The sequence below is a fragment of the Impatiens glandulifera genome, chromosome 2 (assembly GCF_907164915.1).
Source record: "Impatiens glandulifera chromosome 2, dImpGla2.1, whole genome shotgun sequence".
In the NCBI taxonomy this organism is placed as follows: domain Eukaryota; kingdom Viridiplantae; phylum Streptophyta; class Magnoliopsida; order Ericales; family Balsaminaceae; genus Impatiens; species Impatiens glandulifera.
Genome location: NC_061863.1, coordinates 5,777,365 through 5,839,217, shown reverse-complemented (window position 1 = coordinate 5,839,217; position 61,853 = coordinate 5,777,365). Strand labels below are relative to the sequence as shown.

General features: G+C 30.1%; 6 protein-coding genes across 7 annotated transcripts; 2 read left to right on the top strand and 4 right to left on the bottom strand.

Moving 5' to 3' along the window:
• Window positions 1-4,822: 4,822 nt before the first annotated feature.
• LOC124925538 (lecithin-cholesterol acyltransferase-like 1) lies at window positions 4,823-7,165 on the bottom strand. Its single transcript, XM_047465574.1, has 2 exons — window positions 6,696-7,165; window positions 4,823-5,897 (listed from the first exon to the last, which is right to left on the bottom strand). The coding sequence occupies exons 1-2, from the start codon at window positions 7,118-7,120 to the stop codon at window positions 4,985-4,987; spliced, it is 1,338 nt and encodes a 445-aa protein (XP_047321530.1). The 5' UTR covers window positions 7,121-7,165; the 3' UTR covers window positions 4,823-4,984.
• A 2,104-nt stretch (window positions 7,166-9,269) lies between these two features.
• LOC124926262 (probable ATP synthase 24 kDa subunit, mitochondrial) lies at window positions 9,270-13,719 on the bottom strand. Its single transcript, XM_047466457.1, has 7 exons — window positions 13,596-13,719; window positions 13,304-13,397; window positions 12,808-12,952; window positions 12,069-12,179; window positions 11,304-11,450; window positions 10,551-10,673; window positions 9,270-9,558 (listed from the first exon to the last, which is right to left on the bottom strand). Exons 1-7 carry the CDS (start codon window positions 13,626-13,628, stop codon window positions 9,495-9,497), a joined length of 717 nt encoding a protein of 238 aa, XP_047322413.1. The 5' UTR covers window positions 13,629-13,719; the 3' UTR covers window positions 9,270-9,494.
• Window positions 13,720-36,659: 22,940 nt separating this feature from the next.
• LOC124927334 lies at window positions 36,660-38,980 on the top strand. Its single transcript, XM_047467730.1, has 3 exons — window positions 36,660-36,928; window positions 37,819-38,058; window positions 38,539-38,980. The coding sequence occupies exons 1-3, from the start codon at window positions 36,911-36,913 to the stop codon at window positions 38,593-38,595; spliced, it is 315 nt and encodes a 104-aa protein (XP_047323686.1). The 5' UTR covers window positions 36,660-36,910; the 3' UTR covers window positions 38,596-38,980.
• A 191-nt stretch (window positions 38,981-39,171) lies between these two features.
• On the bottom strand, window positions 39,172-40,839 carry LOC124927053. Its single transcript, XM_047467394.1, has 5 exons — window positions 40,521-40,839; window positions 40,373-40,423; window positions 40,153-40,286; window positions 39,679-39,770; window positions 39,172-39,597 (listed from the first exon to the last, which is right to left on the bottom strand). Exons 1-5 carry the CDS (start codon window positions 40,779-40,781, stop codon window positions 39,449-39,451), a joined length of 687 nt encoding a protein of 228 aa, XP_047323350.1. The 5' UTR covers window positions 40,782-40,839; the 3' UTR covers window positions 39,172-39,448.
• A 6,769-nt stretch (window positions 40,840-47,608) lies between these two features.
• On the top strand, window positions 47,609-52,754 carry LOC124926506 (probable inactive receptor kinase At5g10020). The gene is made up of 4 exons (XM_047466742.1): window positions 47,609-47,717; window positions 47,785-48,703; window positions 49,781-51,265; window positions 51,957-52,754. Exons 1-4 carry the CDS (start codon window positions 47,643-47,645, stop codon window positions 52,553-52,555), a joined length of 3,078 nt encoding a protein of 1,025 aa, XP_047322698.1. The 5' UTR covers window positions 47,609-47,642; the 3' UTR covers window positions 52,556-52,754.
• Window positions 52,755-58,225: 5,471 nt separating this feature from the next.
• On the bottom strand, window positions 58,226-61,021 carry LOC124925977 (regulation of nuclear pre-mRNA domain-containing protein 1B). Of its 2 annotated transcripts, XM_047466128.1 has the most exons (7): window positions 60,881-61,021; window positions 60,589-60,699; window positions 60,244-60,491; window positions 59,992-60,147; window positions 59,550-59,849; window positions 59,033-59,068; window positions 58,226-58,958 (listed from the first exon to the last, which is right to left on the bottom strand). In XM_047466128.1, exons 2-7 carry the CDS (start codon window positions 60,662-60,664, stop codon window positions 58,452-58,454), a joined length of 1,323 nt encoding a protein of 440 aa, XP_047322084.1. In that variant the 5' UTR covers window positions 60,665-60,699; window positions 60,881-61,021; the 3' UTR covers window positions 58,226-58,451. The 2 variants fall into 2 exon arrangements, with proteins under 2 accessions (XP_047322084.1, XP_047322085.1); XM_047466129.1 differs by lacking the exon at window positions 59,992-60,147.
• Between the last annotated feature and the right edge of the window lie 832 nt (window positions 61,022-61,853).

Here is a 61,853-nt window from a genome sequence, read left to right as displayed (position 1 = left end):
ATTCAAACAATGTTTTTATCAAGAATCAGAATCTGGGAAGTCTAAATGTTCATATTAACCGGTTCAAAAAATGATAGACTTTGAGTATAATATTGTTGTTTAAAATTTTGTGCAAAAGCCTTTCAAAAGGATAAAAGGGTCAAAAACTGAATTGAACTGAACGAGTCAACGAGTTTGACCGCGCGCCTTAAAAGCATTTAAATTTTAAAATGCAGACGCTGACATCTTGTTGACGCAATGCGCAATGTTTTTGAAAAAGATGCCTAAATACATGTGTTCGGCACTTTCATGATTCGAAGGAATTCAGCATTGATCTTCAACTTCAAAAATTCACCTAGACCTCTATGATTTGGTGTTTTTGTGTGATCTTGGATGATTTGGAAATCTTGAAGAGTCCTCTACAAGATACGTTTGTATCCAAAATTGAGTCGAAGCTCTTAACCCCTGAAAATTGGCGGTACAAGATAATGTGACCAAGATGGGATTAAATTGGATATAATTGCAGTTAAAAATTCATAACTTAAGTTATAGTTCTTTAAAATTGGATTGTGGCCTATGGTTGAAAATCTAAGACACAGCCCGTTCAAATGACACCGGGCCCGCGTCTTTATTCAACGGCTAAGGTGGTATATTCAGTCCGACAACCCGATGCAAATTCACCCACTTCAATCTTAGAGCAAGTTGAAGCTTGGTGTCCGACAACCCAATGCAAATTCACCCACTTCAATCTTAGAGCAAGTTGAAGCTTGGTGTCCGACAACCCGATGCAAATTCACCCACTTCAATCTTAGAGCAAGTTGAAGCTTGGTGTGACTTTGAAAAATTATATCTTTGCACTCAGTTGGCCATTTCATGCAAATGAGCTACCATTGGAAAGATCTTTGAGTATTGGAATGATTTTTGAGTTGGCTTTCATTTTTTAACAAGTAGAACTCATGGTGGGACCTACAGCTCACGCTAGGTTGCCCGCACGCTAGATTATTTCTTTCAAGACCCATGAGGCTCCAACGAGAATTGCATGGACTTGCGGCTTGTCTCGAACTTCTTGGGAAAAACAAAACATTTAGTCAACCTCAATACCTCAAAACATTTAGTCTTAACCTCAAAGGTGGTATGAGTTAAAATTTATAGTCATTTCAATTTTGAAGTTTCGGTTGCTCAATGTTTGCTAAAACCAGAAACTCAAATAAGGTTTGACTTTAAAAATATGTAACTTGGTCCATACTCCATCATTTGGCCTGGAGAATGAAGGTGGACGAGTTACAATCGATAATCATCGATCGATTACTAGTTCTGCATGGGAATCTTCCTTCGATTCCTCTACTCTTCATTCTAGTGAGTTGAAATGTCTCTCGAAGGTCTCTAATGCCTAAGTGAGCCTCCGCAGTGACGAGCTCTAGCCATCCGAGCGAGCATCGAATCGAAGTGAGGTGAAGCTTCTATCGGAAGAGCAAAATACAGATCGTAAAAATAAAGCTTACCTCTATTCTTCTCTTCCGGTTTCCATCTGTGCCCAGACGATTCCCTTGACGACGTAGACGAGCTAATTCCAAGAAGGCGAATTCCAGTCCTTGAGTGAATATTTACACGAAGCCGGGATTCCTATAGCTTTTCCATACTTTGTCATTTCCAGATTCATGAACTTCTCAGAGATGTTCATTTAGACCCTCAGAATTTCTATCCTTTTAAATTTGTCTGATAGCTTTAATTCCGAATTAATTTATCAATGTAGAATTAAATGGACCCTCATAATTTCTGTCTATGTGCAATTTTGACCCTAAATTACCAAATTCGGATTATTTTCAATAATTTCGAATCAATTCGACCTTGGAGTATTTGTTCACGTTAAATTCGACTCTCCGACTTTATATTTGTCCACTTTTGGCTATAAAATTTCAATTTTAATTTTTTTGGGAAATTATTGGGCGTGTTTGATTCCTTTTAAACCAAACAATCTTGTTTCATCAATTGGAGCATTTAAATCATTTTAGAAAAATTCCAAAATTCAATGGTCAAAAATATTATTTTCTATAATAATAATATGTTTTTATAATTTTGTGGGGCAATGTGAAAACGGTTTATTTTGAAATGCTCATATCTTGAGATCTATGGCCCAGAAAATTATAAAATATTTACAGTATGTTCAAAATTTATTTTTGACCTCCATGAAATTTTTCACAATTTTCGGAATACTTTTGGAAAAACACTTATTTTAGCAGAGTCGTATTAGGAGTCTCGTAACCCCGAAAAGTTTTGAGTTCGAGTGGAAATATTTCTAAAAATATGTTCGACATGAACAAAGATTTTTGAGATTTTCCAACCTTTTAAGAAAATTCTTGATTTCGGTTGTGTCATATACGGGGCTCCAATTTCCCTTCTAGATCCTTAATCCACATCCAGATACACTCATGAACTCCTTTATATACAAGGATTCATAGTTCGAATCAACAAGAAAACCTCCAAGCGATATGCAAAGTAGCAAATTCGTGTTGTTGTTCACATGTGCCTAAGGAGAGCATTCAAGGTTTCGTTGTATATTCTTCTATCTAAGAAAACCTAACAAGAGTTCAGAGTCATCTCTGAACTAAGCATAGGATATCCAGATAAATAGACTTAAGACATGATAATGGAAATCAAAAGAATTTTAATGGCTTGATATCAACCTTTATTGAAATCTAATCGGAACTTAGAGTCATCTTTGAGTAGCTAACATGGTTACTCCTTCTGAAATAGATACAAGGTTAGGATATACACAAGCAACGAATTCTGACCTCATAATAGAATGTGTAACGTATCTTCACAAATAAATGGCCAATTATATTCGAGTAGAGATTGTCTCACTTAATAGACATATGTAGTAGCGAATCAAGGGGTGCAAAAGGGGCTTAAAAACTCCTGACTTTTATGAAAAGTTTAAGTATAATTTATACAAATTAATTATTTAAAATAATATATATATATATATATATATATATATATATATATATATATATATATATATATATATATATATATATATATTATTAATATTTTATTTTATACAAACAATATTTTTTAATATGCAAATATTTATAATAATATATACATTTTAATTAATATATAAATAAGATTTAGTTATTATTTATTTTAAAATTACATTAATTTATATGATAATTATATGTTTTTTTTTATTAATTTCAATATAATTAATAATACAAATTACTTATAAGAAAAATGTCTTTTATATTTTTTAATTTTAAATTATTTTAAAATTTTATAAAAATATATAATTAATATTCAAAAACAAGTTAAAACAGTTATATTGATTTGATTCGCTTATTTAAACAAAAAAATTGATATATTATTTATTCCGGTTTATAGGCATTAATATTTTATACTCGTTTTCTCTAGTGTCTACTTACTTTGATAATCTATTTTTGGTAACGATTTTATGTTTTTTTCTTATTTTTATGTTTTGTTTTTTTTTCCTATATTCTCACCAAACTATGCTAAATTCCACCAAATTAGATTTTCATATTTTCTTTATTTATATAGGTAGTTTTCATTTATTTAAAACCTAACTAATTTAATTTTTCACGTTTTATTAACCTATATTTTCTTCAACTATATAATTTTAAATGTATAAATTTGTTTTTTAAATAGAGTATTCTCATCACTTTTTAAATTTCGTATATTTATTTATTTTAATAAGGATATTCGTGAAACAGTTTGATTAATATGTTCACTTATTACCCGTAATAGTATAATGTCTATTTTTTTTTTACAACCTACGGAAAAAAAATTCATAATTTCGCCCTTGAATGACTCTCAAGAGCTAGCTATTATCGACGCAAGTTGATGCCCACTTCAATCATTTTTTTAACCTTGCAATGAATCTAAGTTATACCATCTTTCATAAGACTAAAAATGAGTAAAAAATAAAGTATATGTAAGCTAGGAGCAACGCTCAAAAGGTTCCTAAAAAAATTAAAATATTAGTTTTAAATAAAAATAAAATCTAAACAGTCCTTACCAAAATAATTTTTACTTATTTTTTGATATAAGTGTTATATAGTAAAAAAATATATACTTTGATAAATTTTGGAGCACCCGTTGAAATTTGATTCTGGATTCGCCACTAGACGCATGGGACATAGCTTCTACGGTTTTTTCCTCATGCGTAACCAAGCACCGGACTTTTAATTCGTGAATACTTTGATTTTCTTTTATTTAATTTCTTTGTGAAGTAAATTAAAGTGTCTACTCTTAAAGTCAACCGGATTACTACGTTTCTACACGTACTAATCTGGAACGTGTATGGGTCAATCAAAAAAGTATATGACATAGAACTCCACTTTAGTTCCTCGTCGCAAACAAATAAGATAACATCCCATGCGGATAGTTTTCTCATCTACTTTTTGTGAGATTCGAGAGAAAGGTAAAACATGAGGTTCTATAGCATAACTTTCATAGAAAAATCTTTTTCTAAAACGTGCACGGGTCGTGTTTATCATTCATGTCCTTAGTTACGTCTCCTTTGTGGGCGGAGCACTCGAAATGATAGGTAAGCATTGAACCGATCAATTTCGAATCGCACAAATCATTCTTGAAGACAGAGTATTTGAATGGATAAATTTACACTTAGGAACAAATCATTTCACGCTCTAAAATGAAAGATGTTTGGCGAATCCTAAAATTGAAAGACGCACAAAAAAAAAAAAACAAAAAAAAAAAAAAAAAAAAAAAAAAAAAAAACGTTTGGGAAAAGAAAGATTAAAATTAAAAGATGCAAGAGTGAAGATTGGGCTACACAAAAACATAGTACACATTGCATATCATTTATTAAAAATTGTACATATTATTTAATGGGATGCTAAAATCTAAATTTGACAATAATAATAATTTTATTGATCAGAAAAGAAAATAAATGTGATCAACTACAATGGACTTCAACATTTTAATATAGTATATATATATATGAAATGAATTTTTTTTCAATGAGTGTTCATTTATAATAAGAGTTAAGGCTATTTTTGTTGCCATTAATAACACAAATTTCTTCCACAATTTCACTAAGAGCAATCTTCGCACTCAATACATCCGTGTGAGATAATCCCGACAACTTAATAACTTTATGCGACTGATTTCGCTCTTCTCGCCATTCTGATTCCGCCGCTAACAAACTAACCAAGTTCACCGTCCCGTCTCCATCTCCATAAATAATATCCGGTTGCTTGTCATACCCATCATCCCCATAAAACAAAGTTTCGGGAGTGTTGACCCCATATCCAATTACACTTGTAACTGGGATCTGAGGTGCCTTCAAACGTTCCACTAGTGGCAAAATGCGTGTTTTATATGGTCGCACCCCTTCCAAATATCCTATGTCAACAAGAAATCGTTCTATGTCAAATGCCGTGAATGAGGATTTAGGGGTGATAACTAAGGTTTTGTTCCGACCAAAAATCCTAGGATTTGGCATGAGCCACATGTTACTCTCGGAGCTCCTTTGCTCGCCTCTAACTAGCAAAGGTTGTACGAGAGGAACATCAAGGGTGTACCCCGACGCGAAAGTGAGCATCTCAACGGTTGTACCACCCCACGGGGGCGACAACGCAATGAAATGCTTGACATGATTACGACGCCACGATAATGAGCTACGAATGAGGAGTTGGTGCACGAATAGGGCTCCGAGACTATGTGAAATGAGGATCACGGGCTTGCCACCATTCGAAGAATATGCGTCTTCTATTAGTTGTTTCAAGTCATCGAGAAACTTGGATCCAACACTATTGGGATGTCCTTCGGGGGCTAAACCGTAACGAAAATCATAAGGTGCCCCAAATATAGTTTTTCCATCAACATAACCTATTTCCTCTAGGGATTTCACAAGGGGAGCCATGTAAGATGTAAGGTGCCTACACAATTGAACTTTCTATCACACAATGCATATTTTGTTCAGATAATCAAATACCCCATCAACCTATCACCTTGTATACCTCATTTTTAAGTTAAAGATAAAATAGTAAATAAACTTAAATAATATGAAAATAATTAATTATCACATCAATTTATCCTTCTTTTTTTAAAAAATAAAAAAACATCAATCACATCAATTTATCCTCTCTATTTTTTAATTTATCCTTCAAATTATCAATTAAAATATTACTTCTTATATATATTTAAATTAAGGGTAAAATAGTAAATAAACTTAAATAATATAAAAAATAACAAATTATCCCATCATTACTTTTTATATCTCTTTATTTAAATTATCAACTAAAATATAATAATATTATTTATTATATATAAATTTAAATAAAAAAAAAAACTTAAATAATTAATTATCCCATAAAACTATCACTTTTAAATCTCATCTTAAAATATTATAATTTTATTTATTATATATAAAAATAAGTCAAGGATAAAATAATAAATTAATAAACTTACATAATCTGATTTTCTTCTCAAATGCCTAAATGTTTGTTTTCAAATAATTCATTTTTTTTTTATTTCTTTTATAAAAAAAATAATTAAAAGTATAGTAATATATAATAATAAAATAATAAAATATTTTAATTAATAAAATTAATTAATTATTCCATAATTACCCATAATTATTATTTTATATAAAACTAACTCAAAATGCAATTTTCATGTAACAAAAAAAACTAATAAAAATGTAAAAATGAAAAGAGAGAGATAAAGAATAATACTTGAAATAAGGATTGAGATAAAGCAAAGAACTAGTTGATCCAAAATCAAGAACCCTAGTTTCAACCCCTTGCATATTCCTATAATCATCCAGATCTTGATCATAAACAAGCGTCATTCGATCGGAAAAACACTGCGTATATGGCGCCACTACAACCGTTGGATCAAACCAAAGATTAAACCAATGATGTTTATTCCATCCATTTAAAGCACAGAATGTCGTCGGAGGTTTATATTCATCCGTTAATCTTCCTTCTAACTGATTACCTCCGTTTCCCGGCACCAGAATAATAGGGTGGAGATTGACGCCGGTCGCCGCCGCTTGACAAGCAAACGCCGTCATCGCCACCGCCAAAACAATCATCGCCGTCGCCGTCGCCGACACCGCTAAAATATTATTATTAGGTTCTATAAACCCTTGTCGCATCTCTCATCTAACGTGAATCATACAAGTCGTTTTCAAATAATTTTATAAGCTTGAGAGAAAGGTATATTTAATTATTCTTTCTTTTTCTTATCTTTTACTTTTCAAATAATTTATGTGGTTCTTATATGTGTTACGTTAGGTATCAACTTTTTTTTGTTTTTTTCAATTTGAAACGTCGTCGTTTTTGTTTGCAATGTTTCAAATTCACAAGTTGTTTGAACTTTGATGTCCCACTAGTTCAAATTTTCAGTAAATTAATTCATTGCTATCTAAATTCAAATAATTTATGTGGTCCTTGTTTGTTTTTTAAAAAATCTAAGAATTTATTATTATGTCTAAAACAAAGAGGAAAAAAAACAATTAATGGTGCAACCATGAGACATGCCCAAATAAGTTAAAATAATTAGTATGATTTATGAGCGGATCTATAATTCTATATATTGTACTATGCTAAAGTATAGTCCAACTAAATTTATTATCATTTTTTATTTATAATAAAATAAGTAATTTAGTGATTTTAAGATAAACAATATATATTATGTCATGGGTTTATCGTTGACTGCGATTTAAGAAAGTTTTAGATCATCAATTTCATTTTGTGGTTTCATTTAATATGGCAAATGAGTCAAGTCGTTCGGTCAAAGCTTGACTTGAGCTTGATTTTAACCGAGTTCAAACCGAACTCGAGCTCGAGCTAACTCATTTAATATTCGAATCGAGTTCGAGTTCATATAATACCGGCTTGATAACTTGTTAAGTTTTTTTTAGTCAAATAATATATAATATATTACTTTTAATAATTTTATTGTCAAATTTAGAAACCTAAACTTGAAACAAACATGTCATTATAATAATGATATTATAAGAAAAATTAATCAAATTATAACATAATACCATATTATATTATTGTCTAATCTCCTTCGCAACTATAATTGTTTATAACCATTTTTTTAAAATCATACTCTGTTAGTCCATTTCTTTTCATTATCACACTTTCCCTGCTCTCATTGTCATTGTCGCATCTATCAACCCAAAAAGAGTTTCATGCTCGCGTGATAATCACAAGTTTTAACGAAAGAAGTCGAACAAGCAAGGAAGAAAACTTTTTTTTTGGTCAGTCAATCAATCGGTAAGCTTGCTTACAATTTCATAGTTTCATACTCACGTGACCATAACAAGTTTTAACGAGAGAGAGCAAATAAGCAAGGAAGGGAATTCTTTTGTCAGTCATTCAATCAATAAGTCTTGTTTACAATTTCATAGTTTCATTTTAAATATTGTTTTTACATGAATTCGAATTTTTCAAGTTAAATTTGAATTTGTGAATAATTGTCGAGTTTGAATTTACAAACTAGTTCAAAGTGAGCCAATAGAAACTTAGTCGAATCGAGCTCAAGTTTAGTTTGATTTGAGGTAAAAACTAGGCTCATTTGTTGCCATATTTGTTTGATCAGTTAGTTTTATCATTTCATAAACAAATAGTATTAAATAATACCTTTAATCTTTTTTTTTAAGATATAAGCACTTCATCAACAATAATATTTGAAAAAAACTATATATAACTAGATTTATTGTATAAATATTTTCAATTAACAAAAATAAAAATAAAAATAATTGTTATTATTATTTTAAATACGGTAGTTAAATAACAAAATATATATATATATATAAAAAGAGATATTTAATGTACAACACATTATACAAGAATTTTATCTAAAAGACAAAAAAAAAAAATCTTAATTCAATTTATATTTAGATTTGAGGTTAAAATTTTAGTTTTATTAATTCACTAAAAATACTTATTAAATAATAAAAATATACATATAATATATTTAAAAAATAATAATAATTAATTATTAAAAAATTATTGAACAAACAAAAATATAATATTATTCTTTTTCAAATATAGTAAAAATTTAACCATAATGAGATAAATTATATTGAAATATTTATGTATTCAATGGTTTAGCTAAAAATTAATATTGTATCACAAAGAATAAAATAATTATTTTCATTCTAAATATTAAAAAAAATATTATTAAAAGAAAAACTATCATATTTTAGTGAAAAGAGTAGAAAGGTTTTATTAAAATAAAATATATTTTTGTCAGGTTGATAAAAAAAAATCATTTTTCTACCAAAATCTAAATACATAAACAAAAATAAACTTATAAATATAACAAACAGCTCAAAAGTATATTTAACACTTAAATGTGTTACAATACCTAAGTAGAAATACTTCAGGAAATTGATTATTTTGTTTGCTCTCTTCCTCCTCATTAGAGAGAACTATCAAACAATTTGTTTACAATCAAAATAAATAAAAGAAAATGTGCAATATTTCAATGAGTAGAATATGAATGTTTTAAAACTTTCATATGAAATTTCTAATGTCCAATGACTTCACATCAGCTGGTTCCTCATCCTTAAATTCCTCCCTACAAAATTTAACAAAAAATCATCGTTAACCACAAGCAAACACAACATAAATCTTCCATATTGTCGTATAAACAGGAATTTGCTAACGGGTTAGTAACTATTTTGGATTGAAAGTGTCAAAATAGTTCATCTATTGGTCAGGCTTGAAAAAATCACACCTGATTAGAATTTTGTTTGAGTAATACAAAGACCCAATCTCTTGTTCAAAACACCAGCAATCACATTCAAAATCACTATGATGTAGGGTTATTTGAAAAGAAAAAAGAAATCTTTGTTTGATGGAAAAATAAATTGTTTTGGGTTATTTGAATTGAATGACTAAAATATCCTTTGCATTTTAATTGATGATCAGAATAAAGGGTTATTTATTGCATCAAACAAGACACTGGCAAGATCCAAGTGTAAGAGATGTTTGCATATTCAACAACTCAAAGGGAATATTTATCATAAAAAATGGATTTTGTTTCTTCTTCTTTTAGACCAAGTTAATTTTCTTAGGAAAGCATCCCACAATCATGACCCCAAACTTTTTAATCAAGATATTTTTAGTGAAAATGGAATATGAGATGTCAAAAAAGAATAAACTACTCAGGAAATAATTACCATAAAAACTGGTTTTTGTTTCTTTTTCTTTTAGACTAGGGTTTCTCTTCTAGAAGAGGCTAAAAGCATCCCACAATCATGACCCCAACCTCAATCAATGTATTTTCAGTGAGAAATTGAGAATCGAACACAAGACATCTGTCTCTCTTAGTTCATGACTATTACCAGTTTAGGATATTTTTTTAACGAGTTTATTCTCTGAAAGAAGTCAACACGACCCTCACAGTCATGATCACACTTCAACTTAGGGGCGTTCTTAGTGGGAATCGAACTTGAGACCTTTGGTCTCTTGAGCAAAACTTTTTTTACTACCAGTTTAGAATTTATGATGACAAATTATTATATATACAAAATGAAAATCAACATATGCACAAAAAAACTCATGTACCTTTTCTTTAGTGTTTCCATAGCCTCAATAGCATCCTTTTTCAGCAATTCCAATTGTGCTTTGGAAATTTTAAGTTCCAGCTCTTCTTCGTACTTTGGCAGATCTTCTTTCTTAAATCCAAGCCTGCAAACACATGTCATGCTAAAATGTTAGCATTCCTCCTTCCTACTTTTTCTTATTTCACAAACAAATTTAACTGTGTTACTCTTTCAGGTATACACAAAACTGTATGAAGCATAAGATCTCATTTCACTTATAGTTGAAAATGCTTGCATTGACAATACAAGATATCTACAAGTGTATAACTAGGGAAAATACTAATTGGCTTCATTTGAAATCACATTTCGACCAAACTTCACATATAGGTGTGATCACGTTTGGAAACTAGCGAAGATCAAGATTCAGATCGAAATACGCCTAAAAAGTCATCTACAATTCTTCCGGCTGTCGGATTGGGCTAAGTAAGGGATAAAAACAAACTGTCTTGAAAATATCTACTAATTGTCAAAATTTCATTATAATCACTTGGTTGGATCATTGGTGTGGCACAATTTCTGGTGTATCTAGTTAGCTGCACTTTTAATACCAAATGCATATGGCAATACACAAAAAAAATACCAAATGTATATGACTTTTGAAAGGATGAATATGCTAATTGCTAAATATGCATAAATCAGATGTGAATTGACTTTGCAAGAGGGTGATCAACGGAAGCTAGCCACTAATACTCCATTTATAGGTTTTGATGCTTACTTCTTATTGATCTTATCAAACTCTGCTGTAAGTAGAGCCATTCCCTGCTTATCATCCCTCATCAGAGGTTTTTTAATATCTTTTTCAACCTTTTCCAATGCGTCCATCATCAAAGCCTCAGCACCAAGTTCATCATTCAGACCTCTCCTGCAAAATACTGATGCTTGAGGGAGAAATTCCTTACAATGAAAGAACAGAAAATCTGGAGATGAATAGAAGATCATATGTAAATATCAAATACTGACATTTTGGATATGTAAGTATGGAGATTTTACTTGTAAGATTAATAATAATAAACAAAACAAAAAATACATACATGTTTAAGGTGAAAACAAGTTCTCTATTTTCAAATCTTACGATTTTGGAAAGAGGGTTGGTAAACAATTTTTCATTTCTTTCTTAATCATAAATTATATCATAGGAAAAATGGTCAGTACACAGCTTTTTTTTTAAGCTATTTATTTTCCTGGAGGGAGTGTTAGTACAACCTCCCACCACCATTAACTTCCCCAATTCAATCAAAGTGTTTTCAGTTGAGAATCGAACTTGATATCTCAACAACTGAAGCTCAATACGCTAACCACTTGAGCTACCCTGGAGAAGTGGTTACTGCACAGCTTCACACAAGACTTGAAAGAGATGATTTATAATTTCAACATTTAATAAAAACAAGATTAAGGCAAATATAATTTCAACATTTATAATTTCAATACTTGAAAGAGATGATTTATAATTCAATACTTGAAGGAAAAGAATGATAAATACCTGATCCTTATTTCCTTCAATGTTATAAGATACGTACGTGCATCTGGGATACCTTGTGTACGTGATTGAATGGTATATTCAATACGTTGGGATTCAGAAAATAAATCTGCCCTGAAAGAGTCATACAGCGCAAGAAGATGCACCAAGGATAAATCAGGTAAATATACATATCAACTCAAACATAATGAAGGTACATAAGATGATAGCATATTGATATATCCACTTCAACTTAGAAGCTGGTGATTTATGTCAAAGCTGGTTTAATGGGATCAATTAACTTCCTCCATAAGCTCAAGAGTGATAACACATGCAATGCTTAAACATGTGAAATAAACAACCTCCTACATCCACATATAACAACATTGTTTTGCTCCAGTGAAATATTTATAGTGCTGGAAACTTTGTTTGTTCTAGGATTATTTGAATAACCAAGTGGTTATTTCCAAATAACCTTGTTTGATGTAGGTTATTCAAAATCGGGTTATTTGGGTAAAAGATACATCAGGGGTTAAATACATAATCAAATAAAATATAGGATATTTTGGTTAATGATTTGAATGATCCATATCAAACAATGCCTAAATTGGAGTAAGGTTTTGTAGTTTGCACAAGATATTCCAACTTCAAGACATGAATGGAGATTAAACTATGCCAATTGAATAGAAGTCATTCTCTATCATTAAGAAGCTACAGTTTTTGCAACCTTCTAGCAGATTAAAATAGCAAAGAACCAACTCACTTTTCTCTAACAGTCTTCATCACATTTGCGTAATTCTTAACGGCAGCAGGATCCTCAGGATCAATGGTGATCTTTTCAGTCCGAAGTACTCCAATGGCAGTCTCAAATTTCCTTTTAACATCTAGGAAAATGTTCTTCAACATCTCTGTGCATTCCAAATAATGATCACTATGAGACCCATATGTTCTCTGATTCTAGATAATAAAATATTTCCCAAAAAACACAGACAAATCAACATGTCTAGATATAAAAACATAACATAAACTAATTTCAGAGAAGATTTCAGGTAAAAATCAATTCTATAACCAAACTTTAAGCTTTGATTGCACTGTCACCTGGTCCTCTAGCACAAGAAAAATAATGCCTTTGTTCTGAATAGATTTAGTATCTAGATAAATTGTGTAAAATGAAGATTTAAAAAATGCATTACGCTTTAACCAGGAATTCCTCAATCGAAAAAACCTATCAAATGAAAAATAAACAAAAATATTGTTACCATCTCCCTTGAGCACTTTAGGAGGACTTCCACTGGAAAATAAACGAGAAGATGCAGCATAGTTCTGATTAAGTATGCGTCCAGCAGAATTCAACTGCATAATCAATCATAAAAGAAAGAAAAACGATTAAAATAAACTTCAACAACTGGTCATTGAAGCAATCATGATCGGATTAATAGAATTCATATTCAATCATTGAATTGATTTAGAAACTAGATCTGATTAGTATTAAACCAGATTTCAGTCCCTGTAGAGTTTCCTCGAGCATCAAAGAAATGTCAAGAGAGAAACCTGATTGGATTTCGATAAGATACGAGAAGCCATGGCTATAGCTTTGGATTCGCTGCTTTGCTTTTCGACGTCGTCTTCGTCTCTCCTATGGTGGTTTTCCGCCTTCTGGTTTTGAAGCCCTATATATCAATTCGGTTTTTATTTTTTATATTATTTTTCTTTAAAAATAAAATAATTAAATTGTATTAATTTGAAGAAATGAGTTATTTTTTCAACATAAATTTTATTAGGAAATAAGTTCATTTTTTTTAGTAAGTTTGTATTTTTGTTTTTTCAATTTGTTTTCTTTCTGATTTTGGAAAATTATTCAAAATATTTTTATCATTAATATTTTGATACCCATAAAAGAAAAAATAAATGTTTTAAGCAATATTGATTAAAGAATTACATAAATTGTGTAAAATGAAGATTTAAAATTTTAATTTAACAATAGTATCGGGTATAGTTGTAGTTCTATGCAATTTTATTTTTTTAATTTTTTTTAACACTTTATAAAAATATATAAAAATGTAAAATATTTTAAAGTTAGAATTTAAAAAAAAAAAAATCACTTATAAATATAGTAGTATAATAGAAATATTCATATTTAAAATAAGAAAAATATAGTGGTAGCTTCTCACATGAAATATATATATATATAAAAAAAAAAAAAGTGGGGTAGAGAAATTTTTATTTTTATTTTTTTAGTATAAAATAAAATAAATAAATGGGCGGTCTGCTAGTGTCTAGGGGTGTTCAATATTTGGTCTGAACCGAATATCCGACCGAATTCGAATTCACCGAATTCGAATAAACCGAATTCGAAATACATTTTCGGTTTTCGAATCGAATTTTAAACCGATTCGAATTCAAATACGGTTTTCGATTTGGTTTTCGAGTTTAGGTTTCAACTCGAAAACCAAACCGAAAACCGAATTCATTTTTATTATTTATTTTTATTATATATTATATAATTTATTACATATTTATATTAAATTATCATAGACCTCCTACTAGATCCCTACATTAAATTCATAATCCCTAATTCATTTTTCCATTTCTCTAGTTATGAACACGTCTCAACCGCCATATATTGTCGTCGGCGACACTATTTTACTTTCGTCGTTTAATTGTCGAATATATATTAACGTTAAGCTAAGTTTGCGTGATTTATAGTTTTTTATAATTTAAGTAGATAAGATCTCTTTAACAACTTATTTATTTTGTTAACTCTTTTTAAAAAAATTATCTTATGGGTAGGTGATGTTCTATATTTGGTCTAAACCGAATATCCGACCGAATTCGAACCGAATTCGAATAAACCGAATTCGAATTTATTCAAATCGGTTCGGTTTTCGAATTTACTTAAAAAAAATAAAAATTCGAAGAACTCGAACCGAAAACTCGAATAACCCGAAAACCGAACCGATGAACACCCCTACTAGTGTCCCTGGAGTCGGCCCAGCCCATATATTTCGAGGGTTTAAAATGCATTAGATTTCTAAGAAATTCATTCATATTAAAATAGTTTGAATTATTAGAAATTTTGTATAAATATAAAACATTTTAAATTCAATTTTATTAAAAATATTTTAAGTTGAAGCTGATGAAAAATTTCTAAAATGGAATAAGAAAGATCTTTTATGAAATTATATATTATTTTTTTATGCATTTTTACATTATAAATTTAAAATTATTTAGTTTGTATGGAAACAATTAAAATTAGAGTGGTACTGATTTGAACTGAAAGATGTTATTAAATTTACTAATATATTTATAATTAAGTTATTTTCATAATATTATTTTATCTAAATTAAATATTTAAAAAAAAATTGGTTCAAATCCAAATTTGATTCCGGATCTATATTTTTCACAAGACAATTATCATTTTCTTTTTATATAAATAGAGACGTTGGGACTTAATTAGTTATGCTTAGTCCATAGACAAACTAAGAATTTTTTTTTTGGGTTGATGATGTGATTCTTAGTTCGGGAAATTTGATGAAATGGCCCCATAACAGGGGAAATTCCAGAAAAGGCCCGCGCCTGCTAATGTTGGCAAAAGGGGCCTTTTTGCCCTGTAAAATGTCAGAAATACCCCTCGGGCGCCAGATTTTACGCTCATTGACGCGAATTGTCATTCACGCGTTTCATCTAAAAACGCGTGAGTTCATCAACGCGTTTTAGATGAAAACGTGTGAATGGCAATTCACGTTTTTCAATTAACGAGAATTCTCATCCAAACTTTTCATCTAAATCGCGTTGATCAACTCACGCGATTTAAATGAAATCACGTGCATTGCAATTCTCGTCTTTAGTCTTATATATAACTTTCTTGCCTTAATTTAAAACAAAACCTCCCCGATTGATTCTCCCTCCCACCCGACTGCCGACTTTCCATTCCGACTTCCTTCAACATCGATCAAGATCATCGTTCCTCAACATCATTGTTCCTCAACATCATCGGGATTCCTCCAACATCATCGGGATCCCTCCAACATCATCGTTCTTCAACATCATCAGGTCAGTTTAGGGCTTAAGGTTTAGGTTTAGGTTTCATTGTATATTATACCGTTTATATTCATGGATATGGATGTATTTAGGTTTAGGGTTTGGTTTTGATGTATATTATGTTGTTTCCTATATATATTGATGTATTTAGGTTTAGGGTTAGGTTTCGATGTATATTATACCGTTTATATTCATGGATATTGGTGTATTTAGGGTTTAAGGTTTGGTTTTGATGTATATTATGCCGTTTCCTATATATATTGATGTATTTAGGTTTAGGGTTAGGTTTTGATGTATATTCTGCCATTTATATTCATGGATATTGGTGTATGTTTAGCTTTTGATGTATATTATGCTGTTTATATTGATGGATATTGTAGTATTTAGATCAGGAGCTGCCACGACCGCCACCACAACCGGGTTTATCAGTTCGTTCAACAAAATGGTACGTACAATAAAATCCTAGTTATGAAACCACAAACCTTAAACCCTAGTTCGTTCAATAAAATGGTTGTTATATTGAATTGAAATGTTCATATTTATGTATTTAATAACAAAACTCCTTTTTTTTATAATATGCAGGCAACAAACACTGTTATGACCTTATGTCACAATCAATTATCACCTGAAGATAATGTATATTCTATTCTCTCTACTATGTCCATATTATCTAGTTTTTAATGTAATAACCATTATATTATTGTTTTACACAGTTGTTGATAGTTGAATTTGCTCGCACTTTTGGTGCAAGGGTGTCTTCGAAGTGGAGAGAATATATAACTCGTGTTATTGTTTACACTGATCCTAATGGTGCATGCGGCCGAACTCAAAAAGTATTGAAGGCAATTCTGAACGGGAAATGGGTCCTTACTATTGATTGTGAGTCTCTGTTAACACGATTTGTTTCATACATATGTCTGTTAAATTAAAATAAAAATTGTTTTGTGTAGGGATAAAATCATCATTGAAAACCCAAAATTGTATTGACGAGGAACCTTATGAGGTTAAACATGATAATCATGGAGCCCAAGGTGGTCCTAGAAATGGCAGACTTCAGTTGTTGAATAATGTGAGTTTGGTCTTATTCCTCATATCTGTACTTTTATTATTTTGCTTGATAACTGAAATTATTTTGTTTGTTTGTTTTTCAGCTTTCGAAACTGTTCGACGGTTACATTTTTATATTTGTAGGGAATTTCTTCCCACTTTACAAAAAGGATCTCATTGAGTTAATAGTTGCTGGAGGTGGTAGTATTAAAGAATTGGATAATCCAGATTATCCATTTGCTGAGCCAAGGGATGAAAAAACTATAATAGTATATTTGGAGATAGACAACATGAATCGACCAATGAAAAATGATTTTGATGTTTTTCCCGACAATTGGTTTTTTGAGACAGTGGCTGTTATGTCATCAATATTTGATGAACATGTTGTTCCTCATACAAGGTTGCTTCAATCTGTTGCTGCTTGTGATTTGCAGCATTTGCTTACTTAATTTGGAGCTGTTTAGACTTTTGTTAACAATACTTATTGTTCTTCTATTTATGGTGGTTTATCATCATTAATGTATTACTGAATATTCTTTTATTTATGGTTTATTACTTTTGTTAACAATATGGTTTGTTGATTTATTACAATATGCCTTAGTTATCAGTTATTGTTGGCTTTCTTATAATTTAGGTGAGTTAATCGATTTAATGATACACCATACTACAAACTCACGTATATTGTGTATAATGCTTGAATGTAGTATCATAACTTATGCTTATTAAGAACAATCCAACACACGCGTATTGTGTATAATCACGCATATTCTCTTTCTTGGTTTAGAACATAACTCAAACAACAAGGAACAATGTTGTTATTCACACGTTTCATCTAAAACGTGTTAATAAACTCATGCATTTTAGATGAAATGCGTGAATGGCATTCCTCGTCTTTCAATTAACGTGAAATGACATTCACGCGTTTCATCTAAAATGCGTGAGTTTATTGACGCGTTTTAGATGAAATCGTGTGAATTGCAATTCTCGTCTTTCATCGTATATAATATTTTTGTGCCCTAATTTATAAGAAAACCACGAATCACTAATTTCCCCTTTTCTCTTCTCTCGCTTTCGCCACTCCGACTCGACCCTCAAACCGTACTCCCCTAAAGAACTCGACCACGAGCAGCAGCAGCTGACGACTACAACGACACCACGAGACCTCTCCGTTTGAATTCGTGACCCACTACTCTTCGTTCTCAAAATGGGTATGTTTATTTTATGGGTTTTAGTGATTATGAACACTAGGTTAGTAAAATTATAGTTTAGCTAGGTTGTATTCGAATGAATGTGAATCAATACTATGTTGTTATTCTAGTATTAAAGTTTAGGGTTTGCTGGCATAGTGTAGCTAACTCACGCGTATTTCTCTCACGCTTATTGATTCCCACTCACGCGAATTAAGCATTGAGGAAGAGTTTGCTGGTATGTTTCGTGGAGATACAATGTGCCAAGAATTAACCACAAGTTTGCTTCAATGGACCTATTGGATAGGGAGTTCTTATCCCATTAGATTCATTGAAGCAAACTTATGAAAAAAGTTGCTGCATTGGATTTCCTGAAACTCTACCAGCAAACTCTTCTCGGTTATGGTAATGTTGTTGAACTTTTTTCAATTTTTGTGATGTTGTTGAACTGTTTTCAATTACAGCTCAAGTACATGTACTTCTTTACTTTGATGGAGAGTGGAAAACAACGGATGATCTTACTCATTTTTCTGCAAAGTCAAACAGCGGTATGATTGTTCCCCCAAATTCTACTTATGCCCAATTAGTTGATCTAATTTATTCTGCTACCGATGTTGACAAATCTAGATATGATTTATTGCTTCAAGCCAATCATAATGCTCCTGGCATGATTGCCAAATTTTCTTATATAACTGATATAAAAAAAGATGTGGATGTGGAGTTCTTTTTACATGAAGCAGTTTCAGTCCACAACCGCATTCCATTGTGTGTATCCTTAGTAGAGAAGTCACTACTAACTCAAGAAAGTGTAGCGGTTCCAGAAATTGATGACCCTGGCGTCTTCCCGAAGCAGCGTGAGGTTTTCTTCGAAAATGACATTGAAGATGAACATTTGCGTCTGAATGTGGGGGATGATGCTGATGATGATTGGGTTCCTATTACCCAACCTAGTAGTTCTGATTGGGTTCCTAGTACCAATCCAAATCCAAGTAGTGCTTGGGTTCCTAGTACACAACAAAACAATGTTATTTATTGTTCGTACTCAACCAAGCTGTAGTGAATGGGTTGCTAGTAACATACCAAGTAGTGAAAATCCTATACATGAGGCAGTAAGTACTGGAATCGGATTGGAAGTCAGTTCTTTGTTTAAGAAAAAAAAGAACTTCAACTGAGGTTATATAAATATGCGATGACTAATCATTTTGAATTCAAAGTGGTGAAGTCAAAAAAAGAACTTTGGGTTGTGAAATGTTTGGATAAGAATTGCAAGTGGAGACTGCGTGCTGTCAGAGTAAATTCCTCGGAAATGTTTGAGATTCGTAAATTCGTAAAAGATCATACGTGTTCAATTGTGACGAGGCAAGAGAATCAAAGGCAAGCACCAGCATGGGTGTTTGGGGAATGCATGAAGAGCAAGTACATGAACCATCACCATGACCACATGCCCAAGAAAATAATGGAAGACATACAGACTACTTATGGAATAAAGTTGTCTTATAATAAGGCTTAGCGGTCTAGAGAAAATGCCCTAATGGCGGTGCGAGGAACTGTAGAAGATTCTTATGGTAAATTGTCATCATACCTGTACATGTTGGAGAAGAACAATCCGGGTACCATAACAGACATCCAGACGGATGAGCACGGTCATTTCAGGTATATGTTCATGTCCTTAGGCTGCTCAATTAGGGGTTTCAAAAACTGTTGTCGTCCAGTATTGTGCGTCGATGCCAGTTTTCTTAAGCACAAGGTTGGAGGTCAACTATTGGTGGCGATAACATTAGATGCGAATGAACAACTCTATCCTGTTGCATTCGGCATTGTTGATTTAGAGAATAACAACTCCTGGACTTATTTCATACAAAAACTTAGAGATGCAATTGGATTGGTTGATGATCTCGTGTTCGTATCCAATAGACACCCAAGCATCGCCAATGCCTTGTGTGCTGTTTTTCCAGAAGCTGACCACGGTGCGTGCACATATCACATCAAGATGAATATTATGGCCAAATTCAAAACAAGAACACCTTCGTGGTTGCTCTAAAGGACACATTTCTCCATGGAAAATTGAGGAAGGTGTCGATGTCATCGACCATGCTGAAGAGTTTCATATTTATTATCCTCTTCGGGTCAAGGGCAAAAGAGATAATGGGAAACAAGGTATACCAGCCCCAATTTCCATGCATATTCCCTATCAGAGCAGGACAGGAATTTTGAATGAAGGTCTGTTATTCTAATAAGTGGAATACTTTTAAAATATTTAAGAACCAAAGTTGGAGATTCTTCAACCTGATTGAAAATCGTTTCCTCCGTATGGAATCTCCCAAAATTCAGACCTGTAACCAATGCAAACTCCCTCATCCCGAAGCACAGCTCTTCTCCATTCACAAGGAACTTCATCTCCATAGAATTTGAGCTGGACTTCCTGAGGAGCATGTGGTGTATAATCGTTCCTGAGAACCGCAGTAACGGGTGCCCTTTGAATAAGAATCTGAATTGGGTTTCCTCTACCCTTTCAGTTAGATTCATTTTCGCAAACTTGGCCGCAATATTTCCCATATTGGTTTTCCAAGATATCCTCCCAGTAAACTCGGGTATTATAGTGGACTCCATTTACAAAACAAGGAACAACATGGGAGTAAGCAAATCGAATTAACCATTGAGAAATGCTTGCAAATTTCTAAATACATTAAGGTGCAGTAAAGGTGCAGTAATACATTAAGGTGCAGTAATGGACAATTCTAAATACATTAAGCATATGATGTGTCATTTCTTAATATAATAACTCATCCTGCCTCATTGACATTCTATTAAGGTGTAGTAAAGCAGCAAAAGTTAAAGCTTAAGTCTACACAGTCAAAGAATACACAAAAATACCATTTCTTCACAAGAACATAATAAACACGAAAATGCCATTTCTTAAAGGAGAAATGAATGAATAAACGTGAAATACATGCATGCAGAATAAGAACACTGATATAATACTCGTCATATACCCTAAAAGCATTTACACACATAAACGAAACCAGAACCAAACCCTAAACCCTAAATACATCAATATCAATCAATATAAACGGCATAATACACATCAAAATCTAACCCTAACCCTTAAGCCCTAAACTCACCGGAATATGTCGAAGAGACGGTGGAAAGACGATGATGTCAAAGAGACGGTGGAAAGTCGATGATATTGGACGAGGAACGATGTTGAGGAACGATGATCTTAATCGATGTTGAAGGAAGTCGGAATGGAAAGTCGGTAGTTGAGAAGACGTGGTTTTGGAAGTCGAGGTGGGAGGGAGAATCGGGGAGATTTTGTTTTAAATTAGGGCCAAAAAGTTATATATAAGACTAAAGACGTGAATTACTGATAGAAAAATTAAGTAAGTTAATTTTCTTAAAACCGGCCAGACATTACAATTTTTGAATATTTATTCTAAATAATCAAAAAGGGAGAAATTGATAGAAAAATTAAGTAGATTAATTTTTGGAACCGGCCAGACAAACTAAACAAAAGTTAAACTTCATGTGCAGGTACTAAACAAACCGGAACCGGAAATCTTTTGTTCTTCGTTAACCGGTTGCTTGAGATAGAGATGCCGGTTCCTGTGATCCTTCGGCTTGATCACTTGAAGCCGGTTTCTTTGAAGTTGTAGCAACCAGTTCTTGACACCAGATTTCCGGTTCCGGTTTGTTTAGTACCTGCACATGAAGTTTAACTTTTGTTTAGTTTGTCTGGCCGGTTCCAAAAATTAATCTACTTAATTTTTCTATCAATTTCTCCCTTTTTGATTATTTAGAATAAATATTCAAAAATTGTAATGTCTGGCCGGTTTTAAGAAAATTAACTTACTTAATTTTTCTATCAATTTCTCCCTTTTTGATTATTTAGAATAAATATTCAAAAATTGTAATGTATGGCCGGTTTTAAGAGAATTAATTCAATTGTTTTGAGAGAAACGTGTTTGAAAAATATGAGTTTGATTTTTGATAAGTGTATGTTTTGAATAGAAATAAGTGAGATTGTATGTTTGAAAAACATAGAAAGTATGTTTGAAAAACATAAAAGATAGCAAAAGTAACCAAGTTCTGAAACACAGCAAAGACATAATTATGGAAATAGAGTTTAAGGCTTGGATGACCCCCCCTTGTCTTGCTCCTTTTCCAGCTCTTTGTCCAGACGTCTTCTTGCTTCTTCTTCATCCAGTGGTTCCGCATTCAATGCAACCGGTTCGGCTGTCTTCAGTTCTGCCCGCTTCATCACGTTTTTAATGGCACTCCGTTTCTTCTTGTTCTTGTTTCTTGTACTCATGGAGTGGGATGATTGACCCTGTGCCGGTTCCTGAACGTTTGTCTGCTCCTCTTCATTGCATTGTTGGGCAAGCTCATGATCCTTATCTTCAAGTTCCTTCTGTAGCCGTTCTCTTTCAATCTCTTCTTCTTGTAGTTTCCGTGCGGTTTCAGCATCCTTTTCGATTTGTGTTTGGGTTGAGCCGACTTGAACTTTTGACATTTCACCGATCTGGATTGCCATTGCTTGCAGCATGTCCAAAAGTGGAGCGGTTGCAGCTTTGACAGACTCGGTAATCATGGCTTGAACTGTTGATTGCATAGTTGTATCCATCATAGTTTGTAGAGAGTTTACCATTTTATCTTCAGCCGCTGAGATTCTTTCTTCGGTTACTGCTTGAAAGTTCCCAAGGCACGAATCAGCTGTTTCCACCACTACTTGCTTGATTTGCTCGATGTCCAGAGCCTTAGCCGGTTGAGAGGCTTCTTGTTCCCGGTTTTCAGAAGTGCCGGATGTTTCACCACTGATAAAGAAAGGCTTACTTTGAAATAATTACACTCCAACCGGTTAACGAAGAATAAAAGATTACACTCCAACCGGATCATAATGCACAAAGACACAGAAACCGGAAAGTACAGATCAAAAGTCAGAAGATTCAAATCTCAAGAGTGACGTACTATGACGGAAGAAACGTGTCTCGAAAGAATAAAAGAAGATCGGATCCGATCAGAAGCATGGGAGGAAGGCAATGATGCCTTGGTGATCCGATGCTGACGACCGGAAGCGGATGTTCAACACGTGTATCAATCTGAAAACCGGTTATGTCATCATCTGCTCAGAGTCACCTGCATGAATGCCAGGTGTTGAGGAAGTTGAAGCGTGCAAGCAATCCTTCTGCAGATAGGCGTGCTAATGATCAACCAATCCGCAAGAGAGAGAAGAAAGTAGCCGTTAGCTACTTTCAGCTATAAAAGGAAGATGGATCGTCTTCATTAAATGCCAGTTCTGCAAGTAACGGATTACAGAAAACAAAGTTATAAAGCATTCAATTCTAGAGAGATAAAGTCTTATAGTTTATAACCGGTATAGTCAAACCGGAAATCCTTGTGTGTGATTATTGTGTTGTGTTGTATTACATCAAAGCGTGAGTTTGGTGTAACCGGCGAGTAGCGAAGTTGGGCTCGACCGGAAGTGTCATTGTAACTCTAAAGAGTTAGTGGAGATCCTTCTCATAACCTGAGAAGAAGGGGTGACGTAGGAGGGTTTGCTCCGAACATCCATAAACAAATTTCCTTGTCTTGTGTTCTTTCATTCGCTTTCTTTTCCCGCTGTCTTACCGTAAACCGCAAACCAATCATACGTCCAAAACTGGTCACTCACCTTCATTAAACACCCTCCTCCTTAAACATCATCTAAAAGTCGCAAACGTTGCTTCAACCTGAAACAGACTTTTCCGCCCTTGAACCCGGTTCAAGAGTCTGTGACAGGTTGTGCAGTGCTGAGAAAGGTTTTAGTCTCTAACCGGACTATCACCAACTAGTGTGTGTTGTGTGTTGCAAGCGGACACCCTTAACCGAAACCGGAGAACACCCCCGGTCCTCCAAGGGCGTCCCCGATCCTAACAATTACCATTCACGTGATTTCATTTAAATCGCGTGAGTTGATCAACGCGATTTAGATGAAAAGCGTGGATTGGAATTCTCGTTAATTGAAAAACACGAATTGCCATTCACGCGTTTCATCTAAAACGCGTTAATGAAATCACGCGATTTAGATTAAATCGCGTGAATGGCAATTCGCGTCAATGAGCATAAAATTTGGCGCCCGAGGGGTAGTTCTGACATTTCGCAGGGCAAAAGGGGCCTTTTTGCCAACATTAGCAGGCGCGGACCTTTTCTGGAATTTCCCCTGTTATTAGTTCTCAAAATAAGGTTTCCTAGTGAATTATAATGTAATTAAATATATGTTGGAGCATAAAAAAAATATTGTCTACATCATTATAATTTAAATGCTAAAATATCATATTATTTTCAATTTTATTTAACAACAAATTATAAAATAACAACTAAAACAACAAAAAGTTAAATATACATCATGTTTAGGGATCATGTTCATTCATTTAAATGGAAATGAAACTTGTTTTGAAACGAATTTTTGCTTCTTGCTAATGGTATAATCTCCACTGTAATTTAACTAAATTTTAAATATATCTATACATTATCTTGTTATAAATTGATGGCATTTATTTTTGTTTGAAATTACTTCATGTCATGTACATTTAATTATTCTTGAAATTGCTAATTTAAGGTATGTTTCTTAGATTTTGATTAGAACTATTTTGAATAATGAATTGATTTTGTCTTCAAATAAAATTACATTCATTCTTACAAAGGGAACAATCGTCATATTGATATAAGTCTTGTCTAACCAGCCGATTCAACTATATTACGGATTTCGTATTATGATATCATATTTTATATCTCGTAATGTTTATCATATTATTTACATTTTAACTATATAAATATCGTACATCTTTCTCCTTTTTAACATCAATATTTTGTATTGCTTAGATGATTTTGGGCACAACACAAATACAAAATACCTAAATATATAGGAAATATATGAGTAACAATTTTGTCGTTGTCTTAGTTTGTCATCGTTGTCTGAAAATGGAACATAATAATAGATGCATCGTAGTTTGATAATTGAGTTAAAAAATCATCTCAAGACGAATGAAAACTTTGACCGCAATAGGATATAGAAAAAATAAAATGAATATACTACTCATAAGAGAAATTTGGGTCTATTTTAAACATAAATTAGCGAATTTATAGTTGTAAGCACTAAAAATCTACACTCCAATTTATAATATTAAAATAATTATTTTAATTTATTTTTAAATAAATAAAATCAAAATAATTAACCCATGGTCGAAAACCTATTTAAAACAATTAATTATGATTAATTATTGTGATAATTAATAAATTAATAAAGCATTAAGGCCAAAATAAAAAATAAATTTATTTGAGATAAATGTTGTACCTATAATGTATCAAAATAAAATTTTAAAAAATTAAGTGACAAAAATAAATAATTTAGAATGAATTTTGTATCCAATTCATCTAAAAGAACTATTTATTTAAATTTAAAAAAAATTAAAAAAGATGGTAAAATATTTGTCATATTTATTTTAATATTTTATGTATTTAAAAAAATCAAAATTAAAGTTAAAAGGGTGAAAGAAAAATTAATTTTAAACTAACTCTTAAGGTTTTAAAATAAAAATGAATTCCTGAACAGATGTAGCTGAAACCGGGAAAATAAACTACAACCGAAAACTAGGCCATCAAATGAGCGTTGGGAACTCATCCAACGACCTAGACGTGCCCGCGTAACCGGTTGTAACGGAGGGAACGCACGCCCGTGTCGTACTCTATAAACTAATTGGATGTTAGCCCCGTTAGCCCGAACCTAACGAAACGCCTAGCCGCTAACAGACCGTGAACGGAACGCCAGGACGCGCATGAAACATCGTTGTTTTGGCCTCTAATCTTCGTCTTCATCGCAACGCTGAGCAAATAAGCTCTGAAGAACCGTGTTGATTTTGGTTTTTTGGAACTCAGTCATGGTCAATGGTTTTAACTAATTCAAAGCCCATAATGATCACCCTATGATGGTGATTATTCTCCCCTACGAAAATATGGATGAATCACCCCTATTTTGGCGACTACTACTAAGAGCAACCAAAAGCCATTAATAGATTTTGGCCAATTCAGGCCACTCGACGCCCCCAACCGACTTAGGACGAGAATAAATAGCCCCTAAGTAATTCTGAAGCTAAGGAACCAACACAAAACCTTCAAATCAAAGAAAACTAAATTCCGCCATTAAAGCTTCAAAGCTTTCGGATTTTTCGAATTTTCTATTTTAAACCTTGAATCTTGGATCTAAGCATCCTGAAAGCTTCCTTAATGATCAAGGAGTGTTCTCCAATCCTTGGTAAGATTTCAATCACCCTCTAATTTATATTTATAGTTTGAATTTGAAATTTTATATTTCAAATTATAGAAGCTTGTAGGCTTGTTGTTCATATGGTTTTATGGTTGAATATTGATCCTAAGATCATTTAGAATTTATCTGGATAGGAAATAACCAATCAATCGATCTAAATAACAAAAACCTAAATTTGAATTTCAAAAATAAAAATAAAAACGGGTTTGTTGTTCTTGGGTTAATTATGTTAAATCATAGTCTAGAAAGTTTTCCAACATGATTGTAATGATATTGGGCAACTACTTGGATCATGTTTGATCCATCCCGATCATGTTTGATCAAAATCAAAAATTTCAAAATAAATGAAAATTTTGAGTTCTTGATTTGGTCAAAACGAACGGACAATGTTCTTATTTTGGTGTCAACCAAGTATATGTAGTATAAGCTATTGGATAGCTCATTATACTTCAAAATAGCTTTAAAATCAAAATCCCAATTTTTTTATCATAAACTATTTTGAACAAATTGATCATCATCCAAGTCGATTGATACCTTGAGATGATGATCAACATGTTCCTATGAGCTTTGTGAAGCTACCCAAGATTTTGGATTAAAGAATTAGAGCTAAAAAGTAAATTTTAAAAATTGGATCCTTGTGTTCTTGTGGACCGAGGCTTATTAGCCTAGGACCCAGATATTTGACTAAGGATTCTCAGTCTGGAATGAGATCAAGGAACGACAAAAATAAGCTAAGACTAAGACGTAGGACCGTTGTTCTTGAGTTAGGACCGAGATCTAGGATCGAGAAATCTGACTAAGAATTCTCACATATGACCGATAAAATTCGGACCTAGAATCGAGAGGTCTGACTTGGGACCGAGACTCCCAAAACTCACGACCGAGAAATTCAAACCTTAAACCGAGACTCCTAGGACCTAGGACCGAGAGGCTTGAGTCTGGAACCAAAACTCCCAAGACTTAGGACCGAGAGGTCGAACCCTAGGACCAAGAGCTCTCAAACCCGGGACCGAGAGCTCCCAAGTCTAGGACCGAGGAACTTAGCCCAAAGCTCGCCCAGGACTAAGAGGTTTATACACCTCGACCGAGAAACTTAGCACAAGGCTAGTCTAGGACCGATATGTTTCTACACCTAGATCGGTAAATCCTCAACCAAGGACCGAGTCCTTAACACCCTGACCAAGGGAGTCTGTTACTCAGATCGAGAGCTCCTGAGCCCATACCAGGGTCTTCAGACCCCAACCGATAAAATCAGACCCGAACCATAGGACTCTAGTCCTGAGGCTTGTTTGGTTCCACTTTTCAAAATCCAAAATTATTTTTGGGACCCCAAATCATTTTTTAAAAATCCCAAAAAATTAGAAAATACATTTTAAATATTATGAGATATTTCCACAAAAATATTTCAATAAGAGTGTGTTTAGTGTTTATTTCTAAACCCTAATGCCATTAAAAATTATTGATATTCTTCATGTATTTCTGTTTTAGTTAGCATCTGCAACATGTACTAAAATTGAAATATTGATGTTTCAATACTTTAAATAACGTTAAACCTAGAAGCATGACTAGGACCGAAAAATAAACGGTTAAGACTCAAATGTTATACAAGCGATTTTCAAAAAAATCAAGTTTATAAAGTAAAGATCGTTTTTGAACGGGTATAGAGGATATAGCGCGAAAGCTTTTTCCCGAATATTACCAAAAAAAAACTTCGAACCAAACGAAACTCTAGTGTAAAATATGTTTGTACACATACATCCTTTTTATTGATTTCTTAAAAGCATTTGATGTTGGTTCATTTGGACTTATTTCCTAATTATTTTGTTTCAAATGAAACAAAAAAAATGCTATGTACAATAATGTTATGTTGTTTTAAATTGTCAATGAAATAGTGATTTTGGTTTTTATTTGGGGGTAGTGATGAGTGTGAGAATTCTTAACCCTTTATTAAGGATCAAAATGGTCAGACAAATTTGGATCCCTAGTTTCCAAAATTTTCTAAAACATTTTAAATTATTTATGACTTTTAATATATCAATGTTATACCATATCTCTAAAAAAATTCTAAAACATTTTAAATTATTTATGACTTTTAATATATCAATGTTATACCATATATCTAGATAGTTGTTATAACCTCCAAATGTAGACCCACACAATTAAACAAATGGCAAATAAACATTAAAAAGGTGTAATTTAGCCTACATTCTCCAGAAATTGATTCTTTAATTCCTTAAAATATTAAATTATTACTTGTAACTTATAAGGTGTAATTCATTTAGATAACTCAATATTTAAGTAATTAAGATACCAAAAACTTCAAGCTTGATTTTCACTATCTAATTATAAAAGGGATAAATCTTAATAAAAAAAATGATAGTCATACAGTAGTTAAATAATATACCAATTAAAATTTTTATTATTATATTGGGTTGATAAAGTAACTTAAATGACAATATTGATTTATAAGAGGTATTTTTACTTAAAACACTTAAAGTTAAAGTTAGAATGGAGGTTACGATTACGATTACAGGTATCATGTTAGGTCACATTCCTATCTTTATAAAAACTTTTATTTGTTTAATATCCTATAGAATAAATGTATTTGTAACATTGCACTTTGTAATATTACATCTTTTGAATTTTCGTCAAACTTTTTCATTATATAAATTTGCATTTGAAAGAATATTTAGTTAAATATATAATAAAAAATAATAATTAATTGTCTGAATAAAAAAGTGATTTCAAATAGCCTTAAAAGACTATTTATCATTTTTATAGAGGTTAAATTTCAGATATATAAACTATATTGGTTTAAAAAAACAAAAATATTATATTAGTTACTTTGTAATACATGTTGTGATTCACTTCAAATTTACTTTACACCCTTGTAAAATAAAACTTTATCATAAGATTTTGCATCAGAATTCAGTGATGAATTGTACAGCTATATTTTTCTATATCAAAAATTAATATAATAATTATTGAATTTTTTTATTTTTAAATAAAAGAGAGTTAGTATGACACCACCACCATGAATAATTATTGAACTTTATTAAGACTTATATGAGATTATTTTATAAGACCCGAATTTATTCCTTCTAGAAAAAATTTACGACAACATAAATCATTACACCATTTACATAACTAGGAAAACTCTATTGCGATGCACCGGATAAAAATATAAACAAAATAAATTTTTAAAAATTTTGTAAAAATATGTTTTCAATGTTTACGATTTTTAATAAATCACAAATAATATATTAAAATAAAAAATAGAGCACTCTCATTTCACATTTTGTTCACTTCAGTAAAATAACTCATTTTCTCACATATTTCATCACATATTTTTTTTCCAATGAACCTCTAATCTCGTGACCTTACACTTTTATTTTGGTATATCAAATATCTGATTCATATTTTTTAATATTTAAGATCATGACCTCACACTTTGATCAATCAAATGTTTGATTTATATTTTTTAATCACTTTCAATTGTTATCGGTCTATTCTCCCTCGACAAACCACTTCCCAATTACACTTGATTAAAAAGTTGTACTTGTTTTGTTAGATTACAAGTTCGAAATACACATAACCGTTTTAAGTTTATGGACGGATCAACTCACAATCCGACTCAAGTATCCATTTACTCTTACATATATATTCAAATTAACCACAGCTCTCGACCCGGTAATCCGGACACTTTGAAAATTAAGCATCATTTTATATATTGGTTAGTTAAAAAGTTAGACTTATATTGTTAAGAATGTCATGCGTTCATTAAATTTGGTATTAAATTTAAAATATAAGGTTTTATTAGCCTAGTTGGTTAAAGAACTGATTTGTTTTGTTATGTTGCAAGTTCGAAACATATATATAATATTTTTAATTTTATTTTTAACAGTTTTAAGTTTATGGGCGGATCAACCCACAATATGACCCAAATATTCATTTACTCTCACATATATATCAAAATTAATCATAACTATCGACCCGACAATCCGGAAATTTTGAAAATTAAGCATTATATATATATATATATTAGTTAGTTAAAAAGTTAACTTATATTTTTAAGAATATCCATCTTCATCAAATTTGGTGTTGAATTTAAAATATAAAGTTTTATTAGCCTAGTTGATTAAAGAGTTTTACTTGTTTTGTTATGTTGCAAGATCGAAACATACACATAGCATTTTTAATTTTATTTTCAACCGTTTTAAATTTATGGGCGGATCAACCCACAATCTGACCCAAGTATTCATTTACTCTCACATATATATCCAAATTAAACCACAACTCTCGACCCGACAATCCGGACACTTTGAAAATTAAGCATTATATATATATATATATATTAGTTAGTTAAAAAGTTGAACTTATATTGTTAAAAATGTCCCACGTTCATCAAATTTGGTGTTGAATTTTAAATATAAAGTTTTATTAGCCTAGTTGGTTAAAGAGTTTTACTTGTTTTGTTATGTTGCAAGTTCGAAACATACATATAGCTTTTTTAATTTTAACCGTTTTATGTTTATGGGCGGGTCAACTCACAATCCGACCCAAGTATTCATTTACTCTCACATATATATCCAAATTAACCACAACTCTCGATCCGACAATCCGAACACTTTGAAAATCAAACATCATTTTATATATATATATATATATATATATATATATATATATATATATATATATAAAGAATGTCCCGTGTTTATCAAATTTGGTTTTGAATTTAAAATATAAAGTCTTATTAGCTTAGTTGATTAAAGAGTTAACTTTATTTTATTAGGTTGCAAGTTCGAAATATATCTATAGCATTTTTAATTTTATTTTTAACCGTTTTAATTTTATGGACGGGTCAACCCACAATTCAACCCAAGTATTAATTTACTCTCACATATATATCCAAATTAACCACAACTCTCGACCCGACATTCCAGACACTTTGAAAATTAAGCATCATTATATATAGAGATAAAATTCACGATGAATTAAAAATAAATTGACATTTTATTATTAAAAATTAAACAAATAATATGAAAATAAAAAATAAAATCTTTTACTAATTTTATTTCTCAAATAAAACAATACGTACTACTAGAAACTAAATTTATAACATTAATATATTATATATATATATATATTTAATTTAAATAACTAACTAATACAATCGACCCTAAAAATATATTAATCAATCAATTTTTGTTTATAGACGAGAAAGGATTGAAATAGAGAATTTAGTTGAGATTGGCGCAACCTAATTGACCGAAAAATAAAATAATTTTTCAAGTAATGCCACGTTATATAGTTGTAATTGTCAAATTAGAAAAAGTACAATGGATGTCTATTTCTACTATTTTTTTTTCTTTAAGTATTCTCATACGAGTATGTCATATAATTATTTTCCCTAAATCCCAAATTCTCTACTAACATCATTTTTTCCTTTGACATATTCACTATCACTCCATTGACTTTCTTCAATCAATCCATGGAATAAGAACTCCCCACAAGCTTTAAGAAAAGTTACTCTTTCAAACTTATACAAAATGAAGAAACTAAGTCTTCCAATTATGAACAACTCTTGTTCTATGGTTAAAATCTCAACTCTCTTAATAATTAATTTTAAATTATTCGTTACTAGGTTACGTTTATCATATTGAAACTAGGTTACGTTTATCATATCTAGGGCTTATTTCGACTCACAAACTAACTTCATTTTTAAATTAAATTATATTCCTTCTCACTAGGGAGGCTAGTGAGATAACCGCTCTTTTTGGTATATGTCATGTCCGACCGTCCCATTCAAAACATTCAAGTTTCATCTTATTTCACTAATTCGTTATACTATAAGGCCTTGTTCTCTTTAGATTTTTTAAAAAAATCATCCAAAATCAGTTTTTCAATCAATCACTTCTCAACAATCACATCACTCATTTTATTAACCAAAATACTAAAATACCCTCTATTTTAAATTATTATTTTTTATTTTATTCATATATATCAATACCCTTTAAGTCTTTTTACCAAAAATAATCATCACCTCCTCAAAATCATCACCAATCATTACTTTCTTCCCTCTCTAGGTTTTTTCAAAAACCCCGATCCGAACAACCCCTAAAAGTTAAAATCGTACTAATGAATTTTGAATTATTTTGAAGTTGATGTAAAAAAAAAAAAGTGGAGGAGGGCATGTGTGAAATTGTTAATCGTCTAATTAATCTAGAACATTATTGTCTGAAATTAGAGCAGAACAACTACATCGTCAATTAAGAATGGAGCTGAAGAAATAATCTAAAGACGAATGTGAGAGTTTTGCGCACAATAAAACTTAGAAAAAAAAATTGATATATCACGTATATGAAAATTTTATGTCTATTTTAACTCAAAGTAACGGTGTTATAACATTTCAAATAATTTTACATGTTTAATATGTAAATTCAAACCAAATTAAATGTACAATACGATAATTTCAAACAAAATCATGTATATAAAAATATTTCAAATTTAATTAAGTGTATAAAGAACATTATATCCAATTAAATGTAAAATAAACAATTTCAATCTAAATTAAATGTACAAGGATCAATTTTAAAAACTTTCCTCTCCATCCTAAAATGCAATTATTGTACTCATTCCTTGTTTAATGAAAGTAATATGGTAGATTTGTACTCTAATTTAGATTAATATACTATTGTTTCACCTATATTCCACAATTTTGTCTTTTCTCATCGAACATTAATCAATCTCAATTTTTTTCTCTTACATTTATTTATCTCTATCATCAAATTATATTATTTTATATATCTCTCAATCTAAACAAATTAAAACTTAAAATTTATCTTAATAAAATCTATATTCGCAACAATCCATTTTTTATTTTTTATTTTATTTATCAGTGATCTCTTGTAGGTCTTCTCATCGTTTCTAGTAAATCTAAAAATATTTTATAGATGTGTAAAATTTGTAATTAGTTGCATTAATGGGGGTTGGGTTTTGAGTATTGGTTGAGTTTCGAATACTCAAGGGTCGAAGATGGGATTGAGTAATAATTTCTAAGATCAAATTTAGGGATTGCTAGTTAATTAAGTATCTGATGATCATCACCGGTTGTTCTTCTTATATAGTATATTTAAAATATTATTAAACCACTCAATATTTGATATATTCAATACATTTAAAATAAGGTGGAATACATTATTTTGATAAAATATAATTAACTTATTAAGTTGGATTTAAATTTATCTAAACAAAACATAATATGATGATCTATCACCATTAATAATAAACAAAAATTGAGTCAAAGTTAGTAACTCCCTTTCAAATTCAACTTTGACTAATTACAAATTATTTTATTTCAACTTTGTATTTACAAAATTCTTATATTTATCTTCTTCCAAATTACATAAACTCAAGTTTGAAAACAAATATAAATAGAGAGTTAAAATTGTTTTTCATTGTATTTACAACATTTGTCTAATTATTAAAAACACAATTCTTAACATTGATTAAATTTAAAACAAATGACCAAATTGTAAAAAAAAAAAAAAAAGATTTTCTTCATATGACATAGTTTGGATTCAGCTTATACTATTATGTTGAAATTTGTAAAAATAGTTTTATTGGATAAAAATATTATATATAATATATATATATATATATAATATGATACGTAATTTTTAAAGTGTCTGGATTGTTGGGTCAAGAATTGTAGTTAATTTGTATATATATTTGAAAGTAAATAAATACTTGAGTCAGTTGTGAGTTGATCCGTCCATAAATTTAAAACGTTTATGTATGTTTTATTTTAATATATTATTCGTGATTTATTAAGAATTTTAAACATTATATATATATTATTATAAAAAAAAATCATTTTTTTATATTTTTATCCGTGTGAATTCGCACGAAAAATTTCATACCTAGTTGATTAAATGAAGAAAAAAAGTGATTTTGTTTTTTTTTTATTCAAAAATATTTAGTTGGATAAAAATATAAGTTATTTGAGTGTTTAATTATTCAAATATGTGTTTTTATTTAAAATTTAATAAAAATAAAGGGAAAATATTTAATATTTTAATCGATAAAATGAGTAATTTGATGATTAGAATAATTGCACAATTATTATATGTGACTCGAATTTAGGTAATTTTAATCAAATGTGATTCAAACTTTGAATTGTGTCATATGAGTTTCGAACTATCAAAATTTTAGTTATTTGATTTTCTTTTCTCAAATTGATAAAATGTTCGTCTACGTACATTTTTTAATAAATTGATATTTAAAGACGTTTGAACATATTTTTTTAATTAATTATTAATTTATAGTTTTACGTATTATAAATTGATAAAATTGATTTAAGTGACTAAAAAAATGTATAATCTAACAAAAAAAAATTTGAATTATTTTAAGAGAGATAAATTTCTAATTACAAATTATTTTATTTCCCTTTTAAACTTTGTATTTACAAAATTCTTATATTTATCTTCTTCCAAATTACATAAACTCAAGTTTGAAAACAAATATATATAGAGAGTTAGAATTGTTTTTCATTGTATTTACAACATTTGTCTAATTATTAAAAACACAATTCTTAACATTGATTAAATTTAACACAAATGACCAAATTGTAAAAAAAAAAATAGATTTTCTTCATATGACATAGTTTGGATTCAGCTTATACTATTATGTTGAAATTTGTAAAAATAGTTTTATTGGATAAAAATATTGATATATATAATGAAAATTGTTTTTATACAACTAATAAAATAAATAAATATATATATATAATAATTAATTTTTAAAGTTTCTGGATTGTTGGGTAATTGTGATTAATTTATATATATATATATATATATAAAAGTAAATACTTGAGTCAGTTGTGAGTTTATCCGTCCATAACGTTTATGTATATTTTATTTTAATATATTATTCGAGATTTATTAAAAAATTTAAACATTATATATATATATATATATTATTATAAAAAATCAATTTTTTTATATTTTTATATATGTGAATCACACGAAAAATTCTATATCTAGTTGATTAAATAGAAGAAGAAGAAAAAGTGATTTTGATTTTTTTTTTTATTCAAAAATATTTAGTTGGATAAAAATATAGGTTATTTGATTATTTAATTATTCAAATATGTGTTTTTATTTAAAATTAATAAAAATAAAGGGAAATTATTTAATATTTTAATCGATAAAATGAGTAATTTGATGATTAGAATAATTGCACAATTATTATATGAGACTCCAATTTAGGTAATTTTAATCAAATGTGATTCAAACTTTGAAATGTGTTATATGAGTTTCGAACTATCAAAATTTTAATTATTTGATTTTTTTTCTCAAATTGATAAAATGTTCGTTTACGTACATTTTTAAATAAATTGATATTTAAAGACGTTTGAATATATATTTTTTAATTAATTATTATTTTATAATTTTACGTATTATAAATTGATAAAATTGATTTAAGTGACTAAAAAAAATGTGTAATCTAAAAAAAAAAAATTGAATTATTTTAAGAGAGATAGATTTGTAATTTATTTTTCTAAAAAACTTCGTAACGACATAATTTTGTGTAAGTTCTATCAATTTGGACGAATTTGAACGTATTTATATTTTAAATTGAGTATGTTTTCGAGATATATACGTTTAAAACTATCGAATACAATTTGAATATCTTAAAAATTGTGTAATGTATTTAGAATAACTCTTTTTTTTTAACCCACTAAAGTAGTCCAATGATGACTTAAGAGATTAAAATGTTACGGATTCAATTTTATTTATAAGCGTTTTGAGTTTAAATTTAATGTTAATTCTGACCATAGTTTTAAAATGGATTAAATTTATAAAATTTGAGATGATGAGCTGTTTGTTTACCTATGTAAGTAAATAAGTTAATAACTTTTTTCACATGTTGACCACTTTATGTTTATTACCGTTGGTCTTTTCAACTTTCATTCTTTTGATTTTCTTTATTTACAAAAAAAGTAGCGGCTGGGAATTAACGAATATGAGATGAGTCAGATGACAAGTCATTAAGCTTTTGGAGACGATAATGGCGAATTGGCCATTGAGAGAGAAAATGAATAGCTGTTCATAACTGTGCTGTCATCACCCTGTTAGCTAAAACCCAATTTCCAAAACAATCCAAAGCGCACGCGCAAACACGCTTTCTCATCTTTCATTATATAAATCTCTCCAACCCTTCTTCCCGTTTCCACTTTCATCTCTCTTTCTTGTTTCTATCACGCAAAAGAGCAAGAACAATCGTCCACCATGGAAAATAACAATCAGGTAATCAATCTTTCACTTTCTTCTTCTATTCATCCATTCATCGTTTTCTGTTCTGATTAGAACGGAGTCGAAATCAACCCATTGAAGATTCTGAAATTTGAATTCTGTTTGTATTGCTATAGGTTAGAAGCAAGTTACAGTTAAAAAACCCTTATTTGCTATCACATTTTTGTGTATGCTGACTGTTTTTGGGTTAATTATATATCAGTATCAATCATTCATAAGGCAATGAACTAATATATTGAAGTTTTGCAAGTTTTTCATCCTCATTTAGAAACAAGAGCAATAAGGTAATGATTAATGAATTACTCATATAGTGGCATTTGATGTGATATTCCTTTTATCTTCCATTAATTGATGTCATGACTTGTAATGAACTAATCTGATTTTCTCCCTGGATTGATTGTGGAATGTGGATCAATGAAATGTCTAGAACTATATGTATTAGTTTTGAGTGAACTAAGAAGATTTTACCTCTAGATAATGACAAAACCAAAGAAGAACATAACAAGGTCTTACCTAAATCAAAAAAAGTCTTATGTTTGATTCTCACTAGAACCCTCATGACTGTGGAGGGTCGTGCTAGCCATCCCGGGAATAAACACGGGTCACAAATAAGATTTTAACTCTAAAGAAAAGCCTTTAAACTTGTGTATTGCCCTTATCCAATTGCCTTGTTGTTATCTAAGAACAAAGAAGATTTAAACTCTAGATAATGATGTGTATAGACTATAGATCAAATTTGGGTGACACTTATTGTATATGTTTATGTATTTGGATCTATTTTCATGTACAAAAACACAAAATCTCGACTAAATTTAGTTTCCAAAGCTTGAAAACATGACTTGGCATTGCTAAATCAGTATGCTTGACATCTCTTGAATGTGCAGAAGAATATGCCATGGATGTCAATTCCACAATTTGGGGATTGGGAACAAAATGGAGTAGTACCAGATTACTCTATGGATTTCTCAAAAGTAAGGGAAATGAGGAAATTGAATAAGAGGGATCCTTCAAGAGCCAGCTTGGGGAATGAAGAAGAATTTTTTTCTTCCAACACACAGACTAAGAATGCAACCCAAATCGATCCTCCTCCTTATTATCATCATCATCAGACTCGCTCACCGACCGTAAGATTCTTTCGCTCTTCTTTTTCATATGCATATGTTCCAATCATATAACTAATTACAATCATGTCACCCACTATATTTACAGTCATAACATAATCATCTGTTGTGCATGCAAATAATTAATCTATTTCATCCAGTTTCCCTTATAACCAGTCTATAAAGGCCTTGTTTTTGGTATGTTTAGGTGTTATATGGTAAATAAATGACACAAGATTGAACCAGCCCATGTTCAATCAACAATGCTTACATTATTGGGGAGTTGCCTATTACAATAATGTCTCAAAAGACAAAACTACCCGGCTCTGATTGGGAACTTATGAGAATGAGAATTCGAAATGAATTGGTTACAAATACATTTTTTGTTCATATGGGTTGACTTGATCTATGTTTTGTGGGTTTGCTTGGATTATGTCTGTTTATTGGTGATTAACCAAGTTATTGACTTTTGAGCATTATCTTTATGTTCTGATTTACCCGCAGACGATGAGGGGCATCTTTAGCTGTTTCAACTGTTTCTTCAGTAAGAGATCGCGATAATCAACGAACATTTGCTGCAGTTGTAATTTCTACCATTGTCAAACTCTCTTAATTACCATTTGTAAGTTGTTGATAGTTGTATTTATTAGAGCTGGATTTGATTTTGCGAGCATTGAAGCAGCTAGAACATCCATCCTCAGTGAGTGCAATTTTTTTTTTGTTATAAATGTTGTCTTTTTTTATTCACAGAAGGATATTTGGTTATAAAATTTTATTCAGTCATTTCCATAAGAATTGTAAACTTTAAATCCATTGCATTACATTTGACAAGATGAATACTTTTTTTCAACAAAGCCACTATTTTCTTGTAGACTATGTTTGGGGTGAACTTGGAATTGAGTGTTCAACTCTTGCTTTTGATAACTTAAAATAAGGAATTATAATTTCAGTGAAATTTATATAATATTTTAAAGTTCAATTCTTTTAATATTATCACAATTCAAATTATCATATTTAAACATATCCTCAAGGATATTGAGCTATATATTATGTTCTTGATTGTCTTATGGCCTTTAGAGTTTCCAAAAGATAGTAGCCAATAGTTGTATTCTGACTTTGAAAAAATCAACTTTGAACTAGAAAAAAAAGAAATTTATATTAGAGGAGACATTGAATTGCAATTCTTTTTAATTACAAATAACTAATGGGTCAAGCTGTTTATCAAGGTTCTATACAAAAAAACAACTATTTCATTTGCTTTCCATAGCGAAAAACCTAAATAAATGATTGAACCCTACTTGTCCTTTGTCTCCGCAACGATTCATTCATTCAACCCCGAAGAATAAATACCTGTAAATTAACATACCCATTAAAATAACATACAAATTGTGGGAAGGAGGATATAAATCTTACCTTAGGGTTTTGATGCAGATTTCCCAAATTTAAAGAAGGCAACCTTAGAAAATCTGGCCATTGCAGAGATGGCTTGAAAGATAGATCGACCTTTCAAAATCGCTTCTTTGACTCTCTTTGCAGTTGTGATGTTCATATCCTTCTTTGAATCTAGTGAAGTAAAAAATAAAAATCATAAAGTTTTGAACAGCATTCGAGCTTAACGAAACACAAATGTGCCAAAAAGGTAACCTGGCAGCCTCGTGTTTGTTAGCATTTGCAACTTTTCCTCAGCCAAATGAATCACTCTTGTGGAACTCTTAACACCTTGAGTAATCTCCTGCCTGTTCAATTGACTCAAATTACTCAGTTAAGACGACATATAGTATGTTCATAAGCAAAACGAGTTTGTAGCAAGTTGATGAACTTATGCAAATCAAGTATCAACAATTTAAGAGCTTGTTTGATGTGGGTTATGTGGGATTGATTATCCAATGAATCATTAATCACATCATACTTGCTATCGAATATTTATTTTTGAATTCGATAATTTTCACAAAGAATTTTGCTATATTTGACTTTCTTTATTATTATGAGAATAAATCCTAAACCAAAATACCCTCAATTTATAACTTGATTTTCCAATAAATAACCTGATTTTTCATAACCAAGATCAAATGGATAATGTTTTAAAACAAAACTATTACAGGAAATGATAATTATTACCCAAGATCACTGAGCTCCATGGTTAAGTCACTGATCTCCATACTAGACAACCGGATAGCTTCCATTGTTTCAGGAAGTTCATCCCTTGTCATATCTAACAGCTTCTCCATTGATTCAGCTGATCTCTTGAAAGCCTAACATGAGTCATAAAGTAAATAACTCTTGAATCAAACCAAGTGATAGGAGTTCAAACAATCACAACAATGTACAGATAACAAACCAAAAGATTTGGAATAGCAGAACAAAAGAGCCAAGTTGCAGAAATGGCCACCTGCAAAGAGAAAATGGAATTCGCATTAATTAAGTTATCTACAACGAACCCTAATAATGTTGAATCGAGATACGAAATTGGATGGAAGAGAAAGTACCGCACAAGCAATTGCGTTGAGTATTACGATGTGATGTTGCGTTGGGTTCCATTGAGGTAATTGAAGAACAGGAGAAGGGGAAGATTCAATTGTAGAAGTGAAGTGGGAGGTATTAGCAGATTGTAGGGATACAGAAGCTAGGGTTCGCCGTCCGGGAAGCCGGATAATCGGAGATGGATTAGGGTTGCATATTCCGGTGAACCTATCTTCGTAAGTTGGATTCGTGGGAGTAAAAACCTTCAGTCTCAGGCCGCAAGCCATCGGACGGCAATTCTCTCTCTCCTCGAAGACTCCGATAAAAAGTGATTTTTTTTTTTTTTTTAATAGAATTTTTCCTCCAAAACAATTTAACGAAACTTAATTATTTAATATTAGTTTATCAAAATTGAGCTTGACTTCTACCTAATTCGAGTCTGACTCATATAATATTTGAGTCGAATTCAATATCATATAATACTTCTTTCATATAACAGTTGTTTGATGATTTATAGACAATTTTTTTTAATCAATACTAAAAAATATATATTTTTTAATATTAAAATCTAAAATCAATCTTTCCTTATTCAAAATTCATAGGTCAAACTCACATTATTATATCATATTCCTTTAGAAAAAATAAAATTAAAAATCATAATTTTAACCCACCAAGATAGATAACAAGATAGTTAAGTGGTAAAAGTTAACTTAAGATACTAAAATATTATGGATTCGATTTCATCGCTTTGAGTTGAAGCGAGGTCGTAGTATTTCATTTTTATAATTTCTCACATTTATTTACAAGTATCTTTCTTTTTTAAATTATAATTTATTTTCATGTAAAATTAAATTTAAAACATTCTTAATAAGAATGAAATTAGAGGCGTTCCACCTAACAAGATCGGGTAAATGATGAACAAAAAAAATTTGGTTTGAAACGGTTGGGTACCGAATTGAAAAAATAAAGATCATTTTTGTATAAGATAAAAAAAATTATTTTCTATTTTATAACTTACAAAAATATTTTTCAATATCATCATGTTATTTTTTTTTATAAATAATTTTTTTACTACAATTGATGTCAGATATAAGGTTAATTTATAAAACAAACTGGCCCAAATTTTAAAACAAACTCGTTATCCTTACTTTTAATAAATCTGGGTTGGGTTGAATATTATAAAGATAATTTTGAATTACTTACCTGCATAGTTTTTCGGAACATATTGGGTTTAATTCGAATAATTATAACTAATAACTTGACCAACTTTAATCTCTTAATTAAAATTATTATTAGTTGATCTATACTATTAATACTTCAAACTATATTTTTTATAAATTTATTATTCAAATTTGATTCACATAACACAACAATTCAATTCTTAATAGTTTTGTAGAAACCAAATATTTCTGAATTTGAATAAAAAAAATTTAAATAAAATTATAAGAGTTAAAATTTCCTAAAAGAATATATAATTTTTAAATTAGATAAATGACAAATTTAAGATTCATTCTTTTAATTGAATAACTGATCATCATGTCATTTTATTTTTTATTTTTTAATATAATTTTTTTAAATGTCATCAAATTTTACATAACCCTAATTTTTGTTCATTACTCTTGGTTTCTTAATTTCCCAACACCTACACATTATTGCTTCTTCAATGTGATCTACATTCTCTCCCATGTGAACACTTATACTTTGGGAATGTTTGATTAATAAATTACTTTTTATTATATCATATAAAATTATTTCTCAAATATATATTTTTTTCTTTCATTTTAGTATGAAATTATTAAAAAAAAGTTAGATGAATGGTCAAACAATGAAAGCCATGACTACCAACTTGAGCCATGAAACCCATGAGTGTGAGTTTAAATATTTAAAAATTGAAAATATAAATTATGATGGTATAAAATGGTAAATATTTTATTAAATATGTAATATAATTTTATAATTTAATGCTTAACCCATTAATTATTGTGAAGTTAATATGAAATTAAAAACATAATCATGCAATTGTGTAGAGAGAAGATAATGCTTAAAACATAATCATAGATATTAGAGAAAGAAGATTATGACAATATTATGATTTTATAAATTTTTGATAAAAATATGTTAAGTAATATGTTTTAAATATAAATTATATACGTATAAATTAATAAATTTTGATAAAAATATGTTAAGTAATATGTTATAAAAATATAAATTATAGTTGTATAAAATGATACAAATGTACATCTATTCATGATCTTAAATTCTTAATAAATGATTTATTAGTAATATATATAATTTTTTAATGTAATATATTATATATATATATATATATATATATATATATATATATATATATATAATAATGCTTAAACTCAAATAGCATTACGGTTAATCTACGTCGTCATCATATTCATCAATTTTTTTAATTCTCGTCTCTCCTATTATTTATTTCTTAATTAAATTTTGTTTTTCATTATAATATATATTATATATATAAATATTAATATTAATTAGATATAAACAATTTTTTAATTTTTAATTTTTTATAAATACATCTATCTTCATAATTTTTATATTTATATATATATATATATATATATATATATATATATATATATATATATATATATATATAAACATTTTTATTTTGTTATAAATGTACCTACCTTCATAATTTTATATTTATTTATTACCTTATATATATTATATTATTTTTCATCATTAATTTTATATAAATACATTTTATCTTTTATCATTCATTTTTTATCTCATATATATATATAATATTTTCTTTAGGAATATAAATGGTTTTTATGTTAATATAAAAATTAAGTAATTAGTAATAAATATTAAATACAATATATATATATATATATAAAATAATAATAAAATTATTTCAACAAATTACAAGTGGTCTAGCAGTTTAAGTGTTCACATTTCATATTAAAAACTAGAGTTTGAATCCCAAAATATGCAAATTTATATTTTCAAGGTGGCACAACTTTTAAACAAATGATAAACATCTGAAAATGTGAGATCAGAATTAATGGTTGGTTTGACGAGCATTTGAAAGTCTGAGGTTTTGAGATGGAGGTCGAGTGGTAGATAATTTGTCAAGTGTGAGGCCGGAATTAGTGGTTAGTATGACGAGCATTTGAAAGTTTGAGGTCACGAGATGGAAGTCGGGTGGTGAGTAGTTTGTCAAGTGTGAGGTCAGAATTAATGGTTGGTTTGACGGGAATTTGAAAGTGTGAGGTCACAAGAATGTCGGATGATGGTTAGTGGTTGGTTTGACGTTGGATAATAGGTCTGTGATTGATTGTTGATTTGTTGAAGTGAGAGTAAAAGAGATGTTGACTAAGATTGGTGAGTGGATTGTCTTAGTGGGTGGTTTGCCGAGAGGATAAAGAGGCATATGAAAAAGTGTGAGTCACAAGATAATGGTCAATTAGAGGGTTAGTGGTTGAGTTTGACGAGATATAATGCCATCGATTGCAGTCGACTAAGAATTGTGGGTGGTTTGTCGAAGAGATAAAAAATGCATATAAAAAAGTGTGAGTCACAAAATGAGGGTCAATTGAGGGATTAAGTAGATACCGAAGAGATAAAATATATGTTAATATTAAGTTTAAGATCAAACTTAATTTTATCTAAAATATTTATAAATAGATAATATTTTATATATATTCTTATTTGTGCAAATAAATTGATGCTAGTATTGAATTAATTTAACTAACTTATTTATTTTAAAGTTATAAAATACAAACATATATAATAAATATATTATTAAAATAATAATTTGTATTTTTTAGGGTTGAGCTCCATCTTAATAAAAGTATAATAGACTAAAATTAATTATATTTATTTTAAAAATAAATGTATTAAAATGATATAATATTATTAAAATATTTCTTTATCTTACTTTTATTTTAAATATTAATTTTTTTAATTGATACACAAATTTATCATCTTTTCACAAATGTAAAATCTTCCATGTTACAAATTTTATATTTATATAAGATATCTATAATTATAAAATTTATAAATGCATAATAAAATTTTCATTTAGTACTACTCATCACATACTAATTGTAAAATAATAATATATTTATTATGTGTTAATATTATTATTCTTGATGTAGATGTAAGCTAATAAATTTAAAGAAACTTTCCGTATATTTTGTTTTCATTGCAAAATATATTTTATTAAAATGAACGACAATAGTATCTAATTAATCGATTTAATAGACATTAGATGAATGAAAAAAGAGTCATTATGGTTAGTCGTTGTGCAAGTGTTGCGAAGAGGTGGACGACACCTCGTTTGTTATTGCTTTGTAAAGGAGTGACTGCGATTTAAAATTTATTTTGGAACATGACTCACATTGAGTGAGTGATGTATGAGTTAATTAGTGGTTATTGAAATGTTTGGAATGAAATCGTGAGCTCGGTTGAATTGAGTCGATAAATCCATATCTCGAATACTTTTTGGTGTATTATTTGTCTCGAAAGGAATTGTAGGACGTTTAGTGATCGCGGTTGCGGTTGATCAATCTGTTTACTCCACAACGCTATTACTATGACAATAGGGGATCTTTTCTAGAAAATCGATGGATGCGATTGGTGAACTCATTGATCTCCTTGAGGATCTCTAAACTCGTTAATGTTAGATTTTATATTATGTTTGTTCACACTTTTAGTTTATGTTTTCATTATTGTTTTAAAATTATTAATCTCGTTGTATTTTGAGTGTATTTGATGACAAAACGAACTCTCATATTTTTGTATTATTTTTTTCGTTATGTTTAAATAACTATTATATATATATCATACAACGTTTATAAGAAAATAATAATTAAATTTGTGTATACCTTCGTTTTAATGTAATAATAAAGAGAAAAAAAAGTGTAAAAATTGATAAATAAGAACATATAAATAAGTTTGTGGTGAATCTTAAGCACATATTTAAAGTGTAAAGTTTGTTTTAGATTTATTAAATATTTTATTTACTAAATAAATAAACAACTTTTGATTTTGTATAATTATATTTTATTTTCTAATAAATATAATATAATATTTTAAATTTTATAATTCAAGATATGCAAAAATATGTGGTATAAAATCTACCTGATGGTGGATGACTAAACCTAAGTCGATATGTTCTACTATTCAATCGAAATATGAAACAAGTTTAGACACAACATCATATTGCTTTTAAAACGCTCTATACAACCATCTTTTATAGTCATATAAAAATGATTTTTTAAAAATAAATGGAACCACTCACTAACTTTTATTTTTCATGCCATAGTAGATATGTTTGTAGTATTGATTTCATACAACTATTATTCTAGTAGATATACAAAAAGATGTTTTTTTTAAAATAGGTTCTGTTTTAAAATTTAAAAAACAATTGTGAGACTTTTATCTCACAAATCCCCACAAATAATGCAAGTGTTTGTTCAAAATGGTGCAAGTTTTATGATTGAGTTTTTCTTATAAAGGAATATTTTATGTTTTGTTTGTGAAAAACACGTGCGGAAAACTAGTTAACTTATACGTGAAAGTTTGTATTTAAACATTATTCAGTTGACAATATTAACCAATATTCTATTTTTAGCTTATTATTGTATAATATTTTATACTATAATTTATTTCAATTTATTTTATATTATTTTCATTCAATATTATGACCTACTAACTACTATCAAGACAAAATGAACAAGTAATTTATTTTACAAATTTTAGTTTAAAATTTTCTAAACCAACTTATTTCATTTAATATATTATTACTAAACCTTTTTTTATTTTAATTATTGATCATAATTCGAAACGCATTATGTTAACTTCAATTAAAATAGTTTATTCCAATAGACAATTTTAAGTTCAATTCATACTAAACAAAAAATGTCCTAAGTTGAAATGAGATTTAAACTATGAAATTGTTAATTTTCTAAATAAAAATATTAATTAGAACATTTTATAAAGTAAAATAGTTATTATTCTTATGTTATGTTTATTTTAATATATAAGAATTATGATTTAATTCATATAGTTAGAAAATTTATAATTATCTCATTTCTTTAAAAATTTCATACAATAAAAATATTTATATTATATATATATATATATTTAAATACAAATAATAGTCATTTAAACATAACAACGAAAACAATACAAAATACAAGTTTTCTTCTTGTCATCAAATATATTCAAGAAAATTAACCATTTAAGAACAACAATGAAAACATAAATAAAAATACTTATCAACAAAAAAACATAACATAAAATTTAGCGTTATCAAACTCGAAAACCTTAAAAAGATTAATGAATGCACCGACCGACTCCATCGATTTTCCAGAAAAAGTCTCATATATCATAATAATAATAATAATAATAATATTATTGTGAAGTAAACGTATCGGTCGACCGCGATAACAGAAAGTTTTACTGTTCCTTCCTTTTGAGCAAAATAATTCACCAACAAATAATTGAGATAAAGAATTATTGACTCAGTCCAGCCGAGCTCATTATTTCTATCAAAATATCCCTACAATCTACGCTTACTCATTCATCACCTATTTAATACCAATTATATTCAACAAGTGAGATCTCATTTCTATAATTTTTTTTCTAAACACATTTTTTAATGACTTACCATAATACACACTATTCTTCTACATTTAATATTGGTCTATATTTCTTTATTAATGACTCCATCCAAAAAAGTGAAATTTTTATTTGATCTTTATATATATTTTATAAAAAATTTCCTGAATCCTTATCTTTGTAAAAGGTAAAATATTATTTACTAACATTAATATATTCAAATGATAAAATACTTTAAAATCAAATCAATTTTTATTTTTCAATTTATTTTGTATTCATGACCCAATTTCAACTTAAGTAGACCTAATAAATGAATTTCAACTTAAAGTCATTTTAAATATTCAAATTAATAAATATTTTAATTTATGAAAGTAGTTCAAATATTAAAATTTTTACTTTTTGACTTTATTTATTTCTACACATACTTTTTAAATTTAATAAAATAAGTGTGAACAAACTGTTATTTAGAAATAAAATATTAAAAAAATCATCACTTTTGTTTGCTGTTTCTCTCTCTTATTTTTGCAGTATATTGGACTTGTATGCAGATAGTAGTAGTGAGAGCTACTAGTACACCGGCGACCGGCGACCGGCGACGACAACGGCGACGGCAAGAGGTATGAGAATTAATCTGATCTTTCATCAAATAATGAATGCTTAGTGATACGATTCCGTTATCTACAGATGAATCTACTTCGTTTTCTCTCCTTCCTATTCTTATCCGGTTTGATACTGGTATCTGCTTCAGAAGATGAACTCCGATCACTTCTCGAGTTCAAGAAAGGGATCCAACAAGATCCTCTTCAGAAGGTATTAAATTCATGGATTCCTTCATCTGTAGTTCCTTACTCATGTCCTCAATCCTTCTACGGTGTTAGTTGCGACGAGAATGGAAATGTCTCATCTATTTTGCTCGATAATCTCGGTTTGGTTGGGGATTTGAAGTTTAACACCTTGAACGGCCTTACAATGCTTAAGAATCTCAGTCTCTCAGGAAATTATTTTACCGGACGTCTTGTTTCGGAATTCGGCTTTATGACTTCGTTACAGTATTTGGATCTGTCAGGAAATATGTTTTACGGTACTTTTCCTCCTCGGATGTATAATCTATGGGGACTGACTTACCTGAATCTGTCTTCGAATAATTTCAGCGGCGTGTTTCCTAGTGGAATCGAGAGTTTACAGCAATTGAAGGTGTTAGACGTGCATTCGAATGATTTTTCTGGATATATTCAGGTTTTATTCTCTGAGCTTCGTAATGTGGAGATTGTTGATTTGAGTAACAACAGGTTTAACGGATCTCTTTCCATGGAATCCTATAGCATTTCTGGCTTAGCAAATACAGCACGTTATTTGAATCTGGGACAGAATATGTTGGGAGGTGAATTCTTCAGCAGTGAATCGATTTCATTGTTCAGAAATTTGCAGGTATTGGACTTGTCTGATAATCAGTTAACGGGAGAGCTCCCTTCATTCGATTCATTGCCTAGTCTTCGCATTTTGCGTCTAGGAGATAATCAATTATCTGGGACAATACCTGAAGAGTTGTTTGAGAACTTACTTCCTTTGGAAGAACTGGATCTAAGCAGCAATTTGTTTTCAGGTAAAAGCTTTATTGATATTATATCTTCTCCTTAATTGATATGAGACTAGTTGATATTCACAAAATATGGAAACTTAGGGATTTATTAGTTAAAGATATGATGAAGATATGACAATCTTGAATAATATATTTGATTTCCATTGTTTCCTTTCATTCCATGCATAGTCATTTATGTGTGCATTCATGTTAAAGATCTCATATACTATCACAAACACTATAATAGTGAGAATTTGACCTTAGAGAAAGATAGACTTCTTGTAGAGCAAGAGAGACATGTTGGAGTTCTTGTGTTTCTTCCCTTCTCGCATTTTATGTCTTCTTCAGCAATAGTACCTATTTTGTCGTTTATAGAATATGAAATTCAATTTGTTTATTACCAACACGAACCAACCTGATCTTCTCTTGACTAATGTGGCTTTTCCTTTCGTGTTTTAGAATGTTTTCCACGTAAAAAACATTACAGTTTGCTTAATTTTCTTGCAAGTAACCTAGTTTTTTTTATAGAATTTACGTAAAAAGTGGTTTATTTTGTTTGCTTGTGTCAAATGACCAAAATACTCTTAATACTTAGATATTTTTAATACTATAAAGAACAAAATTTTGGTATTTTGGTTGATAATTTAATGGCATAAGTTATCTGCTATGAGATAGTAGTTAACATAAACCAGCTCTTAGTGTTATTCTCCAACTCTCCACATTTTATTTTTGCTGTCGCATATTGTCTATTTTGTGTTTACTGATTTCAATATGTTTTCAGACAAATGAAAATTATGAAAACACTTGAAATCTCACTTATCTGATTACATTGTATCTTCTCTTGATGGTTTTGATGGATGGCATAAGATTGGTAATAATAGAAATTTAACCTGTGATTGGAAGGATCTCAGGGCTCGTTGACGTCATAGTGTCTTCTTGTGTTTGATGTCTTCTTCTGTTTTGGTTTTTATTTATTTTTCCGTCTTTTATGCTTTCACAGTTTCTAAATGCAATGAGGTTTGCAGAAGAAGAAAAATATATGCATTGCTGAGTCTTTTTTGCTTTCTATATTTGATTGTTTTCTTTGACAATGTTCAACAGGTAATGTTGGTGTAATTAACTCAACAACACTGAAGACCTTGAATCTTTCATCAAATGCTCTCTCTGGTTCACTTCCTTCTTCAGTGGGTCAATCTGTAATTATGGATCTAAGTCAAAATGCTTTCTCAGGTGATCTATCTGTAATGCAAATGTGGGATTCTTCTTCTTTAGAACTTCTTGATCTGAGTTCAAACAATATCTCAGGAACCATTCCAAGTTCATCATCCAAATTCCAAAACTTAATCACTCTCATTATTAGAAACAACTCACTGGTAGGAAACTTACCCCCTCATAATTCTCCGAGGCTGTCGCAACTCGATCTGAGTATGAACAAACTCGGGGGATCAATTCCACCATCCCTTTTCACTTCAATAACCCTTTCATATCTGAATCTCTCGGGGAATCGCTTTACGGGTTCTATTCCCTTTCAAGTATGGAATTCTCACGAGCTTCTTCTTTTACCAAATGACCCACCATTGGAGTTCCTGGATCTATCTTATAACTCCTTAACTGGCGAATTGCCTTCCGATATTAGTTATAACTTGGGCAGGCTTAAGTTCATGAATCTCGCTGTCAACAATTTGTTAGGAAAAATCCCGGGTGAATTGAGTAAGCTTGGAGGATTAGAGTATCTTGATTTATCGAGAAACAATTTCATTGGTCCAATCCCAACTAACCTCCCATCGAGTCTGGCGGTTCTTAATTTGTCTTACAATAATCTCTCGGGATTTGTATCTGAGGATTACTTAAGGAAGTTCCCGATTGGTTCGTTTCGCCCTGGCAATGTTCTTTTGATCTTCCCGAGCAAAAATGATACTCCGGTTGGAGTTCCACGCGGGGGAAGCATAAACAATCGCAGTTGGAGATCGAGATTACATGTAATCATTATCGTTTCAACGATCCTAGCAACCATTATGATTGCCTTCATTTTGCTTGCTATCTATAGAGTCAGAAAATGTAGCCAACCATATGGAGGAAATGCAATAATTGGAAGATTTTCCGGGTCATCTCTTTCCAAGTTGCAAGAAGTTAACGAACCAACCGCCACCCCAACTTCATTAAGTTTCTCGCAAGATCGTTTACTAATTTCGAATCCAACGCCATTATCCGATCATTGGGAGGCTAGCACATCTGCCACAATTGTTTCTTCACCGGATCGTTTGGTCGGAGAATTGGTCTTATTAGATGATTCGTTAGCTTTGACAAACGAGGACTTGTCTGGTGCTATGGCGGAAGTTTTGGGTAAAAGCAGTTATGGGACTCTATACAAAGCCAATATGGGCAATGGGAATGTGCTGACGGTTAAGTGGTTGCGAGTGGGAATGGTGAAACACGGGAAGGAGTTTGCGCGGGAAGTTAAGAAGATCGGGTCGATTGTTCATCCTAGTATTGTTCCTATAAGAGCATATTATTTGGGAAAAAGAGAAGAAAGGCTTATTCTATGTGATTACATCCATGGAGATAATTTGGCTCTACATCTACATGGTTAGTTTTCCCTAAACCCTTATCTTGCTTTAAACTTTTTTATGTTTTGCCTTTATTTTCCATGCATTTTAGTCATTTAACCCAAATAATTTACTTTTTATTTATTACTAACGAGGTTTGAAAAAATGGATTATATGAAAGAAAAGAAACCTACATCAAACAAGCTCTAAATGTGATTTAATCTAAATCACATTTAGCTAAGAAATCTAATAGAATTAGTTTTTCACTAATGAAACCATTATATGACCTATTTGTAAACACACACTTTAGGTTTTGGATATAAATTCGGACCAAAATGAGAAATTGTCAATAAATTTATGAATTTGGGGCCGACTAAGTTCTGTTTTCAAACGTAATCTAATCTGGATCCACGTTATGAGATATCTGATAGAAATAAGTGTTTTCCAAATGGGTGTCTTTGGTAATACTTGCTAGAATGAACTCTAGGATGAATTTGGCCTTATTTGATCTCGGGTTATTTCAAAAAATAATCTTGTTTGACGTAGGTTAATCAAAATCAAGTTATTTGGGTAACAAGAAATTAGGGATTCATTTTTGTTAAAAAGTAATATATGGTATTTTGGTTTATGAGGATATTGTTGATTCTTTGGTTTTCACTACAATGTGCTCGGATTTTACTATTATTCTTCGGTTTTCACTACATAAAGAGATTTTACCCGTTTTTTTTCAGAGACCACGGTGCCCGGGAAGTATATTTCCCAACTATCCCTACGTCAACGATTGAAAATTGCGGTTGATATTGCAAGATGTCTCACTTACCTTCACGATAGAGGCCTCCCACACGGAAACCTCAAGCCCACAAATATCATACTAAAACGATCTACCAACTATAATAATAATCTAGAAGTTCGCCTAGCTGATTATGGACTTCATCGTTTTCTCACCCTAACCGGCATTTCAACACAAATACTAAACCTCGGAGCGCTCGGTTATCTTGCTCCTGAACTTGCTAAACCAACTTCCAAACGTGTCATGACATTGAAATCGGATGTGTACTCATTTGGAGTGATTCTAATGGAATTGTTAACTAGAAGAAGTGCTGGTGATATCATATCGGGTCAGTTGGGTTCGGTTGATCTAACCGATTGGGTTCAAGTTTGCTATGGACAAGGTCGGGGAAGGGATTGTGTTGATCGAGATATTATCGTAAGTGGAGAAGAAGAAGGATTGGACGAATTGCTCGCGATTGCGGTTAAGTGTGTTTCGCATTTCGACGAAAGACCTAATATGGGAGATATCTTTAATGATGTCTCTTCCATTTCTATTTGATTTCATGATTTATTTTGTGAAAATTGTGTATAGATTTTGGTAATCAGCACATTTTTTATTTTTATTTTTAGTACATTGATGTTAATGGTAGCCAATAGTAGAGTTAAAGGTGAAGAATTATATCATATATAATTTACTTAGCTTGATTTGAATTTGAAATATTTTGGATTTATAAGTCAATAAGTACTTTGGTTTAGTCTATCCCTTTCTAAATTCTTCCATCTACTTTCTATGTTTTTTCAATTTTGATTATTGAATATAATATTACAAATATTTTGGATTTATAAGTCAATAAGTACTTTGGTTTAAAAGTTTTCAATTTTATTTTTATTAAAACTTCTTCAATTAAATTTAATTTTGTTATTATTAAAATCTCTTCAATTAAATTTAGAAGTGATTCATTTTGTTTAAGAATGTAGTTTTATTAACACTAATACACTATTAAGTGTTATTCTATTTTAGTTGTTCAAATTAGGAATGTTACAACAAAATCAAACCCATAACCGACAAAACAAACAAACGACAAAATTAAACTGGTAACCGACAAAACGAACGACAAAATCAAACCCTTAACCGACAAAACGAACGACAAAATCAAACCCTTAACCGACAAAACGAACGACAAAATCAAACCCTTAACCGACAAAATCAAACCCTTAACCGACAAAACAAACGACAAAATCAAACCCTTAACCGACAAAACAAACGAGAAAAACAAACGACAAAATCAAACATGTAACCGACAAAACAAACGACAAAATCAAACAAACTAAATTTGTAATGGAATGAAAACACGTTTAGGGCAAGGCTTTCTTCTTGAAAACACATTTTTATAACTTCCACAACAAAAATTTGAAAAAATATCACTTGACAATATTAATGTTATAACAAAATGTTCTTTATCATAACCTACAAATTTATTAAAAATTTAGATTTTTCACTTAAATTTTTTCATTTAATTCAATTATAATTTATATATCAAATGCAAAACATATTATCGTGATAATAACTATGATTATCATAAAATAATAATACTATTAAAAAATACTTTTTATAATTGTTTAAATTTAGTTATTGTAATTACCTTCTAAGTTAGATAATTTGAAACAAGGCCTACAATCTAAAATTGCACTTCTGTGAAAAAATCAACCAAACAAACTGCTTAGGCGTTCAAATTTCAACTTATACAATTCAACTTAGGTGGCATGTAATTTGTTTTTCTCATTTTATAAAAAATCAATTTTGTTAAAAAAAAATCCTATAATTTTTATAACATAATATAAAATTTATAAAAAAATCATATTTTTCATAACATTTCATCTCACCTCATAAATAAATTTATAAACCAAAATATTAAAATACCATTTTCAATTCGTTAATTTAAAAAATTATAGAATTATAGTTCAATTTCAATACGGTTAAAAAAGAATATAATAATAATAATTTTAATATATATTATCTATTTTATTAAAATATTAGTTTATCATAATCAATTAAGATAGTTTCAGAGTTAAAAGATTTTTTTTAAGTTTTGATTTTTATTAAACAAAAATATCGGTTCAATATTTTAATTTCATACACTAAAAAAAATATTGGTTCAACATTTTAATTTTTTAAATTCAAAAATAAAATATTAGTTCAACGTATTAACTTTTTATATATATATATATATATATATATATATATATATATATATATATATATATATATATATATATATATATATATATATATATATATATATACCAACTTAAAAAAATATTAGTTCCATATTTTAACTTACTATATTCTAAAAATAAAATTGTTAATCGGGTTTTAAATATTAAACTAATAAGTTATTTTGTTTAAAAAAACATAAAAAATAAATAAATTTTGGAATTACAATTACGACATAAAAAATTGGAATTGAGAACTATAAATTATACTAGATTGGATTTCATTGGAATTCTAATTCCAATTTTAATTCTTAATATTAAAGGGTCTACCCAAACTTAAGAATTAAAATTGGACCTTCCAATTTCAATGCCAATTTCAGAGTTACCAAACACTCCCTTACTTTTTTTTTATTATGCCTTCTTCAAGAGTTTGTGAAATTTTCTGTAGAACATTCTTTATTTTCAGTGGGATACACCAAAAAATTTCACAAACAAATGTCACCGATTTCTAGATCAAATGGATTAACTAAAGCTCTAACAACATTAGGAATGACAGAAAACTAATTTCCCTCGTAATGTGTAGACGACCTGGAAAAGAATGAATAAGACTTTTCGAAGGAAAAACTATGAGCATGAGTGTCTCAAATAATTAATGTTATACGCGTTCGTTTTAATAAAAAAAAGGCTAATACATGATGAAACTTTTCCGATCTTATTAGTATTTAAAATTCTTACTTTATTTTCTTTGTGTTATTTATAATAAAAATTTTCATGTAGCAAGTTGCAACCTGCCATTCGAACTGAGGAGACAAAATGTAAAGATGTTGGAGTGTTACGGTTATTTTAGAATGTACTAGTTGTATCCAAAAAATATTAATAAGGAAAAGGCAAAAGAATTAAGTAAAGCTTGAAATGGGAAATTCATGAAAATTTACAACCCCACCGCAAAATAGTATGCCTACACGTCTTCATCAATGTTGAAGACTTCGTCTCGAAGAGTAATTATGACCAATTTAGTTACTCTATATTTATCTCACGTAGGGTTGCAAATGAGTCAAGCCGAGTTCGAACCAGCTTAAGCTCGAACTCGACTCGATTAATTATTTATTAGCTCAATTCGAACTCGAGCTCGAATGAGTTTATAAATTTGAGCTCGAGCTCGACTATTTATCTACAAGCTCGGCTCGACTCAAAAGTTTAAACTAAAATTAAATTTTCAAGCTTGAATTTGAGTTTGATTTCAAGCCAAAATTTATTTTTAAAATGAAGATATCAAACTTTCATACTCATTCAACATTAAAAACATAATATTTTAAAATGAAAAATCAATTTGTTATGATCGGGATCAACGATAGAGACTAGGGTCTGAATATGTTGAACGCTTACACACACTTCGTTTGATATTAACTCTATTAGAAGTTAATATTTGTTTCTATTCTACGCAAGTCATCACAAACTCTTGAACCAAGTTCAAGTGCGGAAATGTTTGTTTCGACTTGAAACAACACAACTGAATTAGGATGATGTAATAGAGAAGAACACAAGACACAGAGAATGTTTATGGATGTTCAGAGTCAAAGATCCTACGTCACCCATTCTTCTCAAACTTGAGAAGGATATTAATAGAAGATTTGGTTCAATACAACACTTGTACAAACTCAGTCGAACAACTATGACTTAGTTACTACATGTTTTCGAACTCTTAGCACACACACTCTGTCGAACAGAAACATATTCTGTCAACTTATAATGCTAACCAACTCACACAGAATGGGTAGTATGTAATACAATTGTGACACTCTAATAAACTTGAAAACTTTTAGAACTTTAAGACAATTGATAGTTTAAGGATTTGTAAAGCTTGTTGTGTGCAAAAAAGTTATGAAACAGGTTGTCCTCAGTCTTCTTAAGTAGACAGGCTTTAACAGTCATATTTGCTACTCAACGAATATATCTACTTCATGAGACATTTGTCTTGATCTTGATTGATTGAGCTCCAGAGTAGTACGCCAGGGAGGATCCTATTTGATCTTATCTATACTTGGATGATAATAATCCAAGATATTCATTAATGTGATTGTAAAGTACAAAGAGCGTATATATCAGAATGTTTGACTTGTCTTTGGTTCTTTTAGCATAGCTTTGCTGCTACGAGAAAGGTCTTCATCAGTCTTTGCACGAAATGGAAACAATTGCTGAAGACGCATAAAACTGACTTCTGATAAAACCGAAAGTGTTCCAATGTAGCACCGAAATGGTAAAGTACCGGACTCGCTCTAATTTGATATATAGCCGAAATCATAAAGTACCGGAGGCGCTTTATATAAAACCGATTATATAATACCGGACGCGTGTTTTATAAAATGCCGATTTGTAAAATACTTGACGCGTCTTGTAAAATGCTAAACTGAAATAAGACCGGATACTTGTTTGTTAAATACCGATTTTACAAACTATTGGACGTGGTCCTGTAAAAATACCGGAAGATAAAACCGGATGCGTGTTTTGCAAAATGTCGATTTGTCAAAATACCGAACGCGTGCCTTGATATAAAACCGATGTGCAAACTGTCGGTTATGCTTTGATAAAATAGCGACTTCTTATAATACCGGTTACGCTTCTGTAAAGCCGATTATATAATACCGGATATGTCTTCACAAAATGCCGATCTTGTAAAATGCCGATTTTGTAGATAATACCGAAGGCCTTTTTTGTATAATACCGAACTTTGATTAAAGACCGATTTTAATCAAACACCGGACATCTTTTTCTTTTCGGTTTTCTTTAATCTGCACATGATTAAATTTACATAATTAAATTCTTATTTAATAGCTAATTAACACTAATGATTAATTAACTATTTTTACTTAACAATTTCTCCCTTTTTGATTATTTAAATTAAATATTCAAAACATGGTAAATTTATAATTGTTGGCTAATTATCCTAGGTTAATTAGCTACTTTATTCTAATAATTTCTACCTCTTTGTTTGTTTAATAAAATATTAAAGTCCGTTATCTATTTCTTTAGCACAATTCAAACAAATCAATATTTAATCATCAATAACAAATAACATAATATATCGATCTAACAAAGCCATGGTAGACATTTTAAGGGGAGTCTATTGAGAGAAACTAGTTGATAATCAACAAAAACATGACTATTAACTTAATCAATAAGCACATATAAGATCTCTAAGTCCTCTCACTACGAATATGTCTCGCAAGTTGAAGGCATCCATTTGGCGTGGATGACGTAGAGATTAGTGTCTTCAAATAGACTAACTAAATAAGACTCAACTGCCTCCTAATGAGCAACTATGGCAGAGCTCTGAAATCTCAGATCTATATTAAAATCATGTGCAATCTCACGAACAAATCTTTGGAATGGAAGTTTACTAATCAAACTTCATACTCTTTTGATACTTACAGATCTCTCTCAAAGTAATTGTTCCTGGCGAAATTTGTGAGGCTTCTTTACACCTCCTTGTCTCTAGTCGATTTCCTAGCGAGGTCTGCTTTGTGCAGGAAACAGAGATAATATAAAGAAAAATGAAAAACTGTGCAGGAAACAGAGATAATATAAAGAAAAATGAAAAACTTTTGTGAAAAAAATTAGTGAATATGAAAAGTTTTAAGATATAATGATGTATTAAAGAATTAGAGTTTTACTTTTGGACCATAAGATATAATAATGTGAATGGTGGGCTTTTGGACTATAAGATATAATAATATGAATGGTGGACTTGCATATGAACTTTGAAAAATGAGTAAAGAAAAAATATTTGTTTTAAATTTTATGTTTTATTATTAAAATAAATAAATATATTATATATTACTATGTTTGAAAAAACTCGTCATACCATTAAGCGGAGCTCGACTCTGAAACTTTCAGCGTGAAAGGAACTCAAGAATCAATGAAAAGAAAAAAAAAAAAAAATTCACCAATATCTAAGAAAAGCCAATATCTGTTTTAGGGTGAATCTAAGTTTAACACAAAAATTCACCTTCTTTCCAAATAAAAAATTGTCACATGTCTCAATTGATAAAAAAAAAAACAGTTTTACATCATAAAAAAAGTCTTCAAGAACAAGAAAAAGCATAATCAACACAACTAAAACATTTCTAAAAGAAGAAAGTGTATGTCCCCTCCCTATTCTAAACAAACAGAGCCAAAAACCCTATTCAAAAGTCTCCAAACAAAATAAACTCCAATTCGCACAAACTCATTCATAACTTTCATTAAGAAGGGCGCGGAGGATTATAATACATCATCCCATGAGGAGGCGGAGGCCCAATCGGTCGAAAACTCATCGGTTGCTGAACAAAACCCATCGGAGGTGGTTGCATTTGAATAACCGTGTTAACCATCGGAGGCGTAAGGGGAATCGGAGTCATGTTTCCGTAACCAAACGGGGAAGATTGGTTAACATAATGGCGGTAAGAAGTATTATCCACCATCGGATTGGGTACGAGAATCGTCTGTTGTTGAGGATAAGTCGGATTGTTTGATATAGGAGCCGATATCTGTTGTGTGTTGTTGTTATTCGGAGCGTTTTTTGCTTCTTCAGCTGCAAATGATGATAAGACTGAAGACATGATGAATTGAGAAGAAGAGGAAGCTGCCAGCCTGTCCGCAACCTCAGCCGCAATAGCTGCAGCAGACTTTTTTGGAGGTTTTGAGACTTGATCATTGTTATCGAGTTGGTCACGCATCGCTTTCGCTTCTTCTGCCTCAGCCATTGCTACCTATATATATAAATATATTATCAAGTCTGTTTTTTTTGTTGTTGAAGTAAACGGGCAAGAGGTTGAAGAAATACCTGCATTTGAGTGCGTACATTCTCCAGCTCCGATTCCTGAAATTCAAGATCAAAATTTTGAAAAATATAAATGGAATTTATAGCATAAAACTATCACATTTCCATAAGTCATGACACCCACTTCGTCATCAATCACATTCGTTCAAATAACAAACCGAAATATCAAGATACATTTTATATGTTTTAAAAAAAGATTATCCGAAAACCCAAATTTCAATAACCTCCTAAAGCTTGTTTGATGTGGAGTTATTTGAAAGTTATGAAATCAAAATCTGTTTTGGGGATTATTTGAGTTAAATTTACAAGAAATTAAAATAAGGGTATTTTAGTTGATGTGATGTTATAGAGATTTCTATTGTAAAAATCTAAATATCCCAAGATCAAACAAGCTCTAGTGGTTATCGAAATAACCCATAATCGAAATAAGGCTTGAGGGGTTCTAGAATATGAGAACTCAGCCTCTTTAGTTCAAGACTCTTACTACTTGAGTTATACAGGGTGGGTAAATTGATCTAACCTGTTCTCGGAGGGTGTCCCTTAACTCAGAGACGAGAAGAGCCCGGTTTGCCTCAACGGACTTAAGCTTCTCTATGCATTGTTTTAGAGTAGTTTCTTCAAGCTGCAACTCGTTTGACAATGTTTTTCTCTTTGGATCGTTTGCTTTTCTACAAGCTGCTTCGACGGAATGCTCCATCTTCTTAATCCGTTGAATAACTGATTTGCTCGAGGACATACTTTCATCCTCAATGGAATTTTCACTGATCACCAAATGGAGTGCAGAGACAATTCTTTCAGCTGAACTTCCTAACGTCAATTTCTGGTTTCCAAAAGACGGGTCATACAATCAATGAAGCCTTCCTCCAAGACGGAAACTATTCGAATTATTTTCACAGTATCAATCTCACAACAATTCTAATAGTATAGTGAAAACATAAAAGTGTGTGAAGTCAGTTTCTAACCGTTCGAATTGAGCGCGAATCCTTTTTTATAATCTTAACAGACCGTGAACGTTTTCTATTGAACTCTAATGGTGGAGGCAATTCTTCTCCAAGCATTACATCTTTCAGACTTTGTGTATGGGATCCAAAAACTCTTCTTTGCTCCCATATATCAACCTATCTTACACATACTAGATGTTATTATTCTCATCCTAAACACTATCAGATCATATACACACCACTAACAATAATAGTTATGAAAAGTTAACATACCAATCTGGAAATGACATTCTTTCCCTGATCATCACCTTTCTCAAGTACATTCTTAAGTGCTGATGGAAGAATTTTCCAGAATTCATTAACAAATTCGTTTCCTTTTCGCTTGCTGTTCTGTAGGATGTCGTTTGCAAGGTATAGAAGGGGGATTTTGCGAATCATCTCTGTACTGTGGAACTGTTTATCCCATGTTAAAGCAACTATATCCGCTTTACTTCGGTGGAAGATGCACCAATGTGACAATGCTAAACATCCAAATTGGGAACAATTACTGTTAACTATAAGCATAAGCATAAACATGAAATAGTTGCAATCGAGGAGAAAATGAAAGAAAAAACATACTTTCAATGCATTGTTGAGTACTGTTGAGCTTAGAAAGCTTGTCTGCAAGTATCTGTTCGCTGAAAACACTATTCATCCCCCTTGTCTGTTCTTCTAGATTATCTCTTAAACCTAGAAATTGATAACGATGTGATCTTTAGATTCGATTAAGGAAACTGGAAACAAGAGTGTAAGAAGATTGATAGATTACTCTGTCTGGTATTGAAAACCCTAACGAAAAGGTAATTTCAAGTGATGAGTTGAAAAAAGGGGATATAACAGAGGATTTTTTTCTTATGAATGAAAGAAACACCTTATAGATCAGCCATCGTGAATGATTGAAATCAGATGTATTGATGATAAACCCTAGAAAAGCTTCACTGCGCAGAGGCGGCCGTCAAAGAAGAAGAAGAACCGCCAGAGAGAAGAGAGAGAGGATATAAAAAAAAAGGAGAGATAAAACTTCGACCTGTAATGAATATATATATATATATATATAATATTATATTATTTTATATTATAAACAAATTAAATTAAATTAAAATTATTTCAAGTTTTATTAGAAAAAATAAGGGTTTCAATTTAAAATCTTGAATAAAGAATACAATAGTGTATTATATTATTTATTAACCAATTAAATTAAAACTATTCCAAGTTATGTTAAAAAATATTATGCAATATCTACTGTTTTTGTAATGAATTAATTAGTCAATTATTTTCTATTTTAGTTGGGTAAAGCATTCTAAATAGTAACTAACTATATTATTTTATATTTTAAGTTGAAAGTAAAAATGAATTTAAAAAAATAAAAAATATTTTGTGACTTAAGTTTGGAATGAAATACATTTGAATTTTATTTTTCAAATTTAGTAGGCTCAATATATAATGTTTTTTTTTGGGGGGAAATACATAATTCTACAATTCTATATATATAATGTTTAATGTCAATTTGTGTTACAATAATTCTACAATTTAAATTTAGGGATTATGTTGTAAGAAATCATACTAATTTATTTAAGATAAATTAATTAAAAAATAAATAAATTGAGGCAGTTAAGTGTTAGACCTCAATACCTATAACATTTGGGTCTTCTTGAATGTTGGATTATTTGAATAATTATTATATTATTTTGTTTGAGATTACTTATTGAAATTTGAGTATTAAATTATTATAAATATATAATACAAAAAATTAATATGTAAATTATTTTTATTAGTTATTTAAATGATGAGATTGTATATATAGTTAAATTATATGGGTCATTTTTTTATTAATATTTAAATGA

Coding starts and splice junctions, on each gene's coding strand:
- LOC124925538 (XM_047465574.1), bottom strand. CDS start 7,120: ATGCGACAAGGGTTTATAGAACCTAATAATAATATTTTAGCGGTGTCG. Junction 5,898..6,695: donor TATCTCAATCCTTATTTCAA/GTATTATTCTTT, acceptor TCAATTGTGTAG/GCACCTTACATCTTACATGG.
- LOC124926262 (XM_047466457.1), bottom strand. CDS start 13,628: ATGGCTTCTCGTATCTTATCGAAATCCAATCAG. Junction 13,398..13,595: donor TCTTATCGAAATCCAATCAG/GTTTCTCTCTTG, acceptor TTGATTATGCAG/TTGAATTCTGCTGGACGCAT. Junction 11,451..12,068: donor TTGAAGGAAATAAGGATCAG/GTATTTATCATT, acceptor AGTATTTTGCAG/GAGAGGTCTGAATGATGAAC.
- LOC124927334 (XM_047467730.1), top strand. Junction 38,059..38,538: donor ATCAGACTCGCTCACCGACC/GTAAGATTCTTT, acceptor ATTTACCCGCAG/ACGATGAGGGGCATCTTTAG.
- LOC124927053 (XM_047467394.1), bottom strand. CDS start 40,781: ATGGCTTGCGGCCTGAGACTGAAGGTTTTTACTCCCACGAATCCAACT. Junction 40,287..40,372: donor CTGCTATTCCAAATCTTTTG/GTTTGTTATCTG, acceptor GACTCATGTTAG/GCTTTCAAGAGATCAGCTGA. Junction 39,771..40,152: donor ATGGAGCTCAGTGATCTTGG/GTAATAATTATC, acceptor TCAATTGAACAG/GCAGGAGATTACTCAAGGTG.
- LOC124926506 (XM_047466742.1), top strand. CDS start 47,643: ATGCAGATAGTAGTAGTGAGAGCTACTAGTACACCGGCGACCGGCGAC. Junction 47,718..47,784: donor GACAACGGCGACGGCAAGAG/GTATGAGAATTA, acceptor CGTTATCTACAG/ATGAATCTACTTCGTTTTCT. Junction 48,704..49,780: donor AAGCAGCAATTTGTTTTCAG/GTAAAAGCTTTA, acceptor AATGTTCAACAG/GTAATGTTGGTGTAATTAAC.
- LOC124925977 (XM_047466128.1), bottom strand. CDS start 60,664: ATGAATAGTGTTTTCAGCGAACAGATACTTGCAGACAAGCTTTCTAAG. Junction 60,148..60,243: donor AGAATGTCATTTCCAGATTG/GTATGTTAACTT, acceptor TGTGTAAGATAG/GTTGATATATGGGAGCAAAG. Junction 59,069..59,549: donor GGGACACCCTCCGAGAACAG/GTTAGATCAATT, acceptor CTTGAATTTCAG/GAATCGGAGCTGGAGAATGT.